General features: G+C 41.8%; 5 protein-coding genes across 6 annotated transcripts; 3 read left to right on the top strand and 2 right to left on the bottom strand.

The window, feature by feature from the left end:
* The first annotated feature begins 27,839 nt into the window (after window positions 1-27,839).
* LOC135594894 (sorting nexin 2A-like) lies at window positions 27,840-31,576 on the top strand. The gene is made up of 5 exons (XM_065085401.1): window positions 27,840-28,775; window positions 29,462-29,671; window positions 29,757-30,017; window positions 30,559-30,645; window positions 31,391-31,576. The coding sequence occupies exons 1-5, from the start codon at window positions 27,885-27,887 to the stop codon at window positions 31,469-31,471; spliced, it is 1,530 nt and encodes a 509-aa protein (XP_064941473.1). The 5' UTR covers window positions 27,840-27,884; the 3' UTR covers window positions 31,472-31,576.
* Window positions 31,577-33,118: 1,542 nt separating this feature from the next.
* LOC103999610 (abscisic acid receptor PYL4-like) lies at window positions 33,119-34,192 on the top strand. Its single transcript, XM_009421401.3, has one exon. It carries the CDS (start codon window positions 33,277-33,279, stop codon window positions 34,006-34,008), a length of 732 nt encoding a protein of 243 aa, XP_009419676.2. The 5' UTR covers window positions 33,119-33,276; the 3' UTR covers window positions 34,009-34,192.
* Window positions 34,193-38,950: 4,758 nt separating this feature from the next.
* LOC135594893 (protein LIGHT-DEPENDENT SHORT HYPOCOTYLS 5-like) lies at window positions 38,951-40,588 on the bottom strand. The gene has a single exon (XM_065085400.1). The coding sequence runs from the start codon at window positions 39,866-39,868 to the stop codon at window positions 39,182-39,184; it is 687 nt and encodes a 228-aa protein (XP_064941472.1). The 5' UTR covers window positions 39,869-40,588; the 3' UTR covers window positions 38,951-39,181.
* A 2,279-nt stretch (window positions 40,589-42,867) lies between these two features.
* LOC135595238 (importin subunit beta-1-like) lies at window positions 42,868-46,857 on the bottom strand. 2 transcript variants are annotated; one of them, XM_065085886.1, is made up of 3 exons: window positions 46,631-46,857; window positions 43,371-45,794; window positions 42,868-43,287 (listed from the first exon to the last, which is right to left on the bottom strand). In XM_065085886.1, exons 2-3 carry the CDS (start codon window positions 45,776-45,778, stop codon window positions 43,089-43,091), a joined length of 2,607 nt encoding a protein of 868 aa, XP_064941958.1. In that variant the 5' UTR covers window positions 45,779-45,794; window positions 46,631-46,857; the 3' UTR covers window positions 42,868-43,088. The 2 variants fall into 2 exon arrangements, with proteins under 2 accessions (XP_064941958.1, XP_064941959.1); XM_065085887.1 differs by having other exon boundaries at window positions 46,679-46,857.
* A 373-nt stretch (window positions 46,858-47,230) lies between these two features.
* Window positions 47,231-51,364, top strand: LOC103999606 (uncharacterized). The gene is made up of 3 exons (XM_009421397.3): window positions 47,231-47,402; window positions 49,078-49,191; window positions 51,033-51,364. Exons 1-3 carry the CDS (start codon window positions 47,361-47,363, stop codon window positions 51,147-51,149), a joined length of 273 nt encoding a protein of 90 aa, XP_009419672.1. The 5' UTR covers window positions 47,231-47,360; the 3' UTR covers window positions 51,150-51,364.
* Window positions 51,365-72,089: the final 20,725 nt, after the last annotated feature.

Below are 72,089 nucleotides of genomic sequence, written 5' to 3'. Positions count from 1 at the left end.
GTGTACTTGATGAAGTACAAGTTTGAGGCCTTTGAGAAATCCAAAGAGTATAAGAATAAAGTGGAGAACTTGGAAAGAGTATCAAGACTCTTCGATCAGATCGAGGAGGTGAGTAATTGAGTGCAGAGTTCACCTAGTTCCTCATAGACCATGGGATTCTATCCCAATGGACACCTCCTTATACACCTCAGCTCAATAGTATATTTGAAAGGAGGAATCGTACACTGTTAAACATGATGCGGTCTATGATGAGTTTCACTAACTTTCCCATCTCATTCTGGGGATATGCCCTAGAGACCGCAGCTTACCTTCTGAATAAAGTTTCAACTAAATCGTTAGTGTCTATACCATATGAGATATAAAAAGGAAAGAAGCCCGATCTTAAGGTTGTTAAGATTTGGAACTGCCCTGCCCATGTTAAAAGACACAACCCCGATAAGTTGGAATCGAGGACGGAGTGGTGCAAGTTCGTGTGATACCCTAAGGAAACTTATGAGTATTATTTCTATCATCCCAAGGACCAAAATGTCTTTATAGCTAAGAGAGCAGTGTTCCTTGAGAAGGAATACATTCTTGGCAGAGACAATGGGAGCTTGATAGAGTTGAGCGAGGTTGGAGAACCTGGCTCAAGCACCACTCCACAGCCCGAGTCTGTTCAGGTACCTAGCACATAAGTTCCGACTTTACATAGGTCCAGTAGATTATCTCATCCTCCTAAGAGATATGTGGGACATATTAGAGGAGAGGATGTTAAGGATATTGATCCTCAGACCTACGAGGAGGCTATTACAAGTATATACTCCGAGAAGTGGCAAGAAGCTATGAATTCTAAGATAAATTCCATATACTCCAATAAGGTTTGGAACCTAGTTGAAGCACCCGAGGGTATTGTACCTATCGGTTGCAAGTGGATCTTTAAGAAGAAGATCAGAGCAGATGAAAATGTCGAGACCTATAAAGCAAGGCTAGTGGCTAAAGGGTATCGTCAAAGGCAAGGTGTTGACTATGACGAAACCTTCTCACCCGTAGCCATGCTAAAATCTATTCGAATTTTATTGGCTATTGCATCACACTATGATTATGAGATCTGGCATATAGATGTGAAAACTACGTTCCTCAATGGTAACCTCGATGAGGAGGTGTACATGATATAACCTAAGGGATTCATGTTTAAGGACTGCCCAAATAAGGTATATATGTTGCTTAGGTCCATTTATAGACTAAAGCAAGCTTTCTGAAGTTGGAACGTAAGATTTGATGAGGCAATCGGATCTTATGACTTTGTTAAGAATGAAGATGAGCCTTATTTGTACAGGAAGGTAAGTGAGAGCGCTATCACTTTCTTGGTGTTATATGTGGATGACATACTGATAATTGGGAATGATGTAGGAATGCTATCCATAGTAAAGGCTTGGTTATCTAAACACTTCTCCATTAAGGATTTAGGGGAAACATCCTATATCTTAGGGATTCGGATCTATAGAGATAGATCCAAGAGGATGCTTGACTTATCTCAGTCTAGGTACATTGATATCATTTTCGAAAGGTTTGACATAAAAAATTCTAAGAGAAGTCTTATACCGATGAGACATGGGATATCATTTTCCAAGAGTATATCCCCAAAGACTCCTGAAGAAAGGTCGAACATGGATATGATACCTATGCCTCAGCGATAGGGTCTATCATATATGTTATGTTATATATGAGGCATGATATAGTGCATGCTCTGAGTATCACGAGCAAGGATAAGGCGGATCCAGGCTTGGAGCACTAGAAAGTAGTAAAGTGCATCCTTAAGTACTTGAGAAGCACTAAGGATCTTTTACTAGTATATGGATGTAGTAGCCTCAGGGTTAAAGGCTACATGGACTTGAGTTTTCAGTCCGATATCGATGATAGCAAGTTGAATTCGGGGTATGCGTGCACCCTGAATGGAGGAGTAGTATGTTGGAAGAGTTCCAAGCAAGATACTACTGCTGACTCAACCATAGAGGCAAAGTACATTACTATAGCAAAGGCAGCAAAGGAGGGAGTCTAGATGAAGAAGTTCACCACAGATTTGAGAGTCGTGCCGGGCAGCGAGGAGTCGATTCCCTTATATTACGATAACAACGGGGCGATTGCTCAAGCGAAGGAACCCAGGTCTCATATCAAAAGTCTAAGCACGTTCTAAGGAGGTTCCACCTAATCAGAGAGATCATTACTTGAGGAGATGTAGTAGTATAAAAAGTTTCATCCGAAGATAATATCGTAGATCCACTGATAAAGTCGTTGTCTCAAGTTATCTTTGAGCATCATAGGGTTCCAATAGGAATCAGACATAGAGGAAATTTACTTTAGGTCAATTGGGAGATTGCTAGTCATAGGTGTCTTGTGAGCCAATCACGTGAGTGATGGCACGTGTGACTTGACATGCAATCTTTTTGCTTATTATTATTATTTGATATTTTATTACTTTATATTGATTGTTGCATATACACATGCATATATTGTGATGTCCATGGATCTGTGCAATAGGAATCAGATCATGATGAGATCACAATAATGGGACTGATTCACCTTAAAACACAGACCCTAAATAATTCTGGTCATAGGTTACTCGAGAGGGATATCGAAATAACTTGACAAACTAGTGTGCTATATACCCATCCATATGATGGAGATAGCTGGTCCTATAGTTGCTCGTGTGGAGGATATAATGGAGGTGCTCATTGGAGAATGAGTTCATTGATTGATCCGCTCATGAAATGTTGGATGGTTAATAATATCTCATTATTAGGCAGTGATTTCATTGTATCAGTGGTGTACCTGGTCCTTATACTTGAGACACCAAGGATGTCATATATGAGTGCTCCACTCTTTGATACCGAACTTATAGGTTTAGATGTTCTAAATCTAGCACAGTCGGTCATCGGGAGTGGTAGCCAACTTTACGAGGGCTATTGAGTGTTGATAGAGGATCATCCGCTCTTGGTGTCATGAGAGGAATATCTCATATGGTCTTACTTAGATAAATCTCTGGCTAGGGTCATTCGGATTGAGAAAGAAAGAGTTCTTTGAGAGAATCCGATTAGAGCGAGACTTGAGTAGAAACTGTATGGGCCTAACAATACCATGCCTGATATATAGTCTCTAGGGTATTAGATGGATGAGGGACTATGGGTATACGATAATTGAGGACAGACATGCCTAATGGATTGGATTCCCCTGCATTGTCTAGGGACTACGGCGTAGTGGCCTAGTACGTCCGCAGTCGATGAGTCGAGTGAATTATTATGAAGATAATAATTTACTGAGCCAGAAGGAGTTTTGACAGGTATGACTCACGGCAAGGAGTTTTGACAGGTATGACTCACGGCTAGCCCGATATTGGGCATAGAGGGTCAAATACATATGGTAGGTGTTGTGATGAGTAGAGGTTCGAATATGAGATATCCGTCGAAGCCCATATCTTATTGGATATCCAATAAGTCACTGAATTACTGGATCCTTTGGAAGAGATCTAATAAGAGCCAATGAGAGATTATTGGATACAGATCCACTAATATAAGAGGCTTAGGTAGTTGGATGTGTTAGGAACGAGTCAACACTAAGAGGGGGGGTGAATTAATACAGCGGATAAAACATGTCGGTTTAAAAAACTTCGTACGATAAAAATTGATTTCGGAAATATGAGTTTAACTTGAAAGCATATGGAAGTGTAGTGAAAGTAAAGTAGTTTAAAGTAAAGGTAAATTGCTCAAAAGAAATGCAAACCAGATTTTTATAGTGGATCGGTCATCGTGACCTATATGTTGGGAAATCTTGTGGGCAACATCACATGCGCAGCGGAAGAACAAGAAAACAAAATCCCCGATTCCCAAAGAGATGTTTGTCGTCGTGCGAAGATTGGTGCGCAAAATCCGCGAAACTTAAAACTGTGTATAGAGTAGATTGTGTTATCTAAGGAGATCGTATATCCCTGTTTCCTTGTAGATTCTTAGGAGAGGGTGAAGGAGGTCAAGCGTCTTCCTCTCTAGCGGTGATCCACATAGCAGGGCTGCGACGAAGCTCCTCAAAACTCCAGGCCTGCTCTGAGGTGGAGAGGGGGAGGAGAATAGGAAAGGCAAGCAAAGGCTCTAGCCTATGAGGCTCTGAATCCCTCCTATTTATAGAGGTCCCCTGTCAAACCCTAATGGATCCTCCCATAGTGGGTATTGGATCTGCATCCAATAACCCAAGCCTTTTAGATTAGTGGATCTCTATCCAATAATCTCTCATGGGCTCTTATTGGATCTCGTCCATGGGATCCAATAATTCAGGAGCTTATTGGATATCCAATAAGACAAGGGCTCCGTCGGATATCTCATATTAGAACCTCTACTCATCACAATACCTACCATATGTGTGTGACCCTCTAGGCCCAATATCGAGCTGGCCGTGAGTCATACCTGTCAGAACTCCTTCTAACTCAGTTAATTATTATCTCTGTAATAATTCACTTGACTCATCGACTACGGACGTACTAGGCCACTACGCCGTAGTCCCCAGACGATACAGGGGAATCTAATCCATTGGACCTGTCTATCCTCAGTCACTGTGTACCTATAGTCCCTCATCCATCTAATATCCCAGAGACCGTATATCAAGCATGGTGCTGTCAGACCCATACAATTTCTACTCGAGTCTTGCTCTAATCGGATTCTCTCGGAGAACTCTTTTTCTCTCAACCGGAATGACCCTGGCCAGGGATTTGTCTGAGCAAGAACACATGGGATATTCCTCTCATGATGCCGAGAGTGGATGATCCTCTATCGACACTCAATAGCCCTCGTAAGATCGACTACCACTCCCAATGGCCAGTTGTACTAGATCTGGGACAATCAAACCTATAAGTCTGATATCAAAGAATGGAGCACTCATACAGGACATCCTTGGTGACTTAAGTCTAAGGACCAAATACACCACTAGGACTATGGAATCGCTGTCTGACAATAAGGCATCATCAACCATCCAGCATTCCGTAAGCGGATCAATCAGTGAACTCATTCTCCAATGAGCACTTATACTGTATCCCTAGTGTCCCTACACGAGCAGCTATGAGACCAGCTGCATCCATCATATGGACGGGTATACAGCACACCAGTTTGTCCGGTTATCACGATGTCCCTCTCGAGTAACCTATGACCGGGATGTTTAGGATCTGTGTTTAAAGGTGAATCGATCTCATTATCGTGATCTCATCACGATCCGATTCCCATTGCACAAATCCAAGGACATCACAATATATATATATGCATATATGCAATAGTTATAAAGTGATATATGCCAAAATATAATAAGCAAAAAGATTCAATATCAAGTCACACGTGCCATCACTCACGTGATTGGCTTGTTGGGCACCTATGACTGCACTATATTCACTCCACAGATTTCTCTTCCGTCGAGGCTACCGACATCTACTAACGATCTTCCTTTAATGGGCAAAGATCAACTACCCTTACAACTTGATTCTCCGTTTGACAGGTTCAGGAGAGAACCTTTACAACCCCCTTCACTCCTCTCTTAAGCAAGACTAACACTTTAGAGTTTGAAGAATTCACACAATATAAAAATAGTGTTTTCTTTTCTTTTTGCTCTCAGTTGTGTGTGTGTTAACCAAGGATAAGAGGGGTATTTATAGGCCTCAAGTTGATTCAAACTTAGAGCCTAAAAATGTCTAATCCCAGGTTTCCTGGGTCCTAGCAGTACCATCACTTACAGCACTAACATTGGGTGGTACCACCTGCTAGTCATAGATGCCTAGCAAGCCAATCACGTGAGTGATGACACGTGTGACATGATACAAAATCTTTTTGCTTATTATATTTTGGCATATATCACTTTATAACTATTGTATATATATATATATATATATATATATATATATATATATATATATATATATATATATATATATATATTGTGATGTCCTTGGATTTGTGCAATGGGAATCAGATCGTGATGAGATCACGATAATAAGATCGATTCACCTTTAAACACATATCCTAAATAATCCCGGTCATAGGTTACTCGAGAGGGACATCGTGATAACCTGATAGACTTGTGTGCTATATACCCGTCCATATGATGGATGTAGCTGGTCTCATAGCTGCTCGTGTAGGGACACTAGGGATACAGTACAGGTGCTCATTGGAGAATGAGTTCACTGATTGATCCGCTTACAGAATGCTGGATGGTTGATAATGCCTTATTGTCAAACAGCGATTCCGTAGTCCTAGTGGTATATCTGGTCTTTAGACTTGAGATACCAAGGATGTCCTGTATGAGTGCTCCACTCTTTTAATACCGGACTTGTAGGTTTGGTTGTCCCAGATCTAGTACAGTTGGTCATTGGGAGTGGCAGTTGAGCTTACGAGGGCTATTGAGTGTCGATAGAGGATCATCCACTCTCGACATCATGAGAGGAATATCCCATGTGTTCTTGCTCAGAAAAATCCCTAGCTAGGGTCATTCGGGTTGAGAGAAAAAGAGTTCTCTGGGAGAATCCGATTAGAGCGAGACTCGAGTAGAAACAGTATGGGTCTGATAGCACCATGCTCGATATACGGTCTATGGGATATTAGATGGATGAGGGAATATAGGTACACGGTAACTGAGGACAAACATGTCCAATGGATTGGATTCCTCTGTATCGTCTGGGGACTACGGCGTAGTGGCCTAGTACGTCCGTAGTCGATGAGTCAAGTGAATTATTACAGAGATAATAATTCACTGAGTTAGAAGGAGTTCTGACGGGTATGACTCACGGCCAGCTCGATATTGGGCCTAGAGGGTCACACACATATGGTAGGCATTGCGATGAGTAGAGATTCGGATATGAGATTGCTAAGGGAGCCCTTGTCTTATTGGATGCAGATCCAATACCCACTAGGGGAGGACCCATTAGGGTTTGACAGGGGACCTCTATAAATAGGAGGGATTCAGAGCCTCATGGGCTAGAGCCTTTGCTTGCCTCTCCTATTCTCCTCCCCCTCTCCATCTCAGAGTAGGCCTGGAGTTTTGAGGAGCGTCGTCGCAGCCCTGCTGTGTGGATCACCACTAGAGAGGAGGACACTTGACCTCCTTCACCCTCTCCTAAAGATCTGCGAGGAAGCAGGGATATACGATCTCCCTAGGTAACACAATCTACTCTATATGCAGTTTTAAGTTTCGCGGATTTTGCGCACCAATCTTCGCACGGCAACGAACATCTCTTTGGGAATCGAGGATTTTGTTTTTTTGTTCTTCCGATGCGCATGTGATGTCGCCCCCCAAGATTTCCCAACAGTGGTATCAGAGCCAAGTTGTTCGTGCGAATGATTGGTTTTGAACTGCGTGTGTTGTGTTTAGGAAGAATTTTGACGCAAAAACAAGGAAGAGCAGCAACATTTGCTGCCCTCGATCTGCATGTGTGTAGCGCAATCGAAGGCAGGCAGAGAAGGGGCTGCGCCTACAGCAGCCGACCGGCAGCCTGCTTGCAGCAGGCTTGCAGCCGGTAGGGCTGGCAGCCCGCGGGTGCCCCACCTGCGGTCGTTGCCGCACGGCACCGGCAAGCAGGGCTACAGGCAAGGCGACCACCTACGTGCGAGCATTGTGCCCGCGCGTAAGGGCGACGCCTGCGGGTGCTGGACCCACGGGCAGAGCACTGCGGGGCAAGGCGCCTGCGGTCGTTGCGCCCGCGGGCTGAGGCGCCATAGGGCAACGACGCTTGCGATCACTGCTCTGCGGGCAAACCCCCCTGCAAGGGTGGCCTCCCAGCGGGGCACTGCACCTGCGGGCACAGCGCTCGCGGGGGTAGCGCCACCCGCAAGGGCGCCAACCCACAGTAGCACCCACCTACAGGAGCGGCGCCCCCGTCTCGCCGCACAGGCCGCCTCCAGCAGGGTGGCGACAGCGGCAACAGCAAAGGGGAGTAAGGCATTAGGGTTTTCTGGGCAAAAGATAGTTTTGCACCTCGGAATTTGAGAAATTTCAGTTTCTGTCTTTTGTCCAAATTACGAAAATACCCCTTTGAATTCAAAAATTCCCTATATGTCCTTGATTTCATAAAATACTAATTAATTAAAAAGTTCAGTTGATTATTATTTTTTATCATTATCTAGTAATCCTACATGATGATGATTATTTATACATGTGATGTATGATGTGTGGACGGATGATCATGGACCGTGTGATGTGTATACTTGTGATTATAATTATTGAGGTCTGCGAGCCTCCATTAAATTTCTTGTTTATTGTCGGGCTTGCGTGCCTATGATTAAGTTGTAATCACATGAGGAGGCATAGCGAGAGCGTGGATGCGATAGCGGGACCCACGAGACGGATGATCGCGATGCATGAAGATGCATCAAGATGTCGACGGAACCAACGAGGACGAGATGGACGATCACAGGGCATGGAGATGCACCGTTGCACACATAGATCTTGATGTGAGTGATTAGGCCTACTGGCTCGGGCCTAATCACATTAGGTTGTGGTCCATGATCATCTGGTGTGATTGCTTATACACATACTAGATATGTATATATATTTGCATGCGATGTAGATATATATTAAATATGTATATGTGTGACATGTCATATTAGGAGACCAAATCATAGAAACATCTCTCTCGATAATATTAAGTCGTTAAACGTGAGACAATTAGATTGACCCACGTGGCCTTCCATCGTTATAAGTAGGAACCGAATCCCGGTGTAGGTTGAGTTGGTCGAGTCCCTCGAGACTCACCTATATCGCAATTCGCTATCTTGCTTATGACATAGAGATGTCACCGGTGACCTGAGGGCATGGTATGCTTGGTTGAGTCCCTCGAGGGTATATCATCAAATCAGACTCATCTTGTAACGAAGGTGTTGACTTAACCGAGCATCATGGTTGGTTGAGTCCCTCGAGGCCATGGTGATTCGGAGGCCGAACAGGACGGGAATCACAAGGAGTTGTGATCGGCAAGAGTTGCCTACCTTTTAGGCTTAGTGTGATTGGTCGAGTCCCTCGAGGTTACACTAAGACGCTGATTGGATCCTAATCCCCACTAGAAGTCTGCTGGAGACTTCCGTTTCATGTGTTGAGGGTGTCGCGTGACTCGTTAGTAAAATAGTGGGAGCATATTAAGATAGAAGTCCATATCTTGATAGTTTATTTCTTGCAAAATCTGCATGTTATTCATTTCTGTTGCATCTTTATTTTCAGAAAATGTCGCTTTCAAATCCCTTACGTGGCATACTTGATGTCAACTGCCTCACTGGTCCAAATTATATGGATTGGCTCCATAACTTGAGAATTGTTCTCACGGCGGAGAAAATCGTATATGTCCTTGATATAGTAATGCCTACGCCCAAAGAAAGGGCAAGCGAGGATGAGATCGCTCGCTACGTGAAGTACATTGATGACTCCACTCTTGCTCAGTGCTATATGATTCCTGAGTTATAGAGATAACATGAAAAGATGGATGCTAGATCCATTCTCCTACATGTTCGTAAATTGTTTGAGGAACAGGGAAGGACTCAACGATATGAGAAATCCAAGAGCCTCTTCCGTGCTAGGATAACTGAGGGGACACCGGTTCAGAACCATGTCCTAAAGATGATTGAGTAGATAGAGATACTCACAGGTCTAGGAATGGTCCTAGAGGATAACAAGTGTGTGGACATTGTGCTTCAGTCCCTACTAGATTCCTTTTCACAATTCATAATGAATTTTAATAAGAACAAGCTTGAGGTGACTCTCCCAGAGCTCCTCAATATGTTGAGGGAGGTAGAGAGTACTATTAAGAAAGAGAAGCCACTTCTCTACACTAGTGAGACCAGAAAGAAAAGGAAAAGCAGAAAGATCCCTTAAGAAGGGAAAGGGCAAAGGCAAACCAGGTAAAGCAAAGGTTGCTAAGAAAGACCCAGCAAAGTGTTGAATCTCGGATTTTGATGATGAAGTCAATTGTCATTTGTTGTCTAATCTATGTGTTGAGATAAGTGTGCAGGATTAACTACGATGAAAGATAGACAAGCAGCAGGAGTTGCGCCGGAGTCAAGTTCATGATCACGTTGGGAGTTCGAGAGTTCGACGGAAGTTCGGACGGTCGTCGGAGGTTCTGCGAGAACAGATCCGGGAAGTCCAGAAGCTTGCCAAGCGAAGCTCGTCGGAACTTGCTGTTGAATCTCGTATTTTGATGATGAAACTACTTGATATATGTTTATGATTTAATCTGCGTTTTGAGTGACGCAGGGTGCTTCGATCAGGATGAGACAATTAAAGCAGGAACATCATGTTGTGCCGGAGGAACATGTCAGAAGATTGGACGTCGGGCCGGTGGATCGGTCGACGTATCGACAGAAGGCTTCGGGCCGTGAACTCGGGCATCGGGCCAAGAAGAGCGGGTATTGTGCCAAGGATATCGGAGTTGCGGAGTCAACTGGCCGATTGGGCAATAGGCTGCAGGAAAGGACGATGCGCCGAAGAATCGGACGAAGCGTCGAGGGACCAATGACATGCCGGACAACTTGGTTAATTGCTTTGGATTAATTGTCTCGATCGAAGTTTTGCTTTAATTGTGCAGGATTAGCTATGATAACGATGAAGACATAAAGCGAAACAAAGTGTCGGAGTCAAGCGCGAAGGATTTGTTGCGAGTTCGAGAGTTTGACGGAAGTCTGAAGGTTCGTTGGGAGTTCGCGCAGCTCGCCAAGAAAGATCGGAGCTTACCGAAGAAGCTCGTTGGAACTCGCTAAGATCACATCGTGAAGTCTAGGAGCTTGCCGGGAGTCCGCAGAATGGTTTCCGAGAGTTCATCGGAAGACCGCCGGAAGTTTGCCGAAAGCTCGCTAGAAGAAGTCTTGACTTGCGGACTTTGTAATAGCTTAGAAAATGTCTTTAAAATCATAGTTAGCACGTTAATTAGGGTTAGGATTAGGTGTTAATCCTATAACCCAAGTAGGGGCCAATTAGGCCCAAGTTCGGACTGGTTTGGACCAAGTTTGGAGCCAAACCAAGTGAGCTGAAATAGTGAAAGAGGTGCAACCGCCCAGGCTAGGAGGTAGCACCGCCCAGGCTAAGTCTTCCAACGAGGCTGGGAGGTGCAACCGCCCCAGTCAAGAGGTTGAACCGCCTGAGCTCTGGCAGAGAGGTTCAACCGCCTCTGACAGAGGTTGAACCGCCCAGAGGCTCAGTCTTCGAGCTCTGCCAGGCGGTGCAACCTCTCCAGTCAGGAGGTTCAACCGCCTGATCCCGGAATTCCGGGATTTGATCGTTTTGAGCTCCAAATTTGAATTGGGTTGGGGCCTATAAATACCCCACCCATTCAGCACTGAAAAAACAAGAACAAAAGCCGAAATCTTGATCTTTTCAGTGGTTCTTAGAGCTCAAAACTGCTAGTTTTCCTCCTCCTTCTGTTCTTCAAGTTTGAGTTGTAAAGAGAGGAGAGAAAACATTTGTAAGGGTTGTCTCCTGAGCCCGTCAAAAGGAGTGAATCTGTAAGAGGGTAGTTGGCCTTCGCCTATTGAAGGAAGGCCCCTAGTTGACGTCGGCAACCTCGTCGGTGGAGGAAGCCAAAAGTGGAGTAGGTCAAGGCTGACCGAACCACTCTAAATCTCTAGTTTGCGTTTATTTTTGAGCACTTTATCATTACTGCAAACCCCCTTCATTACTACTGCTCTCTGCGCTTTCACGAACAAGTTCTAAGTGCTGTTCTTCCGAATCTGCATTCAGACGTAAATTCGTGTTTTCGTACATTACTGTTTACGTTTACGTTTGATTCTGCAGAACCATCTTCCATGCTTTCACGAACGAGTTTCTTTGCAGTTTACACTTACATTTTGATTCTATTAATAACTGCAAACTGTCCTCTGCTATTTTACGAACGAGTTTCAACATTTAGACGTAAAACTGCATTTAGACGTAAAACTGCATTTAGACGTAAATCAGCTTTCCTCGCACAATCATCAGATCTTAGTTCATGTTTACGTCTTGATTTTAACTGCATACTGCCTTCTGCGAGTATACAAACGAGTTTCAAAGTTTAAGACATAAATCTGCGTTTAGACGTAAATCTGCGTCTAGACGTAAATCTGCGCTTAGACGTAAATCTGTTTTTGCAGATTACGTTTTGAGCTAAACAACAGCAGCACACTGTCTTTATACTTCTGCTTAAACTGCTTCTAGACGCAAACTGCATTTAGACGCAATCTGCGCTTAGACGCAATCTGCGCTAAGACGCAAACTGCGCTTAGACGCAAAACTGTGCTTAGACGCAAACTGTGTTTAGACGCAAACTGCGCTTAGACGCAAAACTGCGCTTAGACGCAAACTGCGCTTAGACGCAAACTGCGCTTAGACGCAAACTGCACTTAGATACAAACTGCGAATCAGCTTTTGCATCATAATAGTTTCTATCGAACGAACGCAGCTTTCGGTTTTAATCGTTGTAAAATTTCCGCTGCACTAATTCACCCCCCCCCCCCCCCCCCTCTTAGTGCTCTCGATCCTAACAATTGGTATCAGAGCGGGGTATTTCTCATTTCGGATTTACACCCGAGAGAAATGGCTCTTCAAGAGGGCTTATCGGTTGTTCGTCCACCGTTCTTTAACGGATTGGACTACACTTATTGGAAAACTCGAATGAGAGTTTTCTTGATTTCTCTGAATCTGGATTTATGGAATATTGTTGAAAACAGTTTTCAACTTCCCTCTAAACCGACGAACGAATGGTCGGATTTAGAGAAGAAGTATTTTTCTTTAAACGCAAAGGCTATGAATGCCTTATTTTGCGCTTTGGACAAAAATGAGTTCAATCGGGTTTCTTTGTGCGAAACGGCTTTCGATATTTGGCGCACTCTTGAAATCACGCATGAGGGAACTAGTAGAGTCAAAGACTCGAAAGTTAATATCTTACTACATGATTTCGAGCTTTTTCATATGAAACCAAGCGAAACCGTTGTTGACATGTACACCCGTTTTACGGATGTCGTCAATGGTTTAAAATCACTTGGTAAAAGCTTTTCGGATTTTGAACTCGTTAACAAAGTTTTGCGCTCACTTTCTAAAACTTGGGATTCAAAAGTAACTGCTATTCAAGAATCGAAAAACTTGAACCAATTTCCACTTGAAGAACTAATTGGTTCATTGATGACATATGAAATGGTGCACAATGCACATGATGAACATGTTGAACACAATCACCTTCCAAAGAACAGGAAGGATTTGGAACTCTGGACAAATGAATGCCACTTGAGCGATGACTCAAGTGATGAGGATAATAATGAACAAAACAACCTTCCAAAGAACAGGAAGGATTTGGGACATAGAACATTTGAAGACCACTCGAGCATAAGCTCAAGTGATGGTGAACTTAAACTACAAATGAAACGAAAATTAAAAAGCAAAAAGAATCGAACTACTTGCTTTAAACGCAAGAAGAAGAACAAAAATTGGGATGAATCGAGCTCCTCCGAAGAAGAGAAAGTCAACAAAAGCAAGGCGGCAAACTACGCCTTAACAGCCTACAATGATGAGGTAATCGAAATCCCCCTAATTTATTTTGAAATTACTTGATGCTTTCATGATGTATTTTTCTTTTTAGTTTAGAATTAATTTTCTTGAAAATTACATGTTAAAAAAAAAAAATTACAAAATTATGATCATGCTAGTAATTTCGAAAATGATAATATTGCATATTTTATGATAAACAAACAAAATGATTTTGATTGAAAATATGAAATCATGGTTAAGAAGTAATAATGTGTATCATGTTTGATTAACATTGTTGAATGAAATCACGTTTGATTTAAAGTAATGCATAATAATATTAAATGGTTATGATACAATGATTAACAATTTTATGCATGAGACTTTAAGTTATTCATGATCATGAGCTTGTTTGATCTTCATGATTTAAATTCAAAATCTATAGCAAAAATCATGTCTGAATATATGAAAGTGTTAATTTCATTTTCGGATTCACTTAACAAGTGGTATCCTAACAATCGGATTTACTCATACACTTATGAAAAATAATTTTCTAAAATAGATTTGATGAAATGATTCCTGCTTATAAATTCCATCTTGAAATATGAATGATAGTATTTTTGCTTGCAAAGATTTGTTTCACATACATATCTCCTATGATTCATGTGCAGAAAAATAATTTATAAATCATAATACGATGAGATTTCTTATGCAAAAATAAAGTGCTTTTGTGATTCATTGCTAAAGAGAATAATTTTTAAAATGTGATCTTGATAATTATAACATGAAGCTCGTTATAAATCAAGATCGTTCATTATGCTTATCAAAAAGGAGTTCTTCAAATGAAATGCAACTTGTCTTTTGATTTCTTAGAATTCAATGAAGTGTCATATTAATATCTTAAAACTTGGAATATTTTAAAATGTGATCTTGATAATAATGTTTCAAGTTGCTCTTTGTACTATATCTTTTCAAATGAATCATGAGCCTTGATATCATATATTTCATAATATAGAAATAACAAGATTTCTTTGCCTTTTGTCTTGAACTTTCATGCTTATCTTAATTTGGCATATAAAGACTAAGGCATGATTAGATGAAAAAGAATCTCTTAAAAAATGCTTTTCCCATCTGATCGAGATTAATGATATCATGATATTTTGTGAATCTCGAAATTAATTTTAAATGACTTGATTATGAAATTCAAGTTAATGATTTGATTTGAATAAGTTTTATCTAAATCATAATCTTGATCTTGCAAAATTGAAGTCACAAATAATATCCTGTGGTATTCATGAATTGATACTCACAATATGAAAGCATTGATATTCATGACTTGAATTAGATTGAAACATTGTATGCTTAAATTAATCATTCTCCTATGTTTCAAAAATTCCTTAAATGCCTTATGTGATGATTGAAAACTAACTTGCTTTATGATGAATCACGAATCATAACTTGATCTATGATGCCTTCAAATGATTGAAATATTTAACACTTTTATGCTCTACCCCCTACTTTCTTCTTGTTTTCAATGATAAAATGGGGAGAAGTTTTGATCATGCATGGTAGGATATAATTTGACAAAATTGATACCATCATGATATGAAACATTTATCATGTGCAATTATGCATGCAATACTTGTGCTTTCTAATTATGATGTGATGTGTTGCATATGATGTAAATCATGATTTAAAATGCTATGAGTGCTAAGTTGCACACTTTGAGAAGAAATTGCTATATTGAAACATTAATGTAATTATGAATGGTGATATGAAATTATGCATGTAATACTTCAACCTATGATAACGATGCATGCAATGATAAAATATTCATGATGAAAAATTGTCTTGACATTCATAACTTGATTATTCATCCTTTGTCATGATTTTGAAATCGTTGTAAAAGGAAAAAGAACTACAAAACTGTATTCTTCCTTTCTTTTTGACAATGACAAAGGGGGAGATAGCTAGCTTGCACAAGTCAAGAAGATGCAAAAACTTGATTGCTAACTTGCTTATTTCAAGAAGCAAAAATTGTCTTCTTGAAAATCATTATCTTGAATATCTCAAGAAGCAAGACTTGCAACCTGCACATTACAATAGGAAGCAATAATCATGAGCCTACACAAGAAAGTTATCTTGCATTTGCTTTCGAAGTTTTTGCTAGCTTGTATATTGCGAAACTTGTATATCGTAAAAATTGCTAGCTTGTAGTCTAAAGAGAAGCGAAAAGTTGCTATCTCAAAAGAAGCATATGTGCTATCTTGCCTATCTCAAGAGGCAAAAATGCTAACTTGCACATCTAGCAAAACTTGACAAATTTGCATATCTCAAGAAGCAAGAGTTGCTTTCTTGAACATCTCAAAACTGCTAGCTTGCATGTTCTAAAAGTGCTATCTTGTATGCTGTAAAACTTGCATATCTAAAACTTGTTAGCCTGAATATTCTAAGCATGATGTAACATTTGCTAAATTTTCTGGCTTCAAAATTGCATGATGATAAAACTTGATAATATGTTTTTCATGCAATAAGTTGAACTTATATTACAAACACTTGATTGTGGTACTTCTTCTTTTCGTTGATGACAAAGGGGGAGAAGTATGTTGATGACATGACATGTGATGCATAAGTTTATGCATATGTTCATGTTGACGTGTTGCAAGTATTAATGATGAATATTGCAAAGACTTGAATTCAGGTTGAATTCAAGGTTCTATCAATATGGCATATTGATAGGGGGAGTTTGTTTAAACTCCGGGAGTTAAGTTTAACTCCGTCATCAAGTGGTTGTCATCATCAAAAAGGGGGAGATTGTTGAATCTCGTATTTTGATGATGAAACTACTTGATATATGTTTATGATTTAATCTGCGTTTTGAGTGACGCAGGGTGCTTCGATCAGGATGAGACAATTAAAGCAGGAACATCATGTTGTGCCGGAGGAACATGTCAGAAGATTGGACGTCGGGCCGGTGGATCGGTCGACGTATCGACAGAAGGCTTCGGGCCGTGAACTCGGGCATCGGGCCAAGAAGAGCGGGTATTGTGCCAAGGATATCGGAGTTGCGGAGTCAACTGGCCGATTGGGCAATAGGCTGCAGGAAAGGACGATGCGCCGAAGAATCGGACGAAGCGTCGAGGGACCAATGACATGCCGGACAACTTGGTTAATTGCTTTGGATTAATTGTCTCGATCGAAGTTTTGCTTTAATTGTGCAGGATTAGCTATGATAACGATGAAGACATAAAGCGAAACAAAGTGTCGGAGTCAAGCGCGAAGGATTTGTTGCGAGTTCGAGAGTTTGACGGAAGTCTGAAGGTTCGTTGGGAGTTCGCGCAGCTCGCCAAGAAAGATCGGAGCTTACCGAAGAAGCTCGTTGGAACTCGCTAAGATCACATCGTGAAGTCTAGGAGCTTGCCGGGAGTCCGCAGAATGGTTTCCGAGAGTTCATCGGAAGACCGCCGGAAGTTTGCCGAAAGCTCGCTAGAAGAAGTCTTGACTTGCGGACTTTGTAATAGCTTAGAAAATGTCTTTAAAATCATAGTTAGCACGTTAATTAGGGTTAGGATTAGGTGTTAATCCTATAACCCAAGTAGGGGCCAATTAGGCCCAAGTTCGGACTGGTTTGGACCAAGTTTGGAGCCAAACCAAGTGAGCTGAAATAGTGAAAGAGGTGCAACCGCCCAGGCTAGGAGGTAGCACCGCCCAGGCTAAGTCTTCCAACGAGGCTGGGAGGTGCAACCGCCCCAGTCAAGAGGTTGAACCGCCTGAGCTCAGTCTTCGAGCTCTGGCAGAGAGGTTCAACCGCCTCTGACAGAGGTTGAACCGCCCAGAGGCTCAGTCTTCGAGCTCTGCCAGGCGGTGCAACCTCTCCAGTCAGGAGGTTCAACCGCCTGATCCCGGAATTCCGGGATTTGATCGTTTTGAGCTCCAAATTTGAATTGGGTTGGGGCCTATAAATACCCCACCCATTCAGCACTGAAAAAACAAGAACAAAAGCCGAAATCTTGATCTTTTCAGTGGTTCTTAGAGCTCAAAACTGCTAGTTTTCCTCCTCCTTCTGTTCTTCAAGTTTGAGTTGTAAAGAGAGGAGAGAAAACATTTGTAAGGGTTGTCTCCTGAGCCCGTCAAAAGGAGTGAATCTGTAAGAGGGTAGTTGGCCTTCGCCTATTGAAGGAAGGCCCCTAGTTGACGTCGGCAACCTCGTCGGTGGAGGAAGCCAAAAGTGGAGTAGGTCAAGGCTGACCGAACCACTCTAAATCTCTGGTTTGCGTTTATTTTTTAGCACTTTATCATTACTGCAAACCTCCTTCATTACTACTGCTCTCTGCGCTTTCACGAACAAGTTCTAAGTGCTGTTCTTCCGAATCTGCATTCAGACGTAAATTCGTGTTTTCGTACATTACTGTTTACGTTTACGTTTGATTCTGCAGAACCGTCTTCCGTGCTTTCACGAACGAGTTTCTTTGCAGTTTACACTTACATTTTGATTCTATTAATAACTGCAAACTGTCCTCTGCTATTTTACGAACGAGTTTCAACATTTAGACGTAAAACTGCATTTAGACGTAAAACTGCATTTAGACGTAAATCGGCTTTCCTCGCACAATCATCAGATCTTAGTTCATGTTTACGTCTTGATTTTAACTGCATACTGCCTTCTACGAGTATACAAACGAGTTTCAAAGTTTAAGACGTAAATCTGCGTTTAGACGTAAATCTGCGTCTAGACGTAAATCTGCGCTTAGACGTAAATCTGTTTTTGCAGATTACGTTTTGAGCTAAACAACAGCAGCACACTGTCTTTATACTTCTGCTTAAACTGCTTCTAGACGCAAACTGCATTTAGACGCAATCTGCGCTTAGACGCAAACTGCGCTAAGACGCAAACTGCGCTTAGACGCAAAACTGTGCTTAGACGCAAACTGTGTTTAGACGCAAACTGCGCTTAGACGCAAAACTGCGCTTAGACGCAAACTGCGCTTAGACGCAATCTGCGCTTAGACGCAAACTGCACTTAGATACAAACTGCGAATCAGCTTTTGCATCATAATAGTTTCTATCGAACGAACGCAGCTTTCGGTTTTAATCGCTGTAAAATTTCCGCTGCACTAATTCACCCCCCCCCCCCCCTCTTAGTGCTCTCGATCCTAACACTTGCCAAGTGGATCGTCACAAAGTCCAGGAGTTTGTCGGAAGTCCGCAGGAGCATCACCGAGGGTTCATCGGATGATCGACGGAAGTTCGCCGGAAACTCGCCGGAAGGAGCGATTGACGCACCGAAGCAAAGCTGCAGAAGTTGTCTCGGATTTAATCGTAGTTAGCACGTTGATTAAGTTGGAAAATGGGAGGTGATCCCATTGGCTTAATCTTGGGGCAATTGGGCCCCTGAAAGATTGAAATTGGGCTGAATGGAATGAACCATTCGAACCCTGATTGCACCAGGAGGTGCAACCGCCCAGGCCAGGAGGTGGCACCGCCTGGGCTAAGCCTCCCAGCGAGACTGGGCGGTGCAACCTCCCCAGCCGGGAGGTGGCACCGCCTGAGCTCAGTCTTCGAGCTAGACTGGGCGGTGCAACCTCCCTGACAGAGAGGTGGCACCGCCTGAGCTCAGTCTTCGAGCAAGACTGGGCGGTGCAACCTCCCTGGCAGAGAGGTGGCACCGCCTGAGCTCGGTCTTCGAGCTCTGCCAGGCGGTGCAACCTCTCCAGTCAAGAGGTGCAACCGCTTGATCCCGGAATTCCGGGATTTGATCGTTTTGAGCTCCAAATTTGAATTGGGTTGGGGCCTATAAATTCCCCACCCATTCAGCACTGAAAAGATACAGACCTACACCAAAATCTTGATCTTTTCTGTGATTCTAAAGAGCTCAAAAGTGTTGTAAAGCCTTTAAGTCTCCTCCTTCTGTTCTTCAAGTTTTCAGTTGTAAAGTGAGGAGAGAAAGGTCTGTAAAGGTTGTCTCCTGAGCCTGTCAAAAGGAGAGAAACTGTAAAAGGGAAGTTTGGCCTTCGCCCATTGAAGGAAGGCCCCTAGTTGACGTCGGCAACCTCATCGGTGGAGGAAGCCAAAAGTGGAGTAGGTCAAGGCTGACCGAACCACTCTAAATCTCTGGTTTGCGTTTATTTTTGAGCACTTTATCATTACTGCAAACCTCCTTCATTACTACTGCTCTCTGCGCTTTCACGAACAAGTTCTAAGTGCTGTTCTTCTGAATCTGCATTCAGACGTAAATTCGTGTTTTCGTACATTACTGTTTACGTTTACGTTTGATTCTGCAGAACCGTCTTCCGTGCTTTCACGAACGAGTTTCTTTGCAGTTTACACTTACATTTTGATTATATTGATAACTGCAAACTGTCCTCTGCTATTTTACGGACGAGTTTCAACATTTAGACGTAAAACTGCATTTAGACGTAAAACTGCATTTAGACGTAAATCGGCTTTCCTCGCACAATCATCAGATCTCAGTTCATGTTTACGTCTTGATTTTAACTGCATACTGCCTTCTGCGAATATACAAACGAGTTTCAAAGTTTAGACGTAAATCTGCGTTTAAGACGTAAATCTGCGTTTAGACGTAAATCTGCGTCTAGACGTAAATCTGCTTTTAGACGTAAATCTGTTTTTGCAGATTACGTTTTGAGCTGAACAACGGCAGCACACTGTCTTTATACTTCTGCTTAAACTGCTTCTAGACGCAAACTGCATTTAGACGCAATCTGCGCTTAGACGCAATCTGCGCTAAGACGCAAACTGCGCTTAGACGCAATCTGAGTTTAGACGCAAACTGCACTGAGACGCAATCTGCGCTTAGACGCAAACTGCGCTTAAACGCAATCTGAGCTTAGACGTAAATCTGCGTTTAGACGCAAACTGCGCTTAGACGCAAATCTGCGCTTAGACGCAAACTGCACTTAGATACAAACTGTGAATCAGCTTTTGCATCATAATAGTTTCTATCGAACGAACGTAGCTTTCGGTTTTAATCGCTGTAAAATTTCCGCTGCACTAATTCACCCCCCCCCCCCCCCCCCCCCCTCTTAGTGCTCTCGATCCTAACACGAAGGACAAAGGCCAGTGCTTCCATTGTGGTAAAGATGGGCACTGGAAGAGGAACTACAAATAGTACCTTATAGAGAGGATGAAATAGAAGCTTGGAGAAGCTTAAGGTACATTCATGATTAATCTCCGATTGTCAGAATTTTATGATAGTGCACCGGTATTGGATACCAGTATTGCTTATCACATCTACAATTTATTATAAATTCTAGCAAAGTCGAGGGGAGATTGGCGAGAGGAATATTGCATAAATATTTGTTTATGCTAGACACTACTCCACATATCATGAATGTAAGTGTCTAAGAGGAAACGAGATGAGGTGAACAATGCATACGTATGACATTGTAGGCTAGGTCACATCCATGAGGGAATAATTCAAAAGTTGTTAAATGATGGATATCTAGATCCATTCGACTATGCGTCATATGCAAATTGCGAGCATTGCCTTTGTGGAACACTGACCAACTCTCCATTTAGTGGAACTGGAGAGAGAGCCACTAAGCTATTGGAACTCATACATAGTGATGTATGTGGACCCATATTAACTCATGCCATTGGTGGTTACTCCTACTTCATTACCTTTACTAATGATTTCTCAAGGTATGGATATGTGTACCTAATGAAGTACAAGTCCGAGGCTTTTGAGAAATTCAGAGAGTATAAGAATGAGGTGGAGAACCAGACTGGAAAGAGTATCAAAACTCTTCGATCAGATCGAGGAGGTGAGTACTTAAGTACAAAGTCTACTCAGTTCCTCAAGGATCATGGGATATTATCTCAATGGACACCTCCTTATACGCCTTAGCTCAATGGTGTCTCTGAAAGGATAAATCGTACGTTATTAGACATGGTACGGTCCATGATGAGTTTCGCTGACCGACCCATCTCATTCTAGGGATATGCCCTAGAAATCACAGCTTACCTTCTGAACAGAGTTCCAACTAAGTCGGTAGTGTCTACACCATATGAGATATGGAAAGGGAAGAAGCCTGATCTTAAGGTTGTTAAGATTTGAGGCTGCCCTGCCCACGTTAAAAGACACAATCCCGATAAGTTAGAATCAAGGACAAAGCGATGCAAATTTGTGGGATACCCCAAGAAAACTTGTGGGTATTATTTCTATCATCTCGAGGACCAAAAGATCTTTGTAGCTAAGAGAGCAGTGTTCCTTGAGAAGGAACACATTCTTGGCGGAGATAGTGGGAGGATGATAGATTTGAGCGAGGTTGGAGAACCAAGCTCAAGCACCACTCTATAGCCCGAGTCTGTTCAGGTACCTAATACACAAGTTTCAACTTTACGTAGATCTGATAAAGTATCTCATCCTCCTGAGAGATATGTGGGACATATTAGAGGAGAGGATGTTGAGGATATTGATCCTCAGACCTACGAGGAGGCTATTATGAGTATAGACTCCGGGAAGTGGCAAGAAGCCATGAATTCTGAGATAGATTCTATGTACTCCAACAAGGTTTAGAACCTAGTTGATGCGCCCGAAGGTATTGTACCCATCGGTTGCAAGTGGATCTTTAAGAAAAAGATCGGAGTAGATGGAAAGGTAGAGACTTATAAAGCAAGGCTAGTGACTAAGGGGTATCGTCAAAGGCAAGGTATTGACTACGATGAAACCTTCTCACCCGTAGCAATGCTAAAATCCATCAGAATTCTATTGGCTATTGCAGCACACTATGATTATGAGATCTGGCAGATGGATGTGAAAACTGCATTCCTCAATGGGAACCTCGAGGAGGTGGTGTATATGATGCAACCTGACGGATTTGTGTCCAAGAACTGCTCAGATAAGGTGTGTAGGTTGCTTAGATCCATTTATGCACTAAAGCAAGCTTCCCGAAGTTGGAACATCAGATTTGATGAGGCAATCAGATCTTATGACTTCGTTAAGAACGATGATGAGCCTTGTGTGTACAGGAAGGTAAGTGGGAGCACTATCACCTTTTTGGTGTTATATGTGGATGACATCTTGATCATTGGGAATGATGTAGGAATGCTATACACAGTAAAGACTTGGTTATCTAGACACTTCTCCATGAAGGACTTAGGGGAAGCATCCTATATCTTGGGGATTATAATCTATATAGATAGATCCAAAAAGATGCTTGGCTTGTCCTAGTCCAGGTACATAGAAACCATTATCAAAAGGTTTAGCATGAAAAATTCCAAGAGAGGTCTCATACCGATGAGACATGGGATATCGCTTTCTACGAGTATGTCCTCAAAGACTCCAGAAGAAAGGGCGAACATGGATATAATACCTTATGCCTCAGCAATAGGGTCTATCATGTATGTCATGCTATGTACTAGGCCTGATATAGCGCATGCTCTGAGTGTCACGAGCAAGTATCAGGCGGATTCAGGCTTGGAGCATTGGAAAGTAGTAAAGTGTATCCTTAAGTACTTGAGAAGGACTAAGGATCTTTTACTAGTATATGGAGGTAATAGCCTTAAGGTTGAAGGCTACACGAACTCAAGTTTTCAGTCTGATGTCGATGATAGCAAGTCGAATTCAGGGTTTGTGTACACCTTGAATGGAGGAGCAGTGTGCTGAAAGAGTTTCAAGCAAGATATTACTGCTGACTCGATCACAGAGGTGGAGTACATTGCTGCATCAGATGCAGCAAAGAAGGGAGTCTGGGTGAAGAAGTTCATCACAGATTTGGGAGTCGTGTCGGGTAGCGAGGAGTCGATCTCCTTATATTACGATAATTATGGGGCGATTTCTCAAATAAGGGAACCCGGGTCTCATCAGAAGTGTTATGAGGAGGTTCCAGCTTATCAAAGAGATCGTAACCCGAGGAGATGTAGTAGTGGAAAGTGTTCTATCCGAAGATAACATTGCAGATTCACTGACAAAGCCGTTGTCTCATATTGTCTTTGAGCGTCATAGGGGTCTGATGGGGATCAGACACATAGGTGATTGGCTTTAGGTCAAGTAGGAGATTGCTAGTCATAGGTGCCTAGCAAACCAATCACGTGAGTGATGGCACGTGTGACTTGATACAGAATCTTTTTTCTTATTATATTTTGGTGTATATCACTTTATAACTATTGCATATATATATATATATATATATATATATATATATATATATATATATATATATATATATATATATATATATATATATATATATATATATATATATATATATATTGTGATGTCCTTGGATTCGTGCAATGAGAATCGGATCGTGATGAGATCACGATAATGAGATCGATTCACCTTTAAACACATATCCTAAATAATCCAGTCATAGGTTACTCGAGAGGGATATTGTGATAACCGGACAGACTGATGTGCTGTATACCCGTCCATATGATGGATGCAACTGGTCTCATAGTTGCTCGTGTAGGGACACTAGGGATACAGTACAGGTGCTCATTGGAGAATGAGTTCACTGATTGATCCGCTTACGAAATGCTGGATGGTTGATGATGTCTTATTGTCAGAGAGTGATTCCGTAGTCCTAGTGGTATATCTGGTCCTTAGACTTGAGACACCAAGGATGTCATGTATGAGTGCTCCACTCTTTGATACTAGACTTATAGGTTTGGCTATCCCAGATCTAGTACAGCTGGTCATTGGGAGTGGTAGTCGACCTTACGAGGGCTATTGAGTGTTGATAGAGGATCATCCACTCTCGGCGTCATGAGAGGAATATCCAATGTGTTCTTGCTTAGGAAAATCCCTAGCCAGGGTCATTCGGGTTGAGAGAAAAAGAGTTCTTCGGGAGAATCCGATTAGAACGAGACTCGAGTAGAAACCGTATGGGTCTGACAGCATCATGCTTGATATACAGTCTCTGGGATATTAGATGGATGAGGGACTATAGGTACACGATAACTGAGGACAGACAGGTCCAATGGATTGGATTCCCCTATATCGTCTGGGGACTACGGCGTAGTGGCCTAGTACGTCCGTAGTCGATGAGTCAAGTGAATTATTACAGAGATAATAATTCACTGAGTTAGAAGGAGTTCTGACAGGTATAACTCACGGCCAGCTCGATATTGGGCCTAGAGGGTCACACACATATGGTAGGCATTGCGATGAGTAGAGGTTCGGATATGAGATATCCGACGGAGCCCTTGTCTTATTGGATGCAGATCCAATACCCACTAGGGGAGGACCCATTAGGGTTTGATATGGGACCTCTATAAATAGGAGGGATTCAGAGCCTCATAGGCTAGAGCCTTTGCTTGCCTCTCCTATTCTCCTCCCCCTCTCCACCTTAGAGTAGGCTTGGAGTTTTTAGGAGCGTCGTCACAGCCCTACTGTGTAGATCACTACTAGAGAGGAGGACGCTTGACCTCCTTCACCGTCTCCTAAAGATCTGCGAGGAAACAGGGATATACGATCTCCCTAGGTAACACAATCTACTCTATATGCAGTTTTAAGTTTCGCAGATTTTGCGCACCAACCTTCGCACGACGACGAACATCTCTTTGGGAATCGGGGATTTTATTTTCTTGTTCTTCCGCTGCGCATGTGATGTCGCCCCCAAGATTACCCAACACCACCGCCTAGTCTGACGGTACCACCACTTAGGAGACTGTATCTGGGTGGGACCATTGCCCAGACTAGCGGTACCACCACCTGACAATCTCGGAGACTGAATCTGGGCGGTACCACCGCTTGACACAGTCTCGGAGATTGTACAACGACGATTCCACCTGTTGAGTCACTATTTGAGCCTTTTACTTGGCCCAACATAGCCTAATCTTGGGCCTAATTGGCCCCTAATTGAGTTGGCCCAATTCCAACCCAATTATGTACTAACTATGAAATTTAAGGCATACACTAAGCTAAATAAGTCTAGTTTCTTCCGGTGAGCTTCTGGTGATCTTCCGGTGAACTTCCGACAATCTCTCGGCAATGTTCCAACGAACTCCCGACAAGCTCCTATACTTCACGGTGATCTTCTTGGTAAGTTACGACGAGCTTCTCTAGCAAGCTCTTGGACTTCTCAATCAATTATAATAGAACAACCGACGAACGTCCGGACTTCCGACGAACTCTCGAACTCCCAACGAAATCTCGTTCTTGACTCCCGGACTTCATTTTACTTTATGCCTTAATCACTATCGTTAATCCTGCACACTTAAAACCTACTTCGATCTAGATAATTATTATAAGGCTTAAATCAAATGTTGTCTGGCATGTCATTGGTTCATCGACGCTTCGTCCGATTCTTCGGCGCATCGTCCTCTTTTGCGGCCTATTGCCCAATCAGCCAATTTACCTTCGGAACTCTGATTTTCTTAACGTAATTTTCGCTCTTCTTGGCCTGATGCTTGAACCCATGGCCCGAAGCCTTCTGCCAATACATCGACCAATCCTTCGGCTCGATGTCTAATCTTTTGACATGTTCCATTCCCGACCAACATGATTCTTCCTGCCTTAATTGTCTCTTCCTGGTCGAAGCTTCCTACGTCACTCAAAACATAGATCAAATCATAAATACTATTAATTGGTTTCATCATCAAAATTCAAGATTCAACAGGATGGAGATCCAATACCCAATAGAATAGGATCCATTAGGGTTAAGTTGATAGGGGACCTCTATAAATAGGAGGGAACTAAAGATTCATAGGCTAGAGCCTCTCTTTATTGCCACCTCCTATTCTCCTCTCCCATTCTTCTCCTCATATAGCAGGCCTGGAGATTTGAGAAGCATCGTCATAGCTCTACTGTGTGGATCACAGCTAGAGAGGATAGCGCTTGGTCTCTTTCACCCTCTCCTACAGATCTGAAAGGATTCAGAGATATACGATCTCCCTAGGTAACACGATCTTCATATACGTAGTTTTCGATTTTACGATTTTTACACACCAATCTTCGCACAACGACAAACACTTCTTTGGAAAATTAGAGATTTTGTTTTATGTTCTTTCGCTGCACATGTGATGTTGGCCCCTAGATTTTTTTACATTAACATGGTCAAGAAGGTGTGATACATTAAGGTGTCTGAGATGCCATATAATGATATTTAGGCACAGAACACTACAATGTACTCCATTGGATCGGTATTACCATCGAACACTTACAAAAATGGGAGACGAAAATTTATTAGAATTAGTTCCTCTTGGATTTCTAGGTGAACAACGATCAACCCGAGGTGGGGACAACTAGCACCTCCTTTTGTTTTTTTATTGTTGGAATTCTCATCGCTTCTCTAAACATTGGTTCACCTGTCATAGTGACTCAATCTCAATCGATAAGGAATCCTCTATCAAGCCCACTGACTCAATCTCATTCAAGTAGGGCAAAGTGAGAGTGGTACGGTCCACTAAATTCCACGGCCAAGAATCAAAATCCACCTCAGGTGATGATTTGACAAACCTTGGGCTCTCCTAATATGTCGGCACCACGTCGAGTCAGAAAATCTCGGTGAGTGCCGATGGGAGTAGAACCAAGGACTACAATTGAGTTGATGGCATTGCTTGTTAGACCAGTTTAAGCAAAAGCGAAGTGATAACGTATTATGCCTATTAGCGCTTGTACTTGTTGAATGAGGTTTAAGAACACCTTAGCAAGGACAAAGAGGTGGCCCAATGTATCTCTGGGAGTGAGAGACCAGGGTCATTGAATTGACACTAGTATCATATTTGAGTTTGCACAAAGTTGGATGCACCAATATGCGGAGAGGGTGGTTACCATCTCTCTAGGGTGAAAGTACTATGGATTAGAGCCAAAACCTCTTCGCTTGAGCATTCATTGAAAGAATTAATGAGCAAGCTTTCTTACGATATTACTTCCTCGACAAAAATATTAAGGGAAGATATCATTGATGTCTAGGTCAATCTGACATAGTTTAGACATGTATGCATAAGAGTATTCATGGTACCTCCAAGATAGAAACATCAAGCTCTCGAGGTATCACTTAAGATAAAAAAAAAATTTCTAACCTAGTTTATCTAATACATAAGTTAATAATCCAAGATAAATAAGCACGATCATCAATAATATAATATAAGATAACTTTTCTTTAATAATTGATCTCTTATGGATAAAAATAATTTATAATAATCTATTTTGGATCCATATTCACATAGAATAATTTTTATTTCTTCTTTCAATAAATATGACAAAGACATATATTGAAAGATAATAACCTTTCTGTCATTTCTCAATCCTCCGTGTTTGAGCTAAAATACCATGCACGGTGTCACGTGACACGCGCCACCCCTTCCCGTCTCCTCTCGCACTCAAAGTTTTGGCAACCCTTGTACACCACCTCGGCTTTGCTCACACGACCACGTGCCCTTCGTCGTCTCCCTCCACATCTCTCCCCTTCCAGCCTCCTCACGTTTCCTCGGCTTCGTCGATGATGGACCCAGATACCGGTTTCTTCGCGTCGGAATCACCGGCAGTGAGGGAAGAGATGGAGAGCCTCGACCTCTCCGACGCCACCGCACCCTCCTCCCTTCCCTTCTTCGTCGAACCGCCATCGTACGCCGACGTCGTCTTAAAAAGCACCTTTGAGCCTCAGAACGCCGTCACCACCCCCGGCAGCGGGTCCTATCCCCCCCGCGCCGCCGCCTCGGATTATCTCAGGATCGTCGTGTCGGATCCGGAAACGATGCAGGAGACCTCGAACTCCCCTGTCCTTGGCGGCACCACCTACGTCACGTACCCCATCACCACCTGGGTCCGCGCCGTCGGCCATGGCGGCCCTTCGGTGTTCTGCGTCCAACGGAGGTTCCGCGACGTCGTCACTCTCGCCGCCCGGCTCGCGGAGGCTTACCGGGGGTACTTCATCCCGCAGCGGCCGGACAAGAGCGTCATCGACGGCCAGGTGATGCAGAAGCACGAGTTCGCCGAGCAGCGGCGGTGGGAGCTCGAGAAGTACCTGCGGAGGCTGGCGGAGCATCCCATGATTGGGAGAAGCGACGAGCTTAGGGTGTTCTTGCAGGCGCAGGGGAAGCTGCCGCTGCCGGCGGCCACCGATGTGGCGTCGAGGATGCTAGATGGGGCGGTGCGGTTGCCGAAGCAGCTGTTTGGGGACGCGGCAGCTGGTCGAGTGGCGCCGGAGGATGTGGTGCAGCCGGCAAAGGAGGGGAGGGACCTGTTGAGGATATTTAAGGAGCTGAAGCAGGCGGTGGCTAATGATTGGGGAGGGGTCAAGCCCTTGGTGGTGGAAGAGGATAGAGAGTTCTTGGAGAGGAAGGAGAAGATGCAGGTCCTCGAGCAGCAGCTCTGCACAGCTTCTCAACAGGTAACAATCAATCATTATTGTTGCAATGTTAATGATGATCCCAATTTTGTTTGTGATTTGATTATTACCTTGTGCCACTTTCGATTTTATCTGAATTAGAGTCTTGCTAATTTGATACATACATATCATGATGGGTCCAAATTAAGTGTGTATGGATCCTAATCGGTCGACAAGTGTGCATAGATAACCTAGGAAAAAGAAATGTATACGTGAAACTAAGTTCTGATACAGAAGGTTTTTGTTCTGTATGAGAGAAATTATCATGACTAGAGAATCTGAAATAGCGAGGACATAATGCCTTTGGGTGCTTATCATAACCTTCCATCATTTTAAGTGGCTTAACTTTGTGGTACCTCGCAAAGTAATAACAAACTTCTTGAATGTTGATGCTAAATGTCCAATATAAGCAGACATAGGCTGTGATTGTTTGGCCTAAAATCTAAGCTTATTATCATAACAGTAGTTGGTTTTCGACTATGAATCTTTCATGAGTATAGATAATCCAGACATAAGAGAGATATGTGCTTTAGCATGCACAAGTTTTTTTGGTTCTGTCTGGGAGAAATTAACATGCCTAGAATCTGAAACAGCAAGGACGTAATGGCCCCATGGTTGTGTGCTATTTGAACTTTCAATCGTATGCCATTTCTGTAATATACAATATGAATAGTTTTATATTGATTCAGGCTGAGGCACTTGTGAAAGCACAACAAGATATTGGTGAGACAATGGGAGAAATGGGTTTGGCATTCATCAAACTCACCAAGTTTGAGACTGAGGAGGCCATATTCAGCTCTCAGAAAACACTATCAGCTGATGCCAAATGTGTGGCAACTGCTGCTGTCAAAGCAAGCAGATTGTATCGCGAACTGAATGCTCAAACCGTAAAGCATCTGGTAACATACAGATCAACCGTATAGTATATGCTAATTTTGGCTTCTAAAATTTTCCTTATTCCTTGGTCCGATTTCTTTTTGACAGGACACTCTACATGAATATCTTGGGGTAATGTTAGCTGTTCAGAGTGCATTCTCGGATCGGACCAGTGCTTTATTGACGGCGCAAACGCTGATGACAGATTTATCAACTTTGCATGCAAAGGTTGAGAAACTTGAGGTTGCATCTTCGAAGATATTTGGTGGTGACCGATCAGGACTCCGCAAAGTGGAGGAACTTAACGAAACAATAAGGGTTACTGAAGATGCTAAAAGCTGTGCACTTGGAGAGTATGAAAGGATAAAGGTACTTCCCACTTCGCCTTACGCAAATTGAGGTATCATTTTTTGTGTCGAATGTTGCAGTTGTTTGCTTATTAGCACTTGCTGAAGTTACTACTTGGTGATGTTGACTTTGGGGGAGATAACCAAGAACTTTTTTCTAGATAGGAGTATGTCGAAATTAAATAGATAGTGACTTTTGTGGGGGTGAATTTAAGGATGTCCACTTTTCCTATATTTAATTTTACTTCTTCCTTATATGCACTTTTTTGCTTGTTCTTTTCCTAACTTAAACATATATTAATTCGGTTGACTTTGCATGGAGAGGTTGTTCTTACTGTTATGATGATGAATAGGTAGGTTTTCTGCATTAGATGACAGAAAAATGAGGTGCTAAACATGAATATGATGCAAGCTCTTATATTACTTTTCCATTATTCTCTGTTAACCAAGTTCAGTTCATCTGAATAAATAATTATGATACATCAATTGTTCTTATTAATAATGAACTTTGCAAATATATGCAGAAAATATAGAATATAATCAGGTTATGTTTTCTATGCAAGGAAAACAACCGGAACGAGCTTGAGAGACTAGATAGAGAGAAGCATGATGATTTTCTAAGCATGCTTAAAGGGTTTCTAATAAATCAGGTATGTCTTGCTCTTCATTTTGCAATTTTCATATTATAAAGATGAAATATGTGTATCAAACTATGTTCGACTTTCTTTCAACTGCCTTGTTGGACTGTGCCTATGCAAAGGCAAAGGCTTTCCTATAGCTGAAACACCAAATCTTTTTTAATGATCTCGAAGACTATAAAAGAGAAGCTATTGATCATTCACCACTAATCTTGCATTTGCAAATATAACACTGTGTCTTCATTGTGTTATACAATTATGTTTCCTTGTTAGACCATATAGGTGTGGCTGGTGGTGGTGCCATCATGACCTTCATCTGTTCATTGGTTTTTCCTTAAAAGAAGAGAAAATAAATTAGATAAAAGTGAACTGTCCACGATTCCTACTGTGTCAGACTAAAACTTCGAATGTCTCTCTACTGATTAATATATACAACTGAATATATTCAAATTAATAATCTGTAGTACTACTTTTCCGATCACTTTGTGCTGACATTTTTCACCACAAATTTGAACCATCTATTCTATTCATCAGGATCTATAAAATGTATCATTATTTTAGCATCGTGAAGTGCATTAGCTGACAGTATACACTTTCGTTTCAGTGTACTCCTTTTTCGGGTGACACTAACTCTGATGTGTGAATGTACAAGATCATCTACTTCAATTATGCTATCATGCTTTACTTCGAATTGGTTATCTCATCCGTAAAATGGAACTAATGAGCTTCCGTCCTCTGCATTCTGCATGTTGAGAAGGTCGAGTATTCAGAGAAAGTTGCCATTGCTTGGGCTGCTGTAGTGGAAGAAACATGTGGCTATGCAAGAGAAAGCAATTAGGTAAGATGTGAAGACCACCTATTCTTTGCAGATTGTTAGTAAACCCATCCATGTGTAATTCCATCGCTTAGTTCTGACGAACAGCGATCTGCCTCTGCTTTTGACTCGAAACCCTTTCTTCCATTGTCATTGCTGTTTGGGGTCGGTGCAAAGATAGGGATCAGAAATGGTTCCGGAAATATATAAGATTTACATTTTTATTTAAATTTATATTTATTCGGTGTGTTTTCTTAGCATCATCTTATTACTATAATTCTAAATCAGAATGTGCAGATCCCACACGGTGGGTTAGCATTCTTATCAACTTAACCGAGTGACCGTGGACGTCTTTTCCCGACTACAGACAGAAGACACAAGTGAGGAAGGCGATGGTTCTCATTCTCAGGACCAACAAATACGTGTCGGCAGAATTCCTGGTGGCCATGCAAGTACTGCATGCGTAATCCGTGCAGCAGCAGTGTTTTTTTGTTTTGCTGCAGTATTTGATGCAGGAACACAAAAGAAAAGTTGGACACGCAAAAGAAAAAATGGATGGTAGGCAATAAATAGGCATCACACTCATCGAGTAAATGCTGGCCGTGTGCACTCCAAGGAGACGGCCATCGACTCACCTCGAGCTGTCCCCAAGCCATGCATCTCCTTGCACGAGGAAAATGACAACCGGAAGACACTGCGTGCAAAGAAGCGGGACGAGTTACATGTGAAGTTGACGAGTACGACCCCATCTTTTTTGGTACCACTTGCGCTTTGCGTCACCTCCGTCTGCTTTAACCCACTGCTTATCCATTGCCTTGAACAATCCCTGCAACTGGACTGGACTGACTGCCCCCATTTGCTGCTTTCTTTCTTTCTTTCTTCGTTATAAATTCATCAGAAACACTCCACTTTAGTGGATGGATTTCCAGATGGAAAAACTCAACTCACAAAATAGAAAGATCAGAGATCAAATAAATAAGAAAGTCAATAAAATATTTATATGATTTCACACTCACTGTAAAAAATTAATTGTTTTACCAAATGTGGGTTCTATGTGGATTATGTCGCTCTTTCTCATTAATTGGGTTACTTCCCAATTTATATGCAAGAGAATCCTTCATAGATGATATTATTATTAGCTGATGTTTCAAACTATCTTTGTTTCTTGATTGATGGTTAGCCCTACAATATCACATCAATTTGATATATGTATATGGATAATATTTGTCCAATAGAGAACAGTGATGAAACATCACTTGTTGCTAGTGGCCAACTGGGCAGCTAAGGTTTGACTGTAAGAGCCAAGTAGATCCAGATTCATGTTCTCTTGTGACACTCTCATTTTATCTTCCCATGAAAAGTCCTCATTTGACTTGAGCTTGGTAATTATCCACCCAATTGTCTGCAGATTTCCTCTCAATCTTATATATATATATATATATATATATATATATATATATATATATATGAATGCTGGAATTATAGATCATCATATTTCAGTGTTGGATCACAAGATTGGAAAGAACATTTCATAGATTTGTGTGCACCATAATTTTCTCATTAAAGATGCTAGTAAATACATGCATATATTTTAATTGTGTCAGTAAGAACACAATTCAAATAACTATCTTCAGCCAGAAACAAATAACGAAGGAGAAAGAAACAATCCATTTGCTGTGTCAAGGGAGACAACTCTTCTCCAGCTCATTACTATTTATATATCCCCTCTTCTCCATCCCTTACTCCTCTGCCCAAATATCTGTCTCTCTCTCTCACTCTCTCTTCTCTTCTCTTCTCTTCTCTTTTTGGACTGATAAGGAGGCAAAGCAATGGCTTGCGTCCCTGCTGCCGCGTCTTACGTCCCGCACCAAAGGGCAACCGCGGGCGTCGGAGGCGGCGCAGTGATGGCGGGGGAGAGGTGCATGGCGGCGCACGAGGTGCTGGAGGCTGTGGCCGGGCACTACGAGAACCCCGCGGGGGAGATGTGCGCGGCGCATGATGTGCAGGAGGCGGTCGCGAGGCACCATGATCATGCGGTGGGGCCCAACCAGTGCTGCTCCGCGGTGGTGCAGGCGGTGGCGGCGCCGGTGGCGGCAGTGTGGTCGGTGGTGCGGCGCTTCGACAAGCCGCAGGTGTACAAGCACTTCGTGAAGAGCTGCAGCGTCATCGTGGGGGACGGCGACGTGGGCACCCTGCGGGAGGTGCGCGTCGTGTCGGGCCTGCCGGCGGCCACCAGCACCGAGCGCCTCGAGATCCTCGACGACGAGAGCCACGTCCTCAGCTTCCGGGTGGTCGGCGGCGAGCACCGCCTCGCCAACTACTGCTCCGTGACCACGCTCCACCCGGTCGTGGGAGGCAGCGCCGGCGGCGGCTGCACGCTGGTGGTGGAATCGTACGTGGTGGACGTGCCGCCAGGGAACACGACGGAGGAGACGCGGGTGTTCGTCGACACCATCGTGAAGTGCAACCTGCAGTCGCTGGCGCGGATCGCCGAAGCCCTCGTCAGGCAAAGCACCGCCGTCGCTGGTATCGAGGCCGGCGTTAGGAGGGCGAACCCGTAATTGGATGGGTGGGGTTCTCGATTCCCATCGTTCGTTTACGTTTCGCAGTCTTCTTATTTCACCTCCACCTTTATGTTCTCTTTGCCCCTTTTTTCTTTCTATTTTGCGAGTGTAGTACAAAATAACACATTATGCTGTGAATAATAATATCTTGGACACGTATGTTTCACTTTTTTTCTATAAACTCTCATCGGTGAAAAAAATGGATGATGATTTTTTTTACTTTATTTAAAAAATATATATACAATGACGTCTTTCTATGTCTTGTTTTGTCATCAGACTTTGGGGGTAGCAGAGTCAATTTAGATATGACAAAGCATCCACTAACGTACCACCTCGGATACGTCATGATATCAAATATATATATATATATTTCCTCATCAAATTGCTTGACAATCACAAATCTAAAACTATGTAAATAGTACTATATAAATATATTTTAATTCTAAGCTTATTAAATATAAATGGACTCTCGAATTTCTCTAGACCTCTTTTTGCTACCTTATTAAAATTGACGCATTAAAATGGGATATAGAGACATTTATTATCATTGAATTTAAACGGAATATAAGATAAAGGATAGTTTCTATTCTCCATTCTCTCGGTGGGGGGGAAAAAAAAAATCTCTTTCAGAAATAATAATATTATAAATATATGTTAGCTTTTTTTTTTTTTTTTGTCTAAAAGGTAAATAGCGAAGGCAGGCAGAAGTCGAATTCAAGATCTTAACTAAGTTTAGTTGATAACTTGAAAATGGAGTTAGATTAGATCAACATTACAGTGTTAGTCAAGTTGGAATGAGATGGGATTCCTGTGAAGACCCCATCCACATTTAAGCAAGTTCTATGCTTCTTCTCGTCTTCAAAACCTAGGACTTGGCATAACAAATCCCCAGCAGTAGAACTCATCGACATCGATCACAACAACATTCCATCCACAATCCAATACTACCTATGCCTTTCAGAATCACAGTTCACCATATAAAGCTTCTCATAGGAGAGAAGAAGATGGTGGGAAGTGCAGGCGTCGTCCATTTTTCTGCAGCTGCAAGTTGCATTGGAGTATTATTTCCCCATTAATGGGCGAATCAACAGCTGTTCGGCCAGCGGAGCAACTTGACACTGGCAACCTCAACTTGGTGATAAAAGAGAAGCAAGTTGGGGTCTCTTTACTTGATTTCTCCATCAGGTTCTTGTCCTTGAGTTGCTACTCTTCCCCTTCTTTCGAGCTTTCTTCTGTTGGGTATTATTTCTATGGTACTGGCGAATGAGATGGTCCGCAACTTGAGATGCAACTTGCATGGCCTTTAATGATCCTTGTTGTCTCTTGTGTCCCACAGTTGGAACTTCTCTTCTGCTTGGGTCATTGTCCAAGCCATTTTCAGTAGTCGAAACGACTACCGATTAGTCTTTTGATTTGATCATCGATTGGGAGCCACGGTGACGATCCGACCTGTCTCGAGCCTAAAATTGACACAAGAGTTACTAGAGGAACGATGGAAGGGAGAAACGGACATAGGATGATGTTCGAAAAGTCAAACCAAGCTTTCATAAACCTCCATTCTTAAAATAGAAGACCGACAGACGATTTACCCTCGACATAATCATTCTGATGCTTAAGTAGAAAGAGAGAGACGAATCGAAACTATGACAGCACTTTTTTATTTATAGTGAAGACTCAGTAAAATAAATTTAAATATATCTTGATTCAGAAATTTTTTTTTTTATAATGACCAATATTTAATCTTTTTTCTGATTGAAAGTAAAAAAAAAATAGAAGACTTTATCTATCTAGATTATCTTAAATCATATGAAAGAAATGCTTTTGCTTCCAAATGGTAATATTACAGTGTATCAATTGCTCTCTCTAGCTTTATGTTTGTCTGCGGGACTAGTTGCTCTCTAGCTTTATGTTTGTCCTACTACAGGGTTTAATGATTTGGTCAAAGTTACTGGTGCCCACTCTCAGCCTTTCCATGAGGATCCACTGCAGGATCTAGTGATCGAATTGCCCCCAGTAGATCTTTTCGGTCCCTGTGACCATATATGGGTATGTGAAATCTAATATAAATACATCCGAGAAGAATACTCACCATCCAACTTACTAATTTCACTCTTTTTGATTTGATTGTTTCAGAAGACAAGTCATCTGGTTTGTAATTACACAAGACATGATCTATGGTGCCAATATTGAAGCATGGTGGACGCTACAATTGAGGATTCCAACTCTTGAATGAGATCTCTTGCAGCAAACCAATCAAATGCTGCCATCTCTCTCTCTCTCATATAGTGCTTGGCTTGTCAAACAACAGCATGAGAAGAGTACAAGAGAGTAATGCTGCCTCATTCACGGACTACACTACTACGTGGACTCCCGACTCCCCACACCCAGCAACTTGTGGCTTGTCGGATCACCACAGTTCGCTGCACACTTGCAGTCGGCTGCGCCGCATTCCCCGCTCCATTGCCGACGTCTTCTCCTCCATCCCATTGCAATTGGCTGGATCGAGTCCCTCCTTCCATTGCCGACGCCTTCTTCTTCCTTTGATGCTTGTGCAGTGAGGCGACTGTGCTGAACCAAGCTAAACAGTGGACATCTCCCACCTCCATTTTCTTGGTTCATTGCGTACATCGAACTTAGCCACGGGTGAGACTGACGATACTGAGGAGAGAGAAGTGGCAGGAGTAAGCGTTGCTGCTGCTCCTTGGTCACTTCTCCCTGTCAGCCATCATGCCACCATGTACGTGCCCGACGTTGATGCATGCCACCGGTCCTTGCTCCACTATTCCAAGGTGTTTCCATCAAAATGATGATACCTTGTAGGCTCACCGCTGCACGACAGGCAGGAAAACACACAACCAAAAGAGCTTTGTACTGGAGAACATGATGAGCCACCGATGGCCAGTTGCTGGCTCTCTAATGGGGCACTCGTTGATGCAGCTCTCAACTACATATATAGTCTTCCCATGACATTACCACAAAACTGCGTTTTACCGTATATACCGATCCCCAATTTAGTTTTATATCAAAAGTTGAAGAAAATGAGTTATTACTATTCATCTAGACTTTATAATTTTGGATGGTTTAATTTTATACCTATCAAATAAATGAATCGTACATATATTAAAGATAAAAGTATTGGTTTTTCGGATTAGATAGATATACTATTTAACTATAAATTTAATTATTGTGCCTAATGATAATCTTGATCTCTACCAACATATCAATTTGCTATTAAATTCATAGCATAAGATAATTTGTAATTTATCACTCTCAACATCCAATCGAGTTCTAATGGTTTAGTTTCGGTACGAAATCGAAATCGACTATTTGATTCGATTTAGATCAATCAAAAAAAAATCTAAATAATTAAACGTTCTTCGACTAATGAATTTGTCCTTCAAACAACTTAGCAAAGAACCAATTGGAGGGTTAAAATAAAAAATAAAAATTAAAATAAAAAGTTTCGAAACGAAAATCGTATGGGAACTAGAATCACCTAGAACCGATTTGATTGTAATTTTAAATTCGATAAAACCGAAATTATCCATTTTGAAATAGAGTTAGGACTATAAAAAAAGTATTCGCGGACGATAAATTGTGGTGTTAAATTGTGTTTTGGACTAAAATAGATCATTTGGAAATTAAAGAAATAACCCAAAAAGAAAGAAAGAGTTGAAATGATGATACAAGAATTAATTGTCGGATGGCAAGACTTGCTAAACTCTCAACATTTAAATTTGGCTGTCGGCTTCTCCTTTTTTATCTCTTTTCCTACTGAAAGTGTTACCCCGCAATAATTATGGAGCTCCAAAGCAGAATTCCAGCTTTTTATCTTATGCTGTCTTGATCTTGAAAGAAAGCAAGAAAGAAGAGACAACCACATCCGATCTGCTGCTACAGTTCGGTGAATGGTAATCCAATTAGATCATATCAAGAGAAAAGAAAGAAGGAACGAAAAATGGCAACTGGAGCAGTACGTCGTCAAGTGATGAACGCAGTTGTAGTTCGGGCTATTTAAGGTATATATTCATTTAGATCACAGATGACGACGAGTTCCTCATCACTTTTGCTTGCCGTGCCTTTCCCTTTCATCCCTCCATCTCCCTCTTAAAATAATGGAGCGCACTCGAGCGTCCACCTGCAAGCTTTTCAGTCGTTCAAACTTCTCACTGCAACAAAAGTCGGCTTCTCCAACGGGCCGTACAAGAATCTCTTCTGCCGCTGCTGCTGCTGCTGCTGCTGCTGCTTCCCTTTAGTGTACAGTAACTATGAGTTCGGCTTGCAGCGAAGCAGATCCTCCCTCTTTCTCTCTTCTCACCCACGATAATATTGCATGCAGAAGAAGCTTGACAACAGCGATAGAAAGACGATCGAGCGAGGATACAACTGTTGATAACACAAGCTGACAGGGAAACTTAGGTCCCATTTGTCATTCTCTGCGGCGGCTCCCTGTGTAGAAAAAACCGAGTGGACACTCTCAGCCACCTTTGATCAAGATATGACAAATGTAGTATTGATTGATTTATGCTCATGATAGCAAAGAGGCAGACGAGATTTATGAGATGCCGTAAGGTTATGTATGTGACACTCGATGTAACTGTGCAGGAGATATGAGTCCGATTCAACAGCATATGAATCATAAAATAAGGCAACAATTTCTGTGGAAGTCTCACTTCCATTGAGTCTAAACAGTGTCCTTTTTCAAACATGGAGACGAGTAGGGTTCGAGTTCCTCAGTTTGGCCCTCGCAAGCCAATGTTGGAAGGAGAGAAGGAATCAAAGCTCACAGGTAGAGAGAATACAGCAGCCTTCTGATGAAGCTGATAATTAAATAGCAGCAAAATAAGGAGACATCAGAAGAATAATCAGACTGCTGTTGGTAAGTTTTCTGCTTTCATCAGATGAACACCCATCACTTGCCGTCGCCAACACACATAAGTAATAGAATTGTCGGCTTCATACGGATAGGGAACAAAGAGATTACAATTGTCGATGCTGTGCACCAATTCAATCAGAAGAAAAGGGGCAGAGAAAGAGAAAGGAAGGATCAAAAGATCAAAACATGCCGAATTGGTCTCGGAAATATGAAGAATTAGCCAAGAACTTTGTGTGTACGATCTCCTGTATCCTTCCTCGACAAATAGCAGCAAGAAGAAAGGAAATGAGCTACTTAAGGAGCTGATGAGCCAGCCGGCGGCGCAAGCGATCCGTCTCCGACTGCCGTTGAAGTGCTAAAAGCCTCAGCCACAGTACTAGTGCCAGTTGCACTCGCACCGGAAACAGCAACGGCTGCGGACAGCGAAGCCTCCGCTCCGGCTCCGCCAACCGATCTCCCTTCGCTGGGGGTTTCCGTGTCCTGGAAGCGCTTCCGCTTCTTCTTCTTCTTCTCGTAAGGGATGCCGCGAGCTTTGGCCTGATTCTCCTTCACCTGCCGAAGGTAGACGCCGACGGCCCTCGCGCCGAAGGGGTTGGAGTCCTGGTGGCCGTCGTTCTCCTCGTAGGCGGCCCGGAGGCGCCCGATGAGTGCGTCGAGCGAGCCCCAGGCCTGCTTCAGCGGGCACACGCACGGCGCCGGCGGGTTCGGGTGGCCGAAGAAGGTGCATCCGGGCGCGTGCACCTTCGTCTTCCCGAACTGGTCCAGGTACTTCAAGAACTCGATCACGTGAGCCCCGCTGCAGCCCGCCAGGGTCAGCGGCGGCCTGTGGCTCCTCAGGTACTGCAGGAACGTGTTCCAGTCCCGCCGCTTCTGCGACTCGTACCGACTCGGTGGCTGCTGCTGCTGCTGCTGAGGAGGTGGTGGTGGGGGTGGCGGAGATGGATCACCGGCGACAGACGATGCGGCCGGGTCAGGATCCATTGCTTTCCTTGGGTCTCCTGTGTCTGCCCTAGTGGTTTTGGTGTGCAAGTGTTTTGCTTTGGTTGAAGTCTGTTCTCTTACAACCCTTTGATTCCTCTCCGAACACAGCTTCTTTTATCTTTGTCAGGAAGCTTTGCAGTTGGCAGGAAAGGGAGAGAAAGGGCGGGTTGAGATCGGACGTCAAAAGTGGTAGTGCTGCTAATGGATGAATATATATTGATGAAGGAATCTGAAGTGTTCGTATGGTCATCTGACGGATGTGCGGGAAACACTGTCACCACTAACGCAATATTACGACAAGATCTAAGCAGATTACTGTGACAAACATCCAAAGAGGGATGATGAACATGGTACCCTATGTAGCATATGTGAATGGCACAACATACATATTCTGACAAATTTGGCCATTTGATAGACTGTGAACCCACGAGTGAGGAGTAGGGATGGGTCCTTTATGATGACTGCGAGTGTGGGAATAATGGGAGCAGCGGCACCATCTCCTCCGATCACATAAAACAAGGCCTGTAGAGAGTGGAGACTAAGAACATAATGGATTCGGTGGGTGGAGAAGGAACCTTTGTGTTTCAGCAGTAAGGATTTGCTTCTCCAGGTTAAGCTCCAGTAGCTGGAAAATTCGTGATCCAAATCTAATCTGACACCTGAAGAGAAAGTCAACTTTCCCTGTCATCTCATCTCCATACGAACTGCGGCCAATTAACACGAATGTGGAGTGTTTTTTTCTTTATATATACTGTGGATATAAATTCTTATCCACTTTTGCATGTTGGACTAAACTTAGGATTAATAAGATGCAAATTACAATATACTTTTCATGCTCAATTATGGGACTAGAGAATGAGTGTTGTTGTCTCGTTTCATGCTTGCAACATATATGCTCGAGGTCTTCACTCCCTATTTATGTTTTCTTTTTTATCTGGCCTCCAACCATTCATTAGTGGAGAGCAAAAGCTGATCTAAACAACATGTAGAGAAACATATTCTAATCCACTAAGAGGCAATCAGAGGACAACAAACAATCCATCAATCACTAGATACAACCCAAGCAAACTAATCCAAAAAAGTATTTGATGGAGTCACGATTGCATTGCATGTGTACATCTTACATCCTAGTAGTAGGAAGGATAAGAAAAGGAAGATCTCAAGTATTAGTAAACAAATAATCTTCCTCGTACGACATGATAAACTTATTTTTAGTGGCAAGCATATGATATGTAGGTGATATGGTTAATATTTCGGATCAACTGCTGCGACTCGTCACACGCAAAGCCCACTTAACCAAACTCAAACTCATCACATCAACATGAATTAAGGAGTAAAATATTCACTGAAATATTTCTTATTCAGTTACTTCAGCATCGAAAACATAATTTTCAACTTTCATATAAGACTCGACTTGTGTATCAAAGTAGATGTATCGGACACACAATTTGTTTTGAGAAAAATTATCTCCGAGAGGCATCCATCTCGAAATGATATTTGGGACACACTTGTATGTTAGTTTTGTAGGTAACACTTGTGAAACGATTTGTTGTGAAAAAAATTATCCTTAATCATTTTAAAGAAATGATGTTTGAGATATACTTGTACGCTAGCTAGTTTTACAAATGACACTTGAGGAGTGATTTGTTTTGAGAAAAAATATCTCTAAGAAGCATCCATCTCAATGATCGTTCTTAAGACACGATGTTTAATTTTTTATACTAAAACTAAAAAAATTAGGTCAATCATGGTTTATGTTCTTTCCATTAAAATATAAATTAATAGGCCCACTAGGAGTTGTCTGCCAAGGATGACTACATCATCCACTCGATCAATCAATTAAATTAAGCTGAAATGATTGTAATTTTCGTACCATTTTGGAAGGAGGGAGGGGCAAAAGAATCCAATGCTTCTTTGCACCAAAACTCAAACATATGACTAAAAATTTCTCCTTCCCCATTGGATGTATGGTTGCCATCAAGCGATTCCTTGTGTCATCGAGGCTGTCACGCAAGTCCAAAAGACAAACTAACACAGAGAGAGCGAGAGAGAGAAAAAATTGCTAACTATGGCACGACCTCATGTTTCATGTATCACCAAGTTGTTGTGGTGATAAGGTAGGTGCCATTTATGTGGTGACATACGACGCCTAACCCACAGTAGGGCCCTCACAAAAGAACAAAGAGAGCTTGACTATATCAACTCTGAGGAAGACCCAAAGCTGGACCTAACGTATCAATCACCCACCATTCTCAGCAAACATAAAGACAACCAATGCTCTATCCATCTATCTATTGAAATATTTGGAACTAAAGGGTGCGATTATTATTCAGTGTGCTTTAGAGAGACGTCCCCAATCGGGTTTGATTGAGCTGCACGTCAAAATGTCCGAACCCAAAAAACAATTGTCTCGTTTAAATACTACTAAGCATGGATAACTCTAATAATTGACTTACGATCATCATCCTAACATATAAATTGCTTGTTCACCTTAGCCTCGAGGACCAGGAAAAAAAGAAAAATCAAATCAAATCTTTGGGTGTTTAAAATAATTTTGTTTAGTTTCTGACTTCACTAGGTATAATAATCTATACCATTATATCATCATACTAATCAAAATTAAAGAAAGAAAGATAGATTCAATATCCTTCTATTGTTTTTGAGACTCCCACCTATCCTTTCTTTTAATCTTCCACAAACCAGTGGGTGGTTCAAGATCTTTTAATTTTCACATTTGGCCATGTTTAATGAAATGCACAATTTGGAAAACAAAAAATAAAAACAACATAATTGTGTTGATTTTACCCAATTAAATCCACTATCACATTCTTTAGGCATAAAAACCCTCTAATACATATAATCTTTTCTGGGACTAACATAAAGTCTAAATCTCACTTAAGATTGTCAATCTACCTTTCAATCTGACATCTGAGATAGCAACCTGATCTACACTGTGAATAAGCCATTAAAATTTTGAGCATCAAAAAAGAAGCAAAGAAATTGATTGAGCAGGAAATTTGTGACCACAAACTAGTGGATCGTGAATCAAATACCACATGTACCACCTGGTCTACAGTGGAAAAACACTGCCAGTAAGAACACAGAAACAGCAGAAATAACACGAACAGAAACTTTGGTACACTACGGAAGACCATGCAGAAACCTTACCTTGTTAACCTGACAAAGAAACCTTTGTTAGACTGTTGAAAGATATATCCACTTAAGAAACTAATACTCGTCGAATCATTCCTTGAGCCCAAGTGGCAGTCTCCTTCAACTGGTCATTGTCTGATCGAAAACACTCCCCAAATAAGTCCATATGGAAGGTAACATCCTTAAATAGGACCTTTGTGTTTGAACCAAGAGTGTCTGCAAGATCTCCCATCACTGCCACGGCAGCCTTAGTTACCTCTTCATCCCTGGAAAGTGACCACACAAAACACCATTTGTACATGTCATGAAAGTATGGATAGAAATTAAACTAGGGTATTCTATTACGCACCTATTCTTATCCATAACAACAGCTTCTATGAACTTCAGAAGAGGACTTGCGTAAGGAAACATCAGAGCTGACTTGGAACTTTTAAACCCCTGAAGTATGCCAGAGTAAGCCTCAAAAATACCCTGTCTAAGCTGATTACCATATTCTCGCATATCATCATCATTTACATCAAGTTGATAGCAGAGTTCTGCAGCTCCTTGCAGCATCGGTATCACAAAAGGAATGTACTTTTCAAAATGCTCACTGATTGCAAGAGCAATATCTCCAAAGCATGAAAATATAGGAGGCTTTACAGACCGATGAAGCATAGGACTGGAGAGGTCTTTTAGAAGTTGACTCATGATACCATCACAAAATGGAAGAACCTTTTCATCTAATGCACGACAGATATCACCAACCACGCCAACAGATATAGAGCAGACCTGATATTCCTCAAAGTTCTGCAAGCCCATCTCCAGATACTTGTAGAACTCTTGCATGCAATTTGCAAATTCAGGGCCTGTGGCATAAGCAAGGGCTCCAATTGCAAGCATTGCTTCTTCGTGCACGGTAGAACTGCGGCAAGCAAAAACTTGTAGAAACAGGATCATCATCTGATCAGCAGACTGAAAAATTATAGACTTTGTCTCATTTGAGTAACTCAATTTCTGTAATATTACTTGAATAACACCACATAGCAGGGCTTGCAGATCACTCTGCTTTTCCCTGTCCTCCGAAGAGACGATCTGAAGCTCCAGAGTCTTGCTCAATCTAGTCATGATTTCATGGAGTAGATGGGCAATCATGTTTGAAGTTTCAGGTATACTGCTACATCGAACTATCTCATTCAGTGTTTCATATGCAGATGAACGAAGCCTCACATTGTTTGTGTCGGTACGATCAGCTGTAGAGAGGAGAGCTGAAACAATATCACCAAGATAAGGTGTGAGCATTGATGAATTGGAACCGTCATCCTCATAGCCCTGGGCAAGGAAATAAATGGCTCCACAAACTTTCTCAGCCACATTTGGAGCATCTCTAATACTTTCCAGTAATACAGACACGATTCGGGGAAGGTTTGTGGTAGTCAAAATTGGATATTCACTACTTGCAGAATGCAGAAACTCAAAGATCCTACCAAGGGTCCATGCTGTTGTGTCCTTGACATGACTATTTTGGTGATTCATTGCATTCAACAGGAACTCAAGTCCAGCATGAACAAGTGGTGCAAGCTTTTCAATGGATGGACCTTCAAGAATTAACCCGAATGCAAAAGTAGCTGCCTCATGACTTCGCCAGTCACTCTTTGTTACATTATTCTCCACAAATGGCATCACAAGGGGCACAATTGCATCCCCAACGGTTCTTGCGACAAGTCCAAGGCAGGTCCCACCCGCCATAGACAGATTCCAAACACCATCTTCCTGGTCCTGATCCTCTTGCTTCAGCAATGTTTCTAACATCAATGGCACCAGCACAGGAAGTGCTTGTTTTATAAAATTAGAATGGGGAGAAGAGCTCCCACCATCTTCCCCAATTTCCTCTTGAATTTGAATCTCTTCATCACATATAGAGCTCCAAAACTCAATGGCTTGAAGAGCAACAGTCTCCTCATCTACTCTCACTGCATTTGCAGTCAAATCAAAGAGGCTTTGCATGTAAGGCTCAAGATACTCATAATATGTAGAGGCTACAGAAACAAGACACTCAAGTGCCGCTTGTCTGATCTCCAACTCTTTTGACATAGCAGTCTCACAGACAATTTTCATGATGAAGTTCCTCTCTACCTCATTCTCAAAGTTAGTCTGAGCAAAATCTAGAGCATTATAAAGTGCCTTCACAGCTGCAAGGCGGACTTCAGAACTATGTTCCATCTGGTTCATGCCCTGAACGACAGCAGTGAGAACAGCATTTACTTGATCCTGCTCCAAGTCCTGAGGACATACCTCCTCACAAACATACCCCAGTGCCTCCAGGGTTGCTTGCTTCAAAGGAGCAGGGGCATCTGGCTGAGTCATGTTTTTTAGCAACCGCCCTATAAGGTCCAGCCATTCACACCGTGGTATCTCGATGGATGCAACCTTGGCAATGACTTGGGATGATGTGTGACGTGCTTCAGATACTGATGATCCAAGAGTCTGCAACCAGGATTCCTTGATTTTGGCTTTGATAGATGCATCCACACTGACCCACTTCTGAGTCAGTTCTTCCTTCCGTACTGCATCCTTTGCATCTAGGGAATTCTTAAGTATGATACCAGCAAGTCTCCGAGACTCAGGAGGCTTTTGTTCACTTGATAGCTCAACAGATAAAGAAAGTAGAAAAAGAGGGAGATTTTGTTCCTGAAACTGCTTAAGGTTTGCTTCAGCAACAGTTCGAATCTGCCCATCAGAAGATTGAGCAGACAACAGGACCTGGGTGATCTCCATCACCACGTTTATGGCACTAGAGAACAATATGGAAGCCAACAGATAAAATATAAAATTAGCAAAACCAAGCAACTTCATCAAGGACTTAACCACAGACTAAAGGACAACAATCACCTGATAAAGGCTCAAATAATTCAATTACCAGAATACACACCCAATTATATTAACTTATAACAGCCCATTATGTCATATTTCCCACTTGCATGTTTAACAAAGTTACAGAACCTTGAACTACCAATTATATACACAATTCTCCTAACCAAAATTCTGCCAGTCTGCATGCCATAATAGGAATCATTTCTACAAATTACATTGTCAAGGACTCAAAAGATCTGGTGTTACTGAGAAAATTAAGTTCCTCATCTATTAGTATTTAGAGACATAAGCACAATATCACTTATCAATCAAACAAACAATTAACCAAACAAAAACTCCAGGAAAATATCCACATTAAGACATGAGCTTAACAAACTTTGATACCCATAAAACCAACTAAAAAATAATTCCTATAAATGTACCAGCAAACCCCTATATGCACCGAAAGAAAAGGAAAAAAAATTCACCCAGACCAAAATTTTCAAATAAAATGTAGCTCCCGCATAGAAGATTAAAATGTAAACCCTGAACCCTAACCCTAACCCTAAATCCCAACTTAAAACAACCAAAAGATCAAATCACCACAAGCATATGCCTATAATAAGTACAAATATTTAGTTCAATGAGAAAATACCAGAAAAAAGCCACCGATGACGGACAAATTATACAGAGCCTACATGATCGACTGACAGTAAAGTAGACACAATATCATAGGGATCGAGGTGACGAAGTCAAATATTAGGTAATCTGACCGACCTGGATGATCGATTAGGAAAGCATGCATCAGGGATCGGAGAGAGAGACCTAAGATAGGAAATGAGGGAACAAAGATGCGTCGCCTTCCGAAGAAAGAGAAAGAGTGGAGTTAGGATCTGCCCAAGACCGTTGCCTCGCTCTCGCTCACTCCGTCGTCACCGTGCGCTTACGAGAGGGAGGAAGGAACGGAGAAGCTTCGAATAGCGATCGGTGGGGGATCTATAGAGGTGTTTTGGGTAGGAATAGAAGCGGGATGGCAAAAACCTAATTTTTATTTTTTTGAAATGGCGCGTGGGTCTCCTCTTATTGGGCCGGATCCAGTCACCAAATACGGAACGCCCCGCAAAGTGGGTAACACAGGATTGCACTTAAGAACCCGATCCGATCCGGTATGGATCCCCAATAAGTTATTAGCATCGAACATTAGTGGATCCGACCCGATATACCTAGACCTCGTTGTCGTGCTTCTCGCGTCCAGGTTTAGCTTAACCTGCGCTCTTTACGAAACCATTCATCTACTGCCACGTTTCCACCGTGCGGCGAAGCCTTTGGGTGACGTGCGGAAGAGGTATTTGACACCGTCGTGCGTTGGGTCGGGGGGTATAATTGAACGAACGTGTAGCTTAACAGGGTCGAGCGGCGGCGAAGAAAGGGGGTTTGGGGAGCGACGGTTCTTGTTCTTTTCAGGTTTGCATCTTTGCGCTTGAGATCGAGGAGAGGGAGTGGAGAGATGGGGCGGACGCCGAGGGCGATCGTGGAGGATGATTACGAGGTAATGTTTCATGATCCTTGTTCTGTGTATGGCTATAATATTAGCTGAAGGATCGGGTTGAAACATGCGTTTCTATTTCGTCTTTGGAGGGTTTTTTTGGTTGCGATCGAAAGGGTGGTTCGTGAAACCCTAGATACGAAAGTGGAGTTTTTTTGTCGAATTCTATTTTCGCCCGTGTACGCCATGTAATTTGTGTCAATTCGTTATACTCGGAAGCTTATTTTTTATGCTTAATGCAATAGGCCTTTGATAATTATTCAAATTATATCAAGAGATCCGTTGATGTTACTCTGCTGTCATATCGGTGTCAAAGGCATATTCCACGACTTTCAGCTTTGAAAGCAAAAATTATTTGATAACATTCACGATTTAGATGAACAATATATATATATATATATATATATATGTAAAATTTCTTTGAATATGTTAGCTAGTTTAAAAGACATTGACTATCTAAAAACAAGGCCCTCAGATCAAATTCCGCCTTCACCACTTAGCATTTGTACAGAAAGAAAAGAAAATCTTTTTGAAATGCTGATTTTGTGATACTCTTCTCTCTTTCATGGATGTCTATATTGACTGTCTTTTCTATAGAAGAGTATTTTAGGCATCATGAGCATAACAATGTCAACAATGTTCAAAGAAAATGTCAGAGTAACTCTAGTGGTTTTTAAATGCTTATAATTTGTGGTGCATATGAAAATTCTTTATTTAGTCTACCTTTGTGTCCTTTCCAAAATTTTATTTGGATATGCTCATTTGCCTTATAGTGTTATTTGGCTCTTTCGGCTTGAAAAGGACATGCATCAACACTTCTTATGAGCATTTTCTGTAGCAGGTCTTGTGCCTTGTTTATATTTATCTGTGTGAGATTATTATCCAAAGAGGCCTTTTATGTTGAATAAAGAAGTTGAATTAATGTGTCAGAGTATTACATGAAAATTGAAAAAAACATTGGTCTCAATGCATGTTGAAGAGTCCATTAGTGAGAAAACAAAGAGGAGAAACAAGGATGCCCAGGAGGCAAATAACTTTGGCCAAATCATATATAACCCTTATGTCATAAATTTGTTAATTATAGTTGTTTATAAATTATTCTTATCAAGAAGCCTAAGAAATCTAAAATATTCAACTTCTTACATCGTTGTAATAGGATGATAATTATTGTTGGAACTTGACACCTAATTGATATCTTGGTGTCCTATGCACCGATTGTCGAAAGTCAACACCAGTTCATATCTGACATGAATCATTGTGTGGATGCTGATGCTTGGATTTAAAATAAAATTCCACTGTCTGGATCCCTTTTTTCTTGTATCATGAAAAGGTGGCCTATTCAACATTTAGTAATATTCTTATTGGGATTACAATGACCACACAAGTATTCTTACTCAAATAAATGGTTTATTTTTTGTCACAAACTTTTCTATTAGTAAGAAAAAATCCAACTTGGCTAGAGAATTAATTAATGCATTACGTAAGTAAAGAATGGGGATCACTGAAGTGTTGGAATGATCTTAGTGGTCCTACAACGTATTGCAGGATGGTCACTGATATATGGTATATAAATGTACTCTTTTGTTTCATTGTGCATAGAATCTGTTGTATGCTCATGTCTTAACAGCCTAAGCTGTTACTATTAGTTGATTTTAACCATTCTATTGTGTAAATATAGACTGAACAACAAAAGCAAGCTGCTGCTGATGTTTTGTACCAGTATTCTCAATTTGTTATGGTGTGTATTGGGGAGGGAGTTCGGCCAACTGATCTCAGATTGCACTTAATGAAGGTACACTTTTCCACATTTCGTTTCTCTTTTCCAAATCTTTTCTTCATTAGTGGCATCAAATTACTGCAACTAAATCGGTAAGCCTTATGCTTTAATAGACCCAATCCCAAATGTCATTGAGAGTTGCTTGTTTACAAGTACATATATTGCTTTCCCAAGGAGAACATGCTTTTATAAGAATATTAGAAGTTTATGGAGTAAGACGAGTCACATGCTTCAAAGTATTGATATCTCTATTGTTTCTGTGATATCTACTCTATTCTTTTAACCGTTAAATTCAGTAGGCTTCACTGTGTGGGATGACAGGCTTGTCATTATCTAGATGCTCTGGTCTCTAGTTATCTCCCCAAGCCAGGATTAGAATGGTTTCTGTAAAAATGGCAATCAAGAAATCCAATACAATGAATGTGGAGTATCCATTTCTTTCTATACGATGATTAGAATGGTTTCTGGAAAAATGGCAATCAAGAAATCCAAAACAATGAATGTGGTGAAGTATACATTTCTTTCTATGTGATTGCAGAGGGAGCCTTGTTTCCTTAAAATGTAGGACCTTCCGCCCATTATTCTAGTTTAGGCTTACATTTCATTGTCAGTTATTACTCTTCTCTGATAACCATCTTTTTGCATTCACACATCTATCTTTTATGAGTTAGTCGTCCTGATCTTGGCCAAATGTGATCAGGTTTCATGTTTATCCTGATATGTTAAGATTCCAACTCAATGCAGTGTGAAAACAAATTACAAAAGTAGATATGAAGCTTTATTTGAGAATTATTAAGGTTTGAACAAAATCTTTTAAAGTAAAGGAGGCCATTTAGCCATTATCCTGAAAATTATTATCACAAGGGCATCTATATTGCTGGTTGGTGCTCTTTGAATTGCTCTACATGTCTCTTTCCTTCAGGAAACAATCAGTAAAGAGAACTTATACATCATGCTGAATAATACTGACAATGCATTAAGTTACTTGTTATAACCACCTTCTTGACTTAGTTTTATGCCTATGCTGAAAGATTAGTGTTTTTCTGTAATCTTATCTAGCTAGCAACTACCGCAGTTTTGTCCACAAGTTCGAATCATTCTTAAAATATCCTCCCATCTTAGACAGCTACCGAAATTTTAGGAGTTTTTTGTTCAAGAATGGCACACATGTAGGCTGGCCCAGCTGATTGTGTATTGAATGGTTTTATGATATGGACATGTAAATGTTCTTTTCGACACAAGCTAATGTGTTTTCTGCATTCAAATTTGCATTGTCTATTACCATTTTGTTGTGAGTTTTCTCCCATCCAAATGTGGTTTATGGTTTATTTTTAGATTCCACACTCTGATATTCATAGTATTTGTGCTGAACAAATAAAGGCAAACATTCCATTTCTTAAACCCACGTCTATAGAAAGTAAACTTGCCATTGTAGCTCACTCAAAATTTTGTGATTGTTTTCCTTTTATTTCTAAAATCCTTCTCTCCATTTCCAAATTTCTGGTATTTCCCTTTTATTCTCCATCCTTTATTGTCTAACATTATGGATTACATTGTGAATTTCACTATATATATGAAGCCCACTAATTTGGATACCTCTATCTTTGCTTAAGTACCTGTCCCATAATATAAATGTAGCCATTATTTATGATTTATAAAAGCTGCAGGCTTTAGCTTGCAAGAAAACAAAAGTTTTGCCAAAGGTTGGCCTTCATAGAGTTATTTATCATTCATTCATTGTACGAGTAAATGCATATATACGGTCACTGTGGAAGTTCTTATCTGATTACATTATTCCTTTTCCTTTCTTATTTCTCAAGTGTACGCTCACTTATCAAGTGTGACACTTATCTCAGGAACTTTCAGGAATGCCAACATCATTAAAGAAAGAGCCTTTGCCAGATTCCCCCTCCTCGACAGGCGAACCATCATCTTCGGGGTCAATGAAAAGGGACAAATCTCACAGCTCATAAACCAATATCGTACGAGACAGGTTCAAGATACCAATTGTATGCGAATGAGATCATTCTCCTGTTGTACAAGAATGCTAAGTTGAGAGAATTCATAGGACGGTGAAGCATGTGGCCAGTGTTTTATTATGTATAGGTAAATGTTATTTATAAATGGTACATACATGCTGATGGTATTAAAATTGGCTTATGATTCTTAAGCTCTTAGATTGGATGAAGCCGATCTTTGTGGTTGTTAACTTTACCCAATGCTAAATGTTTTTATGGGGAGGGAACGTTCAATATGTTTGTTGTTGTTGACTGATAATTATTTCTTCGAACGAAGATTTTTTTAAAAAAAGAAAAATTACTTAGCCAATACAACTATATAAAAGGACAAGAATATTGGTTAATATTAAACATGTATTTATTATTGAAACAAATATTTATTAAGTAAATATAAAAAGAAATGTTCGAATCTAGTTTGGAATGAGTTTGAATAATTAGGTAATTATTCGGCGTCTGATTTCTATCGACTAGCGATTCCTGAGACGCCATCGTCGGTGATGCTGGGTTCCACCTGCATAAAACGCAAAGGTCGTTTCGGAGGAGAAAGGATCCAGTAAGTATGGGTCCCACGTGAATGTCGTGGGTGGGCGATAGGTAGTGAGGGTGTCGTGTCCTCTTCTTCGAGGGGAAGCCCGCCTACGGCCGCGCCATCAAGTGCTTCGGCCGTCCTCCGCGACGCCTTCGGTGCCCCTCGCCCTTGCCTTCCACCAGATCTTTGAAGGAATGGGGCTCGGCGGATGCATCGCACACGTAAAAGACCCGTCCTTTTTCGCTTCAGAATTATAAGGCACAACTTGATAACATGCCCGCAGGTAGCATCCACAACCACATCATTGCCAACGAAAAACTTCGAAGTCCATGTGGTAGACCACGTTAATACAACACGGCCCTACAAAAGTTGGGATGGCATCACTCGAGTATGATGTCGTCCCGCAAAGAGTGGAACGACACCGCTTGGGTGTGACGGCAACATCGCTCGGGTACGATGCCATCCCGCAAAGAATGGAATGGCATCACTGAGTACGACATCATCCTTGCAAAGAACGAAACGACGTCAATCGAGTACGACTCCACCTTACAAAGGCAGGGACAGCGTCGCTCGGGTGCGACGCCGCGTAGGACAACTGGTGTCAGCACAAAAGGTATGGGTTTGCTGCTTAAGAGGTTGACGGCCATTAAGAGTGGAGCACTCATACAGGACATCCTTAGTGTCTCAAGTCTAAGGACCAGATACACCACTAGGACTACGAAATCGCTGTCTGACAATAAGGCATCATCAACCATCCAGCATTCCATAAGCGGATCAATTAGTGAACTCATTCTCCAATGAGCACCTGTACTGTATCCCTAGTATCCCTACACGAGCAGCTATGAGACCAGCTGCATCCATCATATGGACGGGTATACAGCACACTAGTCTGTCCGGTTATCACAATGTCCCTCTCGAGTAACCTATGATCGGGATTATTTAGGATATGTGTTTAAAGGTGAATCGATCTCATTATCGTGATCTCATTACGATCCGATTCTCATTGCACAAATCCAAGGACATCACAATATATATATGCATATATGCAATAGTTATAAAGTGATATACGCCAAAATATAATAAGCAAAAATATTCTATGTCAAGTCACACGTACCATCATTCACATGATTGGCTTGCTGGGCACCTATGACTAGCACGACCTTGCTCCTCGGTCTCAGCCAAAAGGACGACGAGCCACTTTCTCATTTCGTGACTCATTTTGCTACTGAAATCCAGGGGCTACTTGACGCTCATCCCTCTTTGATAATGTAGGCATTTTTTATGGGACTTCGGCCTTCCAGAGTCTTCTGGTTGCTAGTCGAGTGACTGGCAATGACTATCCCTGAGATGCTTCAACGTGCAAACTAATACATAGCTGTCGAGGCGCTGATGATGGGAAAGCGTGAGGAGCATAAAAGGCCATGAGCGGAACCGCCCCGAGGGCAAGCCTTGGTCCCACCAAGGAGAAGGATCGACCAGCCTAATACTTTATCCCGAGGCCCCCTCTCCCACCTCTAAATTCCTCCAGAACAGAGATATTCCTACAAATCAGGGAGAAAGGACTCTTGAAGGCACCTAATCCAATGAAGGCCCCACGTGAGTTCAGAGATAGCTCAAAGTACTACCGATTTCATCGCGACTACGGACATGACACCAAGGAGTGCTGCAACTTGAAGAACTAGATCGAGGAGCTCATCCGTCGGTGACACCTAGGTCACTACATTAGAAGACCACGGGAATTATCGCCCCACCCTTCGGGTCCGGTCGAGAAGCAGATTGATGTGATCAGTGGCGGCCTAACATCAAGTGGGGATAGCATGGCGGGATGAAAGGCTTACACCCGAGCAGTTGTGGAAAAGCGTCCGAGGCAATCACAAGTGTCGAAAATCACCTCCCCAGCGAGGGAAACCGAGTACCCCGAACATGACGATGCGTTGGTGATCTTGGCCAGAATTGTCAATGCTCGGGTTAAAAGGATCATGGTGGACACTAGGAGCTCTACTGACGTCCTTTACCTTAACACCTTCCGGAAGCTTGGCCTGACCAAGGAAGACCTTACGCCGATGCTATCAGCACTTACCGGATTTACAGGTGATTCCATTTCATCCCTCGGCACCACCATCCTACCAGTCACCTTAGGGGAAGAGCTGAAGACCAAGACGATCATGATGACCTGCATGGTGGTGGAGCTCCCCTCAACGTACAATGCCATTTTGGGTCGACCAACCCTCAATAAGCTTAGGGCTATCATCTCCACGTACCACTAGGCAATAAAATTCCCAATCCGAGCCAGGATCGGGGAAGCAAGGAGCGACCCTTGGGAATCCCGACAATGTTACCTAGCAGTTGTCATGTTGCCCAAGAAGCCAAAGAATAAACGTTCCATCGTCAACCCTCGGGACGTCACCAAGCCATCGCAGCACCCCGAGCCGACTGAGCACACTCAAGAGGTCCTGCTACACCGCAACCAACCATACAAGGTCGTCAAGGTCAGGTCGGAGCTCCCAAAGGAGGAGCGAGAGCAACTAATCAACCTACTAGTTGAAAATGCCGACGTCTTTGCTATTGGGCTGGCAGCCCACATTCAGCCCATGGTGGGCTTTATCAGCCCACAGGTCACCTCCTCACTTAACCTAACCTTAATTCATATTAGGGGGTGTGGGTGGCTGTGTTTTAGAGGTAGAAAGTGAGCATAAAACTGCAGCAATGTGGTGAATACTACAGCCACGTGATTTCAAAGAAAATGAGGAGAACAAGGCAGAAAAACAAGAGAAAGAAAGGGAAGAAGACAAGGACAACGCAGAGAGACTGTTCTCAATCATCTAGCAGTGTTTTCATCTAAGGTTAGATCATATCTATAGTAGATTCTTACTGTGATTACTTGGGGAGAATTTAGATATTGTGCAAAGTGACGTGATCCTTGTATCCCAGTTATTCTCTTGTGATTGTTGCTAGAATTTTGGGCAAGAGATTGAGATTTGTATATTCATTATTCTTATAGTGGATTATCTCTAGTTTGTCCTGTGGTTTTTGCCCTTCACATTAGAGAGGTTTTCCACATAAATCTTGGTGTTCTATTTGATTGTGATTCCATTTAATTCCACTACATGTTATGGCCTGCTAGTATTTATTCATATACAAAAGTTTATTTCTCTTTATATCCCATCATTTGCTTGGTCGTCGGTAGACATTCCCGGGATTGATTGGATGGTCATGCAACACCACCTAAATATCAGTCCCCAAGCGCGACTGGTAAAGCAGCGTTCGCGGAAGCTGGTGCTCGACCGACAAAGGGTGGTGGATAACGAGGTAGAGCTACTTTTGGTGGCAGGATTCATCGCTGAAGCAAAATACCCTCAATGGCTGTTGAATGTAGTTCTCATTAAAAAGCCTAATAGAAGTTGGAGAATGTGTGTTGACTACACTGATCTTAATCGAGCGTGCCCAAAGGACTGCTATCCACTCCCGTGGATCGACCAGTTGGTCTATACGACTTCGGGGCATGAGCCCCTCTCATTCCTGGATGCATTCTCGGGGTATAACCAAATCAAGATGGCACCAGAGGTTTAGTAACACACTGCTTTCATCACAAACCGAGGTGTATACTTTTATAAGGTCATGTCATTCGGGCTGAAGAATGCCGGGGCAACCTACCAGAGAATGATGAACAAGATGTTCACCCACTAGATCAGGAGGAACATGGAGGTGTACATCAACGACATGATCATAAAAAGCAAGTTCGCCTGAACACACCTAGCATATCTCGCTGAAACATTCAGAACATTGTGAAAGTTCAGCATGCACCTCAACCCTACTAAGTGCGCCTTCGGAGTCAGCTCAAGAAATTCCTCGGCTTTATCATCCAAAGGAGGGGAATAGATGCAAACCCGAAGAAGGTTCAAGCTATCATCGAGTAGCGCTTGATTGGGAGGCTTGCTGCCCTGGCCTGGTTCCTCTCCCGATCAGGGGACAAATGCCTCCCCTTCTTCTGGATCCTAAAGAATCCAAAGGACTTCAGATGGACCTCGGAATGTGAAAAGGCATTTGAGCAGCTCAAGGAGCACCTGGCCTGGCTACCCCGACTTGTTGCGGTCTCCTCGGGTGAGTCGCTTAGTCTCCACCTCGCGGCCTCCGAGCATGTAGTTAGTTATGTATTGACTCGAGAAGATTCTGGAGTGCAACAACCAGTCTACTATGTGAGCCACATCCTCAGCGACACCGAGACGCGATACCAACTGGTGAAGAAGCTAGCTTTAGTGCTCGTCTAGACGGCTCGGAAGCTACATCCCTATTTCCAGGCCCATCCATTCAGAGTAGTGACCGACCAACCCCTACAACAAATCTTGTCCAAGTTCGACATATCCGGATGAATGCTCAAATGGTCGGTCGAGTTGGGAGAATTTAACATCCAATATGTCTCGAGGACCGCCATCAAAGCTTAGGCTGTCACCGACTTCATCTTAGAATTAATTCCTCTCAAAGGTGGTACCTGTAGACATACCGAGCAACGATGGGGCCTACATGTGGATGGTTCAGCAAATGCCAAAAGGGGCGGGGCTGGCCTTGTTCTAAAAGGTCCCAATGGCCAATCGTTCAGACATAAACTCCATTTTGTTTTCAAAGCCATCAACAATGAGTCCGAGTATGAAGCACTCTTATCCGAACTTAAGTTGGCCCTTGAACTCCAAGTCAAAAACATCAAGGTTTTCACCGATTCTCAATTGGTGGTCGGTCATATCAATAGAGATTATGAGGCTCAGGATGCTACCATGTCAAAATACTTGTCCGAGGTAAAGAAACTCACTAGCTATTTCCAACACTTCGCTATAACAAGGGTGCCACGGATGTAGAACGCACAAGTAGATGCCTTGGCAAAACTCGCTTCAGGTGCAAACACTGAACTGCCCCCAGAGGTCAAGCAGCTTCCTTACTGAACCATCACGACCGGAGAGGTGGCCACAATTGGTACAACCCCAACTTGGGTGGAGGAGATCCTCCACTACAAAAGGGACGAGACGTTGCCGACCGACAAAGCGGCCTCTCAACGGCTCCGACGCATACAAGTGTGGTATTGCGAGGTGAACGGATGACTCTATCGGAGGTCGTTCACCCAACTGCTCTTGCGCTGCCTGGATCCTATGGAGGCCCAGACAGTTTTAGCTGAGGTCCATGAGGGGATCTATTGGGAGCACATTAGCGGTCGGACCTTAGCCTTCAAAGTCCTCCGACAAGGTTATTATTGGCCGACCATGCGTCGAGATGCCACGACGTATGTACAACGATGCCAGTAGTGCCAGAAGCATTCCCGAGCACATCATCAACCCATAGTTCCGCTAACTCCCCTGGACAACGCATGGCCCTTCGCGCAATGGGGGATGGACCTCCTCGGCCCATTCCCACTAGCCTCGGGACAACGAAAATTCCTCATCGTCGGAGTGGATTACTTTACCAAATGGGTGGAGGCCGAGCTGCTGGTGTCCATTGCCAAAAAGCAAGTTGAAAGATTTGCATGGAAGAATATCATTACCTATTTCGGCATCCCCAGAGCCATCACCACCGACAATGGCACATAGTTCAACAATGAATAGTTCAAAAGATTTTGCTCGAGCTATGGGATACAATTAAGGTTTAGCTCGGTGGCCTAACCCCAAACTAATGGCCTGGTCAAAGTACCCAACCGAGTGATATTGGAAGGCCTGAAGAGAAGAGTCACAAGAGCTCATGGCACCTGGGTTGATGAACTCCCAAGCATATTATGGGCCTCCCGAACAACACCAAAGACCGTCATGAGGGAATCACCCTTTAGCTTGGCGTTCGGTACTGAGGCGGTGCTTCCACCCAAGGTAGTCTTTCCGCTACCTCGAGTTGAAAACTTCGATGATGTCATGTTAGAAAGTGGACTCCGAGCCGGCTTAGATCCCATTGAAGAACGGAGAGCCGACGCGCACCTTCGAGCCTTGTCTTATAGAAGGGTTGTCGCAAGACTCTACAACCAAAGAGTACGCCCTCGACCAATCAAGCTAGGCGATTTAGTCCTACGGAAGGCCGAGGTCAGCGACCCGACTTACTCCTGAGGCAAGCTGGCCCCGAGATAGGAAGGCCCTTATCGGGTAACAATGGTAGTCCGGGATGGTACTTACCACTTAGCAACACAGGAAGGATAGCAATTGCCGAGGACATGGCACATATTAAATTTGAAGAAGTTCTATGTCTGAAAAGTCTATCGGGTTGGATTAAAGCCCTCAACGCCAAAAGAGACGAGAGAAAATGTACACCTCGCAATATTGGGAAAAAACATAAGTAACTTGCCCTGACCTCTACAACCCAAGCTAAAACTCATGAGACTCCTTGTATTCTTTTATGAGCTTTTTGTTCTTTTCAGGAGCCACTCGGGTCTCCTCTGCGAGAGCCTCATCGGCCTTCCTTGCTGATGCTCGAGCTGCCTCCAGGTTTCGGGACAGGTCTAGCAATTCACCTTCCATCGAGCGAACCCACCCGCGGGACTCCTTTAGCTATTCCCAAAGGCCCACCTGCTATTGCTCAGCATTCTCGAGCTCCAACTTTAGTCGTGCAACCTCCCCATCCAGGTCGACCGCTCGCTGCTCGGCTACCGTAATAGCTTCTAACGTCGACCCCACTTTCAACTCTTCAATTTGGCCAAGGAGCTCGGTGATTTTGTCACCCAGACCACTGATTACCTGACCAATATCGTGCACTCAATCTATGAGTGCCATATGGTAGTGTTGTAACCGTTATTATTAAATATCTAATTTAATAATAATATAACTGTTATCATTAAGATTCATAATTGATTATCATGAATTTCTTCATTAATTATGGTTTAAATGATTTCAGTTTTTTATTCTTTAAACATGAAACCGTTATTATTAAATTAAATATTTAATATTATTAAAGTTCTTCATTATGGTCCAAACGTTACAAATCTGAATTAATTCTTGAACGTTATGATTTGGTGATGATAAATGTTCTTGATGGGAGAACATCTATATATACATGAGGATTTTGGTCCCTTGGCTCGATCATCTCTTTGAAGCGAAAGGCTTTCCTACACCATCTAAAGTGAGAGTTCTGAGCCGAGAAGAACCAAAGTTCAAGAAGAAACCTCTGCAGAAATTCTTGGCGACAATGGCTGGAGGTACGCTATTTCGTTTCCGCATTAGTTTATTGTGTTTCTATTACAATGATTTAGAAACACAAGTTGGCTTCATCAAAATTTCTTACATTTGGTATCAGAGCCGAATGACCTCTGCCTTGATATGAAAAAGTTTTCATTTTTATGCCATGAAAATGAATTGATTTTGGTTTCTGCTTGGAAACTTGTTGATATATTTTGTTGAAAATCATGAGGAAATATCATTTTCAACATTTTAGTTGGTAAAATGCTCATATTATGTATGCGTATTTAGTTCTATTAAATTTTGTTTATGAGCAAATTTTTTATGTTTAAAATGTCTAGTGATCCATATAATCTTAATTAATTAAGAATTAGCCACAGCATCCTTAATTAATTAAAATTATATATAAAGTTAAAATAAGGATCACATAAGTAATTATACATCATATTGTGACTGATTATATTTCGTATAATAATTGTTATCCCACAGGATCTTTTATTATATTTAATATAATTAATCAGGATAAAATATCAGATTATTTTCATAATTTACCCACAGGGATTATGAATTGGAATATAATTTGATAGTTTTATCATGAAGACCATATGAATCTATTTGAATTAAGAATTTAGCCCACAGGCAATTTTTATGTCATGAGATTCATATTTTTGGCATGTTTCACATTGGTAAAACATGTAATTTAGTCTATTAAGCTTCAAATTTTGACATAAGCATGTTTGATTTTATGCAGTTTCTCAAACTGTTAATTTCTCTGATATTCGATGTGATATTCCCGAACTTAGTGGTGATAACTATAAGATATGGAAGGAGAGGGTTCTCCTCCATTTAGGGTGGATGGATATTGATTATGCTATTAGAAAAGATGAACCACCTATAGTCACTGATACCAGCACTCTAACTGAGATCGCGTTATATGAGCGATGGGAGCGATCCAATCGGCTCAGCGTGATGTTTATCAAAACTAAGATAACTGCTGGCATACGTGGTTCTATTGACCAGCATGAAAATGTCCGAGACTTGCTAAAGGCTATCGATGAACAATTCATCACTTCGGATAAGGCACTAGCAAGTACCCTTATAATGAAATTTTCATCCCTTAGACTCACCAACATAAAGGGTGTTCGTGAGCACATAATGCAAATGCGAGATATTACGGCTCAACTTAAGAAACTTGAGGTTAATATGTCAGAATCCTTCCTGGTGTACTATATTCTGAACACCCTTCCACCTCAATATAGCCCTTTTAAAATTTCATACAATACACATAAGGACAAATGGTCAATTAATGAATTAATGACCATGTGTGTTCAAGAAGAAGAGAGGCTAGTAATGGAATTGGGTGAGAGTGCATTGATGGTAACCACTCGAGGGAAGAACAAAACTGACAATCATCAAGCCAATCAAAAGGCTTATCAGCAGGGAAAAGGTAAAATACCACCCCAAGCTGATATCAAGAAAGAAGCAAGGTGTTTCTTTTGTAAAAGAAAGGGACACATGAAGAAGGAATGTACGAAATTCCAACAATGGCTTGAAAAGAAAGGTAAACCAACCTCATATGTATGTTATGAATCTAATATGGTCAATGTTAATATTAACACCTGGTGGATTGATTCTGGATCAACAATCCATATTGCAAACTCTTTGCAGGGTATGCAAAACCTAAGGAAGCCAGTGGGAAGTGAGCAAAGCATCTTATCAGGAAATAAGATGGGCTCACATGTGGAAGCAATTGGAACATGCATTTTAACTTTAAGTAGTGGTTTTGTTTTAAAATTGGAAAGAACCTTTTATGTACCAAGTTTCTCACGAAACTTAATTTCTGTTTCCAAACTCGTACCATTTGGATATTCCTTTAATTTTAAAGACACATCATTTCGTTTATTATATAAATCTGATTGTGTTGGGAATGGTATTTTGTCTGACGGTCTTTACCGTATTTTATTATAAAATGATAATACTCAAGGTTCAATGCATGTTCACGCTGGCATTAAGAGGTGTAATATTAATGAGGACTCCTCTATATTATGGCATCGGAGATTAGGACATATCTCCATAGAGAGAATTAAAAGATTAGTTAAAGATGGGGTACTTAGTACTCTTGATTTTACTAATTTTAAGACTTGTGTGGACTGTATTAAAGGAAAACAGACCAATAAGTCCAAAAGGGGTGCTAATAGGAGTTCAGACTTATTAGAAATAATTCATACTGATATATGTTGTCCAGACATGGACATACATGGTCAGAAATACTTCATCTCCTTTATAGATGATTACTCACGATATATGTATATATATTTGCTTCATAATAAAAATGAAGCATTGGATGCCTTCAAAGTCTTTAAGGCTGAAGTTGAGAACCAATGTGGTAAGCAAATTAAAATTGTGAGATCAGATAGGGGTGGAGAATATTATGGTAGATATACTGAAAATGGACAAGCACCTGGTCCTTTTGCTAAGTTTCTTCAAGAACATGGGATTATTGCCCAATACACTATGCCTGGTTCTCCAGACCAGAATGGTGTTGCAGAAAGAAGAAACCGAACATTATTAGACATGGTGTAGAGTATGCTTAGCAACCCCAATCTTCCTAAATATTTGTGGACTGAAGCACTAAAGACGGCTGTGTATATATTAAACCGAGTTCCAACCAAGGCTGTCCAAAAGATACCATTTGAATTATGGAAAGGTTAGAAACCGAGTTTGCGACATATGCGCGTTTGGGGATGTCCGTCTGAAGTTAGGATATATAATCCACAAGAGAAGAAACTGGACCCGAGGACTGTTAGTGGGTATTTCATTGGATATGCCGAAAAGTCCAAAGGTTACAGGTTCTATTGTCCATCTCACACAACTAGGATTGTGGAATCAAGAAACGCTAAATTTCTTGAGGATGATGTGATTAGTGGGAGCGATCATTTCAGGAACATAGTTTCCGCACATGATCATATAGAATCTCAACCTTTCACATCAAATGATAGATTGGTTATAGTTCATAGCACTCCTCAAGTACAAACTAGTGCTGAACAACCAATCATTGAAATTCCACAAGTTGTTGATAGTATTCTAATAGATCAAGCAGTTCAGGAATTACAACAAGCTCCTGAACAACTAGTTGAACCACAAGTTCCTCAAGGAACCATTGGTACAACATTAAGAAGATCTACTAGAAATAAAAGATCAACAATTCCTGATGATTATGTTGTATATCTACAAGAATCTGACTATAATATTGGAGCTAAAAATGATCCTGAAACATTTTCACAAGCCATGAGTTGCAAAAAGTCAAATTTGTGGCATGATGCTATGAAAGAAGAGATGAATTCCATGATGAGCAATGGAGTCTGGGATCTTGTAGAGTTGCCTAATGAAGCAAAGGCCATTGGTTGCAAATGGGTCTTTAAAACTAAGAAAGATTCGTTAGGCAACATTGAGAGATACAAGGCAAGACTTGTTGCAAAGGGATTTACTCAAAAAGAGGGAATCGATTATACGGAGACATTTTCTCCTGTATCTAAGAAAGATTCTCTGCGTATTATTTTAGCATTAGTTGCTCATTTTGACCTTGAGTTGCAACAAATGGATGTGAAAACAGCATTTCTTAATGGAGATCTAGTGGAAGAGGTTTATATGAAACAACCTGAAGGTTTCTCCTCTAGTGTTGGTGAGCACTTGGTTTGCAAGCTTAGGAAGTCTATATACGGCTTAAAACAAGCCTCCCGCCAATGGTATTTTAAATTTCATGAAGTGATTTCTTCATTCGGATTTGTTGAAAATCTCATGGATCAATGCATATACCAGAAGGTTAGTGGGAGTAAAATATGTTTCCTTGTTTTATACGTAGATGATATTTTGCTTGCAACCAATGATAAGGATTTACTGCATGAGGTGAAACAATTTCTTTCTAAAATTTTTGACATGAAGGATATGGGTGAAGCATCTTATGTCATTGGCATTAAGATCTATAGAGATAGACCTCGAGGCATTTTAGGTCTATCACAAGAAACCTATATTGATAAACTTTTAGAAAGATTTCGGAAGAAGGATTGTTCACCAAGTGTTGCTCCCATTGTGAAAGGTGATAGGTTCAATTTGAACCAATGCCCAAAGAACAATTTTGAAAGGGAATCAATGAAAAACATCCCATATGCTTCTGTCGTAGGAAGCCTTATATATGCTCAGGTCTGTACTAGACCTGATATTGCATTTATTGTGGGGATGATAGGTCGATATCAGAGTAATCCAGGTATGGACCACTGGAGAGCTGCAAAGAAAGTGATGAGGTATCTACAAGGAACCAAATATTACATGCTTATGTATAGACATACAGACAATCTGGATGTGATTGGTTACTCAGATTCAGACTTCGCCAGTTGTGTTGATTCTCGTAAATCAACATCAGGATATATTTTTATGATGGCCGGTGGAGCTATTTCTTGGAGAAGCGCTAAGCAGACCTTGACTGCTACTTCTACCATGGAAGCTGAGTTTGTCTCCTGCTTTGAGGCTACTTCACATGGTGTATGGCTTAAGAGTTTCATTTCTGGGCTTAGAATCATGGATTCTATTTCTAGGCCATTAAGAATTTTCTGTGATAATTCAGCTGCTGTCTTTATGGCTAAAAATAATAAAAGTGGAAGTCGAAGTAAACACATCGACATTAAGTATCTAGCCATAAGAGAACGTGTAAAGGAAAAGAAAGTGATCATTGAACATATTAGCACTGAATTGATGATTGCTGATCCTTTGACTAAAGGCATGCCACCTCTGAAATTCAAGGATCATGTAGAGAAAATGGGACTTGGTTCCACTTTGTAATGATATTGAAACTCTTATATATATTGTGAAATTTTCTCATTCATGCGCATATTATTTTGAGAAAATATATTGTTGCTGGACCAAGAATAAACATAAGGTTTATTCATTAAGTAATATTACCATATTAAGATTAAGAAACTAAATACATCGTGATACATAGATGATAATACTCGCTTTTAGAGGACTTATCGCTATGATTCGTGTATTTATTTCTTAAGAAAGTTGTTCAAGAAAATTAATTCAAATTATTAAGATAGACGTATGGACCAAGTGGGAGAATGTAACCGTTATTATTAAATATCTAATTTAATAATAATATAACTGTTATCATTAAGATTCATAATTGATTATCATGAATTTCTTCATTAATTATGGTTTAAATGATTTCAGTTTTTTATTCTTTAAACATGAAACCATTATTATTAAATTAAATATTTAATATTATTAAAGTTCTTCATTATGGTCCAAACGTTACAAATCTGAATTAATTCTTGAACGTTATGATTTGGTGATGATAAATGTTCTTGATGGGAGAACATCTATATATACATGAGGATTTTGGTCCCTTGGCTCGATCATCTCTTTGAAGCGAAAGGCTTTCCTACACCATCTAAAGTGAGAGTTCTGAGCCGAGAAGAACCAAAGTTCAAGAAGAAACCTCTGCAGAAATTCTTGGCGACAATGGCTGGAGGTACGCTATTTCGTTTCCGCATTAGTTTATTGTGTTTCTATTACAATGATTTAGAAACACAAGTTGGCTTCATCAAAATTTCTTACAAGTGTTGGTTCTGCATAGCAAGTCAGTGAGAGATAGAAGAAGAAGCACAAACGAAAGAGAGGAGGAATACAAGCCATCCCTAGCTAGACCAAAGACTTGGCTACTTTCTCGATCAACACCTCAGACGATGAACTATACACATGTCTGGCAATGTCGAGGATGAACGTGCCCTACACTATCACGAACGATCGTCGCGCACCCACAACAACTTCGTTCAACGAACCGTTCATCGCTTTTATATGCTCGTACCGAGACATGGCAGCATGTTTTGCCTTAGTTTTGTGTGTTTTTGCTTGTAGAAATACATGTTCGAATGGGTTGCAGCGCTGTAGTGCGACCGCTCGCCGCACCGGGTTGAACTGCTTAAAATAGCTCCGTTTTCATGTGCCACTGCTTGTTTTCTGTAAGCCATAGCTGCGCACAAAACGTTAACCATCTCAACATCCTGGAACCTCCTGGATGGCATAAGGCTGGATGGGGCTTCGGTATATTATCGGGCGTTGAACAATCTTCACAAGTTCGCACGTTTTCTTGACGGGAACTTGCCTTCTCACCCGGCACCCGGTGAGCAGTTGTTTGTGGACTTGCAACTGTTCATTCTACCTTCAAAAATCATTGTTTTTCTCCTTTCTCTCTTTTCTCCTATGCACACAAGGTGCTTGTTGAATTGCTTGTAAAACTTCCCTCTTCGCGAGACGTCGGGACTTGTCCGTCGCTCATTTTCATTATAATCAACTTTCTATTTTATAGGTCCTTCGGGACCTGTACGAGGTTGCAACTAGGCTGAACCTTTGTGGATGCATATGTCACAAGGATGCCTCAAGACTTAGGCAATCCCAGCTAAGTTTGAAAAGTTGGTGCAAGGGTGCGTCGTGACTTAGGCAACTCAAGCTAAGTTCGCGTCTTGGCCGCAAGTGTGCCTCACGACTTAGGCAATTCCAGCTAAGTCCATGACATTGTGGTATCAGAGCTGGCAAACAATTTGAGCAAGCAGTGAAGCAACTTCGCAATCTCACCGTGGCCAAGTATCATGACAAATCGAGCAAAGAGGGGTAAGCCAGACCTTTGCCCCAAGCAACCACAGGTGGGTTGCAAGTGCAAACTTACTCTCATGTCATTGGAGTTGCTTTGGAGGATCATGGCAATGAACATGATGAGCAAGAAATTGGTTACTCTTCGCAAGCGGAGGAGGCACAATCTGGAGCACCAACTGGGAAGAAAAGCCATAAGGAGAGACTTACAGTGGTGGAAACCCGCTTGGATATTCTTGAAGAGAGCTTGGAGGAACTCTACCAAGGCCAACGAAGACTTCTTGGGGTAGAGATGATAGAACCCTTGCAGATTCTAAACTTGGGGTTGATCTCTTTAGGGGATCGGCCTCCTTGGAACTCTATAGGGGTTCCTCCCTCCAAGTTGCTGCTCAAAGGCTGCAGAAAAGATTCATCTATTGCTTGAAAAAAGAGGAGGAATACATGGCTATTTATAGGGCTTCTAAACCCTAACTCCTAATAGGACTCCTACTTAAGACTCTTACTTCTAACCAACTCCTAATAGGACTCCTACTCAAGACTCCTATTCCCTTACAACTCCTAATTCTTCTCTAAGAAAAAACCTCCTACATGAATGTCCCTCTCAATTAGGACTCTCCTAACTAGAGTCCTAACAGAATGTCCCTCTCAATTAGGACTCTCCTAGCTAGAGTCCTAACAGAATGTCCCTCTCAATTAGGACTCTCCTAGTTAAAGTCCTAACAGTTTTACATGAATGTCCCTCTCAATTAGGACTCTCCAAGCTAGAGTCCTAACAGACCCGCCCTCTTCAAATCAGCCTTGTCCTCGAGGCTGATGATTCATGAATTCTGGGAATTTGATCTTCAAGTCGTCATAGTTCTCCCAAGTGGCATCTTCTTTTGGTAGGTTCGCCCACTGTATTAGCACTTCATTAGTGGGTCGTCGTCGTCGAGTCACGATCCGTCGATCAATAATGGCACTTGGCTGGGTCTGGAGTTCTCTTTGGGTAGTCATATTTGGTGGGTGGCTTTGGGCTGTCTCCAAGCACCTGTTTAAAACTTCCGGTTGGCTGTTGGTTTGTGGGTGATATGTCGTACTCCTTTTCAATTTAGTACCCTGCATATAGAATAACTTTGTCCAAAATCTGCTATTGAAGATGCAAGTAGAATTTGTCACAAGCACAATGCGTCCCTTATAGTGTAATTCTTTTGAGTCCCAATTGTAATGAGCCATGGGGCTTGGTGCTTCCTCCAATTTTTTTATAATCTTACTAGTATCTGAATCTTCTTGCCATTCCATCTTAATATCCTGAAGGAAGTCGCTGGTCGGAAGTGAAACGGTCGAAACTTCAACTTGCTCGGGTAGTTGCGAAAGCGCATCTGCAAGAACATTCTCTTTCCCCTTTTTGTAAGTTATTTCAAAATCAAATCCAAGAAGTTTTGTTACCCATTTTTGTTGCTCGGGGGAAGATATCTTCTGTTCCAAGAGATATTTTAGGCTTTTATGGTCGGTCTTGATTTGAAAGTATCGCCTGATCAAGTACAATCTCCACCTCGTTGCTGCACGCACAATGGCGAGCATCTCCTTATCATATGTTGACATATTTTGATCGGAGGGAGATAATGCCTTGCTAGTGTATGCGAGTGGTCGACCATCTTGCATGAGAATGGCTCCAATTCTGACTCCAGATGTGTCGGCCTCAATAATGAAGGGTCGGTTGAAATCTGGTAGTGTTAGCACCGGCGTCGTCGTCATGGCTGCCTTAAGTTTGTCGAAGGCAGCGGAGGCTCTGTCCAACCATTGGAAGACATTTTTTTCTAGTAAGGAAGTAAGTGGTGCACTGATCTTTCCATAGTTTTTCACGAACTTGCGGTAATAGCCTGTTAAACCCAGAAAGCCATGTAGCAATTTTATGTTTCTCGAGGTCGGCCAGTTTTGCATTGCTCCAATTTTGAAGGGGTCCACTGCCACACCTTCCTCTGATATGATATGCCCAAGATATTCCACCTTTTGTTGAAGAAAGCAAAAATTTGTGGTTGTTGTGTGTTCAAAAGGTGGTTTTCCGTATGTCTTCTTCGCATGCTCGTATTTGATGATACCCGGATCAAAGGTCCAGCTTTGTAAAGATTTGTGCTCCCTTTCATCTAGCAATTCATCTACTATTTGAATAAAGTATTTGTCCTTGATGATTATGCCATTGAGAGCTCGGTAATCAACATATATTCGCCTTGTTCCGTCCTTCTTGTATACAAGTAGCACCGGCGAAGAGTAGAGGTTGCAACTTGGCCGAATAACTCCTGTTTCGAGCATCTCTTTTATAATCCTTTCTATTTCATCCTTCTGGAGATGTGGATACTGATATGGCTGAGCATTTGCTGAAGATTTTCCTGGAAGAATCATTATACAATGATCATGCCGACAGGTAAGAGGTAGGTTGCGCGGTTCGTCAAATATATTTGAAAATTCAGCAAGCAAAGGAAGTAGATTTGGATCTTCAAATTCTGTTAGCTCTCCCTTAGTTTGCTGCTCAAGTTGTACCAAAAAGCCGCTGCATGCTTTATGCAAAACATTCTCCATTTGTTGTGTGCAAATCGTTGTTATGTCGCCCCCACGTTTCCCGTGCAATGTCACCTGTTTCTCCTTACTGTAAAATTTCATAATTAGTTTTATAAAATTCCAGGAAATATCACCTAATGTCATCAACCATTTAATTCTGAGCATGGCCTCATGATTGTTAAGAGGGAGAAGGAAGAAATCTGCAATTATCTCTTGGTCCTGCAGCAATAGTTTCTCCTGCAAGCGCCTATGATCACAATTCAAAATCCGTCCGTCGACGACCTTAACATCAAACTTGCAGCGATTCTCGATAGGTAATGATATCTGAACAGCAAGCTTACTATTTAGGAAGTTAGTAGTACTGCCCGTGTCGATGAGAACAGTGATTGGTTGTTGTTTGAGAAGGCCTCCAATTTTCATCGTTTGCGGGTTTGAGTAGCTAGCTAGTGTATGTACCGTAACTTCGGTCGGTTGTGGCTCTTCTTCTGCATCTTCTTCTTCATATTCAAAGCTCTCTTTTGGATGTTCAATGACCTCTTCTTCTATCGGTTCAATCATAAGAAGTCCTCCTTTACTGCAGCGATGCTCACGGCTCCACGGCTCGTCACAATGCCAACATAACCCCTTCGCATATAGCTCCCGAAGCTCTTCTCCTGTTAACCTCTTTGGTGCAGGGACTTGGTCGACAGTACGGGGGGCTGAGGGCTTCAATATTACTGGTTGAGGAGTGACCCTAGTCCTCCGAGCTTCATGGTTCAATTGCTCCTCTTGATGTCGTGCGAAAGAGATGGCTGCCATAAGCGTATACGGTTGTCGCGCTTTAACTTCTCCTCGGATCTCCGGCTTCAAGCCCTCAATGAAGGTCCTCAATAGCTGTTTTTGAGACCAATCATGATTTTGATTAGATAACCTTTCAAACCTGGTTTGGTACTCCTGAATGGTGGAGGTTTGTCGGATCTTTGCTAGTTGTTTGTCAATATTCTCGTAATCGGTTGGTCTGAAGCGAATCAGCAGTTCTTCTTTGAATTGTCGCCATGAAAGGACTCCATAAGTATGTTCAAACCAGTCAAACCATTGAATAGCATCCCCTTCAAGATGTATAGCTGCAATTTTCACCATAGATACATCCGCGGTTTTGTGGTACCGAAAATATCGCTCCGCATGCGAAATCCAACCAATCGGGTCTCCTTTTTCCCATCTAGGGAAGTCCACTCTCATGCATGGATAGTTGGGGTTGGTCATAGAGCTTTCCCTCTCTTGGAAGTCATCTCTTCGGGCTTGGTGTGATTGGGCAAAGCTCTCTCCTTGATATGATTTCTTCGGGCTTAGTGGTCGGCCCAATCTGAGTTCGGTAAAGAGCATCCGAATCTTATCCTCCATTCGCGCCTCCAAGGCTTCGAATTTAGTATTGATTGCCTCCTTAGATGCCATAGTATATGGCCCCAAATCAATGATGTTAAGATCTCTCTTTTGCTGTTGGGTTAAAGGCATGTATAGGTTGAGAGAAGTGATGGTCGAAAGTGTTGGTGGATTGGTGGATGTAGGCTACGGTTTAGGCTTGTTTTGTGGCTGTTTTGGGTGCAGTTTGAGGGTGTGGTTTGGTAGAGTTTTAGGGCTCTGGATGAAAGTTTTGGATCTGTGGTAGATGGTAGCAAAGGTTTGACAGAAATCCGTGGAAGTTGCAGCAAGTATGTGCTGTCTTGTAAGAGTAGAATTGTCGTCGAAGAAACAACGGTTTCTCGATGTAATTTCCACCAAAAACTTAAGAGAATTGAGGAGGGAATTGATAGCAAAATCACAGTTTATATGACAGCAAGGATATCTAATTTAATCAAGAAAATTTCGGCAGTATAACAGCAAAGAAATTGGTGCAAGTTGCAATTGCAGAATTATCGTCGAAAAATTTCAGTGGGTTACGATGAAAATTTGCAGCAACATAAAATCGTTTTTAGAGATGAATTTCTTAATAGATCAATCTTAGATGGAAGCCAAGATGATATATGAGGTCTATAAGAAATTTCATTCAAAAAAGATTGCAAATAGATGGGTTAAGGCAACGATATGCAGTTGAAATTTTCTGCAGCATAGATTTTCAAGTGTAGCAGATTGGACATAAAAGATCAGTAGTTTATATTGAGAATTTTTTGATGAAACCAAAGGGAAATCCACTGTTAAGAAGTGTCAAAGATGTCATAAAAATTTCGTAGAAATTTGGATAGAAAAAGCACAGTAGCAAGATCAAACAGATGGTGATATGCGGCTGGAATTCTGCAATATATCTTTCGTCGTAGAGATGAAAACTTTGTGACGAAAAGTTTATGCAGCAATATAGGAACGATTTTTTTTTTTTTTTTTGGATTTTCGAATAAGGATAACTAAATTGCAGCAGCAGTAAGGTAGGAAACCAGAACCTGTTGCAATTCACGGGGAGATCAAAGGATGATCCGTGGTGGTGGAGATGATGGCGGAATTCGGTGACGATCTTTTAAGCAATTGTGGGAATTGCTTTGGATGGTTGTGGAGGGTTGATGGATGGCTGTGAAAGGGCAGCGAGACGCCAAGAACGCTGCTCTGATACCAGGTGATAGAACCCTTGCAGATTCTAAACTTGGGGTTGATCTCTATAGGGGATCGGCCTCCTTGGAACTCTATAGGGGTTCCTCCCTCCAAGTTGCTGCTCAAAGGCTGCAGAAAAGATTCATCTATTGCTTGAGAAAAGAGGAGGAATACATGGCTATTTATAGGGCTTCTAAACCCTAACTCCTAATAGGACTCCTACTTAAGACTCTTACTTCTAACCAACTCCTAATAGGACTCCTACTCAAGACTCCTATTCCCTTACAACTCCTAATTCTTCTCTAAGAAAAAACCTCCTACATGAATGTCCCTCTCAATTAGGACTCTCCTAACTAGAGTCCTAACAGAATGTCCCTCTCAATTAGGACTCTCCTAGCTAGAGTCCTAACAGAATGTCCCTCTCAATTAGGACTCTCCTAGCTAAAGTCCTAACAGTTTTACATGAATGTCCCTCTCAATTAGGACTCTCCAAGCTAGAGTCCTAACAAGAGAACTCGCAAGAAGAAGCCAAATCTCGAATCGATAAGGTTGAGGCCATAGTCGATCGATTGACGGATGATACTAAAGACTCCATGCAACATTTGCACGAAGTCGTGGCGGAACTCACTTCTAAAGTGACAACACTCACAAGGGCACTAAATGTAGGAGGGAGCAACACCCGCGTTGCACTGCTACAAAACTTGAGAGCACTTGAGTCTCATTGTTATGGAGGTGCTACGGATACAAAAGAGCTCGAGAATTTCTTATTTGATATAGAACAGTATTTTTAAGCTACAAGGCCTGATTCTAAAGATACCAAAATTTCAATAGCAACCATGTATCTGAACGGGGTTATAAAACTTTGGTAGTGAACCCATTGAGAGGAGATCCAATAAGTTCGGTATCAGGTGGACACATGAGAGGACATAAAGCAAGAGTTGAGAACTCAATTTCTACCTGAGAACACAAAGATTGTCACAAGGAGGAAACTAAGACAACTCCGCCAAAGTACTTCCATTCAAGATTATGTGAAACAATTTTTTGCACTAATGTTGGATATACAGGAAATGTCCGAGAAGGATAAACTGTTTAGCTTCCTCGATAGTTTGAAGTCATGTGCTCAACAAGGACTGCATCGAAGGAATGTCACCGATATGATCGGGGCAATTGCTGCTATAGAATAGCTCATTGACTTTGTTTCCTTTGAGGACCTAGGAAAAAGGAAACAATCTCCAGGAATTTGCCCTCCAAAATATTCTCGAGGGAAGGAGCCCGAGGGTGAACAAAGGAAGAAGAGTTCCAATAAAGGGCCAAGCTCAAAAGGCAAGGCTCCGAAAACTAGCGGATGCTTCTTGTGCGGAGAGCCACACATGGTGAGGGAGTGCCCACAAAAATATGCACTCGATGCTTTAACAGCTTCCATCCATCGCCCCAAATCGGACAAGGGCAAAGCCGTCGCCCTCAATTCAAGTAGTTTAGAATCTAGTAGCGACG

The sequence above is a fragment of the Musa acuminata genome, chromosome BXJ1-10, assembly GCF_036884655.1.
Source record: "Musa acuminata AAA Group cultivar baxijiao chromosome BXJ1-10, Cavendish_Baxijiao_AAA, whole genome shotgun sequence".
Lineage (NCBI taxonomy): Eukaryota > Viridiplantae > Streptophyta > Magnoliopsida > Zingiberales > Musaceae > Musa > Musa acuminata.
This window is presented reverse-complemented; position numbering and strand designations above follow the sequence as displayed.

Excerpts from the sequence above, each read along its gene's own strand:
- LOC135594894 (XM_065085401.1), top strand. The coding sequence starts at position 27,885 with ATGATGGACCCAGATACCGGTTTCTTCGCGTCGGAATCACCGGCAGTG. Across the intron at positions 29,672-29,756 it reads CTCAAACCGTAAAGCATCTG|GACACTCTACATGAATATCT; the intron begins GTAACATACAGA and ends TCTTTTTGACAG. Across the intron at positions 30,018-30,558 it reads GAGAGTATGAAAGGATAAAG|GAAAACAACCGGAACGAGCT; the intron begins GTACTTCCCACT and ends TTTCTATGCAAG.
- LOC103999610 (XM_009421401.3), top strand. The coding sequence starts at position 33,277 with ATGGCTTGCGTCCCTGCTGCCGCGTCTTACGTCCCGCACCAAAGGGCA.
- LOC135594893 (XM_065085400.1), bottom strand. The coding sequence starts at position 39,868 with ATGGATCCTGACCCGGCCGCATCGTCTGTCGCCGGTGATCCATCTCCG.
- LOC135595238 (XM_065085886.1), bottom strand. The coding sequence starts at position 45,778 with ATGGAGATCACCCAGGTCCTGTTGTCTGCTCAATCTTCTGATGGGCAG. Across the intron at positions 43,288-43,370 it reads GTTGTTATGGATAAGAATAG|GGATGAAGAGGTAACTAAGG; the intron begins GTGCGTAATAGA and ends GTCACTTTCCAG.
- LOC103999606 (XM_009421397.3), top strand. The coding sequence starts at position 47,361 with ATGGGGCGGACGCCGAGGGCGATCGTGGAGGATGATTACGAG. Across the intron at positions 47,403-49,077 it reads TCGTGGAGGATGATTACGAG|ACTGAACAACAAAAGCAAGC; the intron begins GTAATGTTTCAT and ends GTGTAAATATAG. Across the intron at positions 49,192-51,032 it reads TCAGATTGCACTTAATGAAG|GAACTTTCAGGAATGCCAAC; the intron begins GTACACTTTTCC and ends CACTTATCTCAG.